We start from the raw sequence: 72,089 nt of genomic DNA on the forward strand, positions 1-72,089 counted from the left end.
CAGTGGTCCACGGTGGTCCCGCTGAGCTCACGGACCCCTCCGCGGCGGAGTCGGGCGGACCCCCGCGCGACGGACCCCCCCGCGACGGACCCCGCCGCGGCCGAGAGGAGTGCTTGTAGATTGTAAATGTCACATTCATGTAAGCGCGTCGCACGCTATGCTCTCTCTGTGACTGTGACAGGCAGCGCAGCGCTGACACTGGACTGGTCTCATGACATAAGCCACGTCATAACTGTGCGCACTGCGCAAATGACTGATCTACAAGCTACATCGCATCTCTGTAGATGTATGTTGATGTCTTGTAGATCTGTTCTTTTTTGGCAATCGGCTAAAATGGCTAGTAACGGAGTAGCGAGGCTTTTATTTTGCGGAGTAAAGCGTTATATATTACCATTTTTTTTAGAGTAATACCTTACACTACTCGTTACTGGAAAAAGTAATAATATTACAGTAATATATTATTAGTAATTCGTTACTGCCCAACACTGGACAGTAGACACAAATAAACACAATTTAACGTTTTCATGCGTGAGCTTTTAGCTGTGTTTACACGTGTGGTGTGTCTTGTACCAATATCAGCCTGATGCCTCCAACAAATAAAATATCATTAAATCACAATTCCCCGTAAAAACAAATGATGTTCTCTATATCTCTTTGTTGGATTTTTTTTTGGGGGGATTTTTTCTTTGTTTTTCAAATGATGTTCTCTATATCTCTTTGAATAAATGTATTTTTTACCCAAACATTTGTAACTCAAATTTTGCTTCTGGGGGGGTCCCTGGAACTAAACTATTTTGAGATGGGGGGTGGGGTCCGTGGCTAAATACACTAATCAAAAAAAAAAACCTTCAAAGACAACATGTCATTAGGTCGAACACCCTTTAGATCGACCACCAAACTCTAACCCAAACCCTAATCCTAACCACAGTAAAACTATGCCTAAAAAGCCCTTTGCACACAGGTGCGTTTCTCCGCACGGATAAAACAGACAATTTCATTTTTTTAAAAGAAAACAATGATTCTCTACGACCTCATGCACACCGGATCCGAATTAGCCGTGCGTCGAGTGGCTGCGGCAGTGTGTTTTTTTTCTCGAACGAACCCAGTTCGATTCGTGCGTCTTGTCGCATGCGGTAAAAACTCATCACTCCTTTTATGACTCTTTTTGGGATCCGCAGCGCCGATTCCGCACAGCATTGCACACCAAATCCAATGCGTTTAATTCATACAGCAAACGAAAAAAACGCAACTGTCCTGTGTGCAAAGGGCTCTCAGTAACCGTGATGCGGGTGATTATCTAACCTGCCGACGCTGTTCGACCCAACGGGGGTTCGACCCATGGGGCAGTCCCCCAAGATTTTTCAAAAATAGCAGATCTACAAGCTCGCAGTGAGCTTGTATATCTGCTATTTTTCAATAGCTAAAGCACAAAATAACGCAGTGAATCCTTGTACCCAGGGCCCAGAATGTGGACAGTGCATGTCCCTGCTCCATCTCAACAACAACAGATCAGAGTGCGTAGAAAGCAGGTGAATCACTTCCATGAGTCAAATCACATTTTGTTCTGCTGTTGTGAATGGAAGTGAAAGTGCAAGGTGAGCAGGGTGTGGGTGAACCATCTCATTCTCAACCTTTTAGAATTTCAACGACACTCATGTGATCTGCATTAGACCGTCAGAACACCATGTCTTAGGATACATGTTTTAGTTTGTACACCGTAAAATCCAGTCAGTGTTCATTTAAGTCTGAGAGTGTACAAAATGGGTCTGTTTGGTTCCATTGAACACTCTCAGTTTCATAGACCCATAACGGTCGGTCTAGTTCCATTTGGACACTCTCAGAGTTACAGACCTGTAAGGGTCCATTTGGTTCCATTTGGACACTCTCAGAGTTACAGACCTGTAAGGGTCCATTTGGTTCCATTTGGACACTCTCAGAGTTACAGACCTGTAAGGGTCCATTTAGTTCCATTTGTACACTCTCAGAGTTACTGACCTGTAAGGGTCCATTTGGATCCATTTGTACACTCTCAGAGTTACAGACCTGTAAGGGTCCATTCAATACCATTTGTACATTCTCAGAGTTACAGACCCGTAAGGGTCCATTCGGTACCATTTGTACATTCTCAGAGTTAGAGACCCGTAAGGGTCCATTCGGTACCATTTGTACATTCTCAGTTTCAAACTGCTTCATGTTTATAAATTATATATTTTTTAATAACATATTTAACATCATTACAGTTTTATTTGCACTGATGGATATATTGTCATTTAATCCTGTTATTTAGAGCTGTTATAGAGAAACGAAGCCATGTCGTCATTTGTGCGTAATGACGCCCTCTAGGGGGTTCATGCTGGTATTGTTTTGTATTCAAATCGCCATTGGGAAATTTGCGATTGCCGCATATAAGGACTGTGTTAAAAAAATAAACACACCATGTGTGCGTTTCTGTCAGCGGGGGGGGGGGGGGGGGGGGGGGGGGGTTCTGCATAGTTTATGATATTCATTCATATCTGATATAGCCTGTTGTCAGAGAAAATGTAATCAACGCTGTCCTAAATGTTGGAAACTACAGAGAGACACTCGTGTCTGGGACAGACTGTCGCTGAGAGCATGTCCGCGCACATGGTGTGTTTATATTTTTAACACAGTTCTTATATGCGGTGATCGCAAATTCCTCAATGGCGATTTGAATACAAAACAATACCAGCATGAACCCCGTAGAGGGCGACATTTCACGCCATTTCACGGAAGTGACATCACACTTCGCTGCTGAATTGCAGCGGCATGGCTGGTATTTAATGTGTGACACGACAGTGTTCATTTAACTCTGAGAGTGTACAAATGGGTCCATCTGTACACTCTTTGGTTCCATTTGGACACTCTCAGTGTTACAGACCTGTAAGGGTCCATTTGGTTCCATTTGTACACTCTCAGTGTTACAGACCTGTAAGGGTCCATTTGGTTCCATTTGTACACTCTCAGAGTTACAGACCTGTAAGGGTCCATTTGGTTCCATTTGTACACTCTCAGAGTTACAGACCTGTAAGGGTCCATTTGGTTCCATTTGTACACTCTCAGAGTTACAGACCTGTAAGGGTCCATTTGGTTCCATTTGTACACTCTCAGAGTTACAGACCCGTAAGGGTCCATTTGGTTCCATTTGTACACTCACAGAGTTGAGGGCCATGCATTCACACTGAGCACTAACTATATTGTTCACCATTGTATATATTTTCTTTTCTTTCTTTCTTTTTTGTAGTTGGTGTGAACTAACTGCCATCCACTTGATTTAGAAAGATTTTTAAAACTACATTGTTATTGTCATAGTGCTCAGTGTGTGTGAATGGCCCTCTACACTACAGACCCATAAGGGTCCATTTGGTTACATTTGGTTCCATACAACCCAGAAGCTGTGGTTTAGAACACATCTTTGCACCAAAGCAAAGCAAATCAGGGGCGTCAATTAGGTATGGCAGGGGTATGCAGCTACCATACCCTGGGTCCAGGGGGGAAAATAAAATGTACTTTTAAATATAAATCCCCGAATGTTTCTTTGTCTATCTGTGCTGGCTATTATGTTGTTAAATTACAGTAAAATAACTACAAATGCAATTTTTTTTAAAGGTCACTTTAACAAGGTATTATAATTATATTCTCCACATTTGTATTCTCCCCATCTTGACAAAATGGTATATTCCCAGGTTCCGCAGGTCAGCTGCACAGGTGCAATGCATTATTGTTTATTGTGGCACGTTTACTAACATGCTAAGTTTAGCTGCCACCTGAACAACCGTTCCAGGCTGCCATATCCAGCCCAAGAAACCGTAGAAACCTGTGTAAAAAACTGACAAAACTCGTTTTTTTTTCAGACATTGTGAAAATAGCCGATCTACATGCTCACAATGCCTCGCAGAGCGAGGCGTTGTGAGCATGTAGATCTGCTATTTTCACTATAGAACCGTGTTATACAAAATGTAATGCCTCTTTTCCATGAGGACTCCCATCTTTGCCATATCCTAGCGGGTCCCAGTGGACGTGCATACCCTCTATCAGAGGGTATGCACGTCCACTGGGACCCGCCCCCCTAATCTAGACTGAGTGGCAAAACATTGAGCAGCATGGAGCATTGGAGTTTGGAAGTGCTAGTTGCAAATCACTCAACGGCCCTGCATACCACCTGTTTCTAATTTGCACATAATGCAGGAGGTAGCAGGATGTTGTGTTGTTGAAAACGAGTGCTTCCAAACTCTGACACTTGGAAAAATAAAAACCTGCACAGAATGTCTTGACAGAAAGAAGCTCATAACATGCCTAAGGTGGATTTTTATGAAACAACAACTTTGCAGATAGAAAGAGGACAATTCAAGCTTTCAGTACAGCCGCAATTTTGGTGAGTTAACTTTGTTTAATACAATCAGATAGGACTTTTCTGTTTGGATGTATGGGCTGTCAATGGCAGAAATTAGTTTTTTGCCATTCAGTAGGCGTGTTCCCACATAACTTCCAGCAACAGTGATGTCACGCGCATACCCTCTATAGAACCATGTTATACAAAATGTAATGCCTCTTTTCCATGAGGGCTTTGCCATACCCTAGCTTTTGCTGAAGTGACGCCACTGAAGGAAATCACAGTGTTCAGTCAGTCAAACAGACAGGAAACGGCACAGCTACTGTTTGACATGTGTGCTATCATAGCATGGATCTGGTTTACCGCTCGCTGCACCGAAGATAACCTTTAAGAGCGAGAAATAACCCTGCAGTTACTTGGTACCCATTCCCACGAAGCGGCAGAAGAACACACCGTGAAAACCTCAGAGTTATTTTAAACCCTGAAGAGTTGAAGTAACACTTAGCTTTGACGGTAAACCGTGGAAATGAATGACGTTTGATTCAGTCAATACCGTAAATTATCATGACATTAGTAATACACCTCTGTATTTGCATGGCACATTTCATATAAAACATGCAGCTCAAAGTGCTTTCTGTTTATGAGAAAAGGGAACCGCGTTAAAAGCAAACAAGAAATGTTGTGCCATAAAAAAGAATGAACCACGAACAACTTGAAAAAGCAAACCACAAAAATGTGTAAAAGATAATAAAGTTACCAGGAAAATAAAATGCCTTGCAATGTTGATGATATGATGCTATAGAACGGTTAAAGATTCATGTTTTTATTAAAGTTGTTTAAAGATTTCAACATGAGCCTGACTCTAATCTCCTTCATTAAGGTGTTTAATAATTGAAGAAAGTGTCATCGTCAGAGGGGGCTCGAGCCCCTGCCCTTTTACCTGTCTGTAAAAAGTGCCCTCTCCAGACCATGCATGAATGCAGTTTTCACTATCGTGAAAGAAATGCCAAACGACCCCTTTCCATGCCACAAGTGATGTCCAAACTCTCCTTAACTTGACTTCCCACTGAGCATTTTGAGGTTTATTAGTTGCCTAATAGTGGTGTTTTTATCTTCTACACCACGCGTTGAAAATCAGTGTTGTAAAGGTCTAGATTTGAAATTTTTTGCTAGTTGTTTAGTCGGCTATATTTACACGGGTTGCTACACTAGACCACTATTAGTCGGATACAAAAAGTCTACATTTCGCCGTTAGCGGCCGTCGAAAGTAGTGAAAAATAGGGCGACGGTAAGATACAATCCAATTATCTCTGGTACTCAAGTCGGCGACGCTATCCATTCGGCCATCAGTGCTGATATGATAGTATAGACTTTCTGGCCGTATTAAAAGGTGATATTGCCCACCTGTGTTCATTTTAGGGTAGTGCGCATTATTGAGGAAACGGGCGCCTAATAAGCCTATAGCGATTACAATTATTTTGTTTAATCAATACGTATTGAATGATGTGGCGGCGCCGCGGCTGTGTTTGACTGTGTGTGTTGCTGTCAGAAATGTAATTCAGAGTAGCATGCTGTCTGGACGTTTCCACTTTACAGTGAGTGACTACACACAATCACGGTAATTAATTAACACTCTACCGGCTTACCGCGCCTTATAAGGATAACTTTTACATGGTCTAAAGATAGTCGTTGAAATGCTGTATTTAAAACGACTACACCCAGACCGTCCAGACGTATACCTTATAGTGATGAATGGCTATTAAAGTAATGTTACACCAATATTTGGCTATCAGTTCTGCAACGTGCAGTTGTTTTTTTAAATAAATATTTATTAAAACAGGGATTAACTTCAATTGTCTAAATTCTGTCTAAATATAAACGTAGATACGCCGACTATACTTAGTCGGCTAAATCTCGGCTAGATCTAAACTATACTTAATAATGATCAACGGATATTATAATTATGTTAGTCCAATATTAGGAGATCAGTTAAGCACCTTACTGTTGTTTTTTTAATAAATAGTTATCGAATTATGGAATAAATTGCAAAGTATATTTTCGGTGTGAATATAACCGGATTCTAGCTGGTTGAAATGATGGCTAAAAAATAACTAGTCGTGTAATATCCGACTATTGCTCAGTGGGTGCTCAGTGGGATATAAAGTATAAAGCCATAAATCACTCCTACTGTATACAGTATGTCCTATGCCTGTTGGTGGAACAGCCATTCTAGGGCTATCAGATAGCCGCCCATACTCACTCAGTCAGAAACCTGTTGAAATGTCTCCAACACTCTCTTCTCCTCCAGGTTATTGTGTTAGTTGACCAGCCACAGTACATCTAGTAGTTATTGTCAGCTGGTTATGCCCAGCTCCAACATACATGCTGAAATATCCAGACTGATATTAATCCCTAGCACTTCATTTGGTGACAACATTTAACAGATTATTTAATTCATAAACATCTCTGTTTTCATCTGTTTCTCTCACTCACAGACTGTTTTCCTTCCTGCTTCAGCCTCACCCCTCCTGTACCTGCTAGATTGTCTAGAGTTGATTGACACCTGGATGACCAAGTAGTTGCATGTCTGCCCCCTAGTGGACCTGATGCTTTAGTGCAGCTGCAGTGAAATGACAAACTTGAGTTCGAATCCTCATCTGAACTGTCTTGTCTTTGATGTTTGATGATCTCAAGGTTAAGAGATCAAACATCACTCTGACTACATTTAAAGTGTCATTAATATGAAAATAATAATACTAGTAGATTGGAATGTAACAGGGAGGCAAAAATATCCTGCGCTCCATTTATGTTAAGTTAGGCCACATTCTCATAATATAATTCGGTTTAGTCGTGCGAATGGGATGGGTGAAGTTGCTACATTCTTGCATATTTATTTGATAAGTTTGCCCTTGCACTGCACTTTGTCATCCGAAACAAGGAATCGTCCACGTCTGTCCATGGGACATCCAAGCTGCATAATAATGCCTCCTCCATCTCCCTGTGTTTATTAATTCTTCAAGTTCAACTCACAATGTAACCACAGGACCCCCGCAAAATTGCTGCACAGGCGCTAGCCTATTTATCTGCGGTCGGAAACGGGCGATCAAAAAATAAATCCAGACTCGCAAAATCTACCAGCAATAAACCAGACAGCAAATACTTTAGCAAGATATGAATATCTACGAAGAGGAGAACGTCAACGTGACACGTCTCTCGAAGAGGAGAACGTCAATGTGACACGTCTCTCTCTCTCTCTCTCTCTCTCTGCCCCTCATCTTGCCCTAACTGCATGGCTCTCTCTCTGCGCGCTCCGCACGTAAAGCGTCTCCATTTGGACATGATTTGGCACAGAGAGAGAGAGAGAGAGAGAGAGAGAGAGAGAGAGAGAGAGAGAGAGAGAGAGAGAGAGAGAGAGAGAGAGAGAGAGAGAGAGAGAGAGAGAGAGAGAGAGAGAGAGAGAGCAAAGGCGAGAGACCCACAAATCTGCCTATAGCCTATATTATATTAGGCTACAGGATATAAAATAGTGACTCCAGTCCAGTGGCACTTTCCTTTTATCTGACTGTGACTCACAAATCGATCGAGGGAGCGGTGATCAGAAATTAAATCAATGAGGGGAGGGGGCGGCCAGCATGGACCTTAGGCTAATGGGCAGAAATCTAATGAGAGCGGACGGTCTGGAGGGGGATTTAACTTTTTATATATAACTATGGATTTAACCAGCACATGGCTCTATACCACAATGTTTCATTGCCTGTATTTGAGACGGATGGATTCACACCAACAGTGAAGAGTTTGCTGTAGCGAATCGAAATCACTGTTTTTTGTGGATTTTTATTTATGGACAATCATGAATTATTCAGATTAAATATTGTAATCGATGACAGTCGTAGTTCAAAAATAATAAAACTATATTTACAAAGTGTAAATAATGGTCATTAGAAGCAAACAGATAAAGATGTGAGCAGTCAGAAACCAGGAGGAGAATGGTAGATGGAAAATGACTTTATTGTAGCAACAGTTTTAACTTCAACATTGTTTCCTTTTTTTTTGTTATCAATATGTTTTTATTTTGTACAAGAAAAGACATGAATGTAAAATGTACACAAATACAACATGAATAAAATAGGAAAAGAAAAAACACAGGATGGAATACATCAACATTGTTTCAGCTGACTTGTTTTCATTAGAGAAAAACTTTCTATGACAGTGTAAATAAAGCAACACATGATAACAACAACATCCCATAATAAATATCCTGTTGAATCTATGCATTATTGATGGATTATTATGTTAAACATGATAAACAAATGCAAAAGAAACATGGGTCAATCTTCACACTCTGAAGCCCATATGAAGCATATTTACAAAGTGTAAATATAATCATCATTACATTGTATTCATACAAGCAGTGGTGGACAGTTACTGAGTACTGAACTAAAGTGGAAGCAATCAGGGGTTCAGTGTCTTGCTCAAGGACACTTCAACACTAACTCTGGAGAAGCCCGGGAGCGAACTAGCAACCCTCTGTTTCCTGAGCGGCCGCTCTACCTCCTGAGACGCTGGACACATATTCACACCTCGGGTGGCATTTCTTCTCCACCCACAATTATGATATGAGAGCAAAGTGGCCGCTGTGTGAATATATACTCTAAACTCAAGTAAATACTTAAAGTATTCAAAAGCACACACATATACCACTGATTCTTCAGAGTCGGGACAAAACATGTCCCACGTAGAAAAGTCTTATTTATATAAAAAAATAAAGAAATTCATAATGATTGAAATACTCACACAATTAGATCTAAAGGAATTCTGAATACTGATGTTCTGTTTTAGCATAGATAATTACTTTTTTTGAGATATTTGTTTAAATAAATGACCAGTGGTTAGACGGCCCATGTTAATTATCTTGTCCTCAGCAAAGGGTCACAATATTCACCAGCCCCCAAAAATTTAAAAAACCTCTAAAATTGTGAAAACATCTATATCAAATCGAAGATAAGGGTTATGTGTATAAAACAATGCATGCCATGGACATCTGAAAATATTTTCCATAGAAATCTGCCTATCAAAGTAGTGTCCTCTGTTTCTGTCAACTCCGTCAGTTTTTTCATAAACCTCATTAAATCAGGCAATAGCAAGGTCAGTCATATCCCTGAGGACCCATTTTTATTCTCCTGGCTGTGGTGAATGCAACAATACCTCACATGGTCTAGTAAGTAAAACATGTTTTGATATTTTAGACAAACAAGGCCAATTTTCCAATGGTCACAGCTGGAGTATGTCAACACCGTCACTCCGTTATGATACATTTTATAAACCACAGTGGATTCAATGAAAGTGTTTTAGTGAGATAATGGAGACAGCTAGCAATAGCCAAAAATCACACCCGAGCGGTGGTTTACCCACCTCATAGATCATGTGTACCGATTTTTGTGACATTTGAAGAAAATATGTAGGAAAAGGAGCAAAAAGTGTGTTTTGGAGAAAATTCAAGATGGCGGAAAATCTATCCTGGCGCAAATGGGCGTGGCCTATATGGGGAGATGCGTCTTGACCCAAGGAATCCAGGGAAAAAAGAATTTTAATTTTCCGATCTACGGTTCAAGAGTTACGGGGCAAAACGTAAAGTGGGCCGTTATAGCGCCACCATGAGGCCGAGTGATGTAATTATTTTTCCATTCATTCTTAAAATCATTATGAATCTCCTCTCCGAGGTTTGAAACTGTAGCTCCTATGGTTTACGAGAGAAAAATACTTGAAAGTGATTTCTTGCATTGTCCCATTATAAGTCAATGGGGACAATTAAGCGTCGTTTTTTGCCGATTACGTCGGCATGGTAAGGCGGATCGGAACGAAAGGTAATAGAACACCATTCCCGGCCGAGCCGCACATTTTGATGTATATATTGCGCGAGTGGCGTAAATGGTGCGGCACTAGTTACGCGCCGAAGTCAGGCTACATACACACACACACACACACACAGACACACAGACCCACACAGCCACGTATAGGGAGCTGCACACAGCTCCAAAAAGGGCCTGACCCAAAAGAAATTGCAATAGTAATGGTTCAAGGTTTTTTATGATCCTTAGGGTCATCCAAATAACATATTAAAAGTAGTGAATTATATATTTAGTGGATCAAGGTGAATTCAGGGGGTTCAAGTTTGGGTCCATTCACTTACTATACAGGAAAAAAAGACCCCCCAAAACAACTTCTTTAAGTAGCATGTTAGGGGTCTAACTAGGGGTCTTTCATGATTCTGAATACATTGCAAGCATTTGTTTTGCACGAAAAACATTCCTCTGGCTAAAACGAACGACACAAAACTATGGATTAGTGATGAGTCATCACTTTTCTGGGGTCAGTTCCGTTTTGTGGTGTCCGTTTTTAACCCGATGAATGTTTTTTGTGCAAAACAAATGCTTGCAATGTATTCAGGATCATGAAAAACCCCTAGTTAGACCCCTCACATGCTACTTAAAGAAGATGTTTTGGGGGGTCTTTTTTTCCTGTATAGTAAGTGAATGGACCCAAACTTGAACCCCCTGAATTCACCTTGATCCACCAAATATATAATTCACAACTTTTAATATGTTATTTGGATGACCCTAAGGATCATAAAAAACCTTGAACCATTACTATTGCAATTTCTTTTGCGTCAAACCTTAGATTGACTAGCCTATACTGCATACCGATTTGACAAAATCTGTAAGAGTAGTGTACAGAAATGTGTTTTGCAAACATCAGCCTCATGGCGACTGAGGTGGTAACAAACTGCGAGGACGCACAGACGGACGGACGGATACACGGATGGATGGATGGAGATGAAAACATATTCTCCCCCATGCCTTCGGCTGGTGGAGACAATAACTAAATTGGATCCATTAGAACACATTCATGTTTATATTTCCTATAAAGTCAGATCTACAAGACCACCACCACCATACTGTATGTACAGCACATGATCTACAAGACCACCACCACCACATGTACAGCACAATGAGCACATGTGATATACAAGACCACCAGAACCACCATAATACAGCACATGTGATATACAAGATCACCACCACATGTCGACACGTCCAATTATAATATATGAACAATAACTATTAACCCTCTAGAGCCCACTGTTGTAATATTACAACGTTTGTATTTTATCCAAAAAAAAGGTTTAAATCATTTTATTTTAGCTCCCCCTACCACCTAAACATCACCATTGGTTTCTATTGTTTAGTATTACAATGCCATTGGCCACAATATTTGCATATAAATCATTAGAGTATTTCACACTGCAAGAGTGACTTTCTTGAAATCGTCTTGTTGTGGTTTTCGCCGACAAGATTGATCACCGACAAGGGGTCACACACAGCCAGATATTTCACCAGGATGCATCCCGATACATAGCCAATATTAGGCATTTGTTATTATTCTAATTGTGCACGAGAATTTCACAGATATATGAAGTTACAGAATACATTAGTCACATTCTGATTGGACAATTAAACATAACAAGGGATATCAGATGGTTTTGTGTCTTGGGCCCAGGATCCAGAAGGACATAAGCCAATGTGTTATCCAGTGTCCTGGGCATTATGACATTCTTGAGATATAATTTGTCTGGTCAACATCCTTTGTACAGACCTGGAGTGAAGCATATATCATCACGTGGATTAGTTATTAGACCAAAACAAAATAACCTTGACACTTTTAAAACTGAAAGTGGTGTCTAATATTAAAATGTAAATTTATATTGATATCAATCAATCCTTATCTAACACATACATGATCAATGCATGCCGTTGAATGTACATTGTCAATTTAACGCTGAGAACAAATGTCACTTGAAACTTTACATTAAAGTTATATTTCTCCAGGGGTAAAAATGTATATTGATGAAGTTAATGCCCTGGTGAGTTACTAACTAATTGGCTCAGGGGCCCCCCTAGCTCAGGGGCCCCTGGTCCTGAGGCCATTGTGCACGTTGGGTAATCCATCCCATGGGTATAGTACACGTGGTTCTCAACCTTTTCTGGCCCAAAATAATCATATTTTAACTGGGGACCCCCTACATTTTGACACGGTTCTATTGTGAAAACAGCAGATCTACATGCTCTCAACGCCTCGCAACGTGAGGCATTGTGAGCATGAAAGATCTGCTGTTTTCACAATTTGTGCCTCTAATATTTGACAATTTGGCCAATGTTAGGTAATTAAAGTCCTTAAATTGTCACTTTAGAAATGTGCACATACCCTCTATACACTTAAACTTTATGTTGGTTTGTTTACTGTTTAGTGAGAAAACAATGTTGCACATTAAGTCAATCATCTGGTGACCCCCAAAATAATCTGGGGACCCCTCTGGGAGTTACAACCCTCAGGTTGAGAACCACTGTGGTAGTAGGCCTATATCATGGCTGGACTGGAGGATGTGCAGTCTGTTCTATTATTGTGAGTAGGCTATGATGCTGATGTCTAAAGTTTGGTGATGATGGTGATAACTGAACAATTCCCACCATACATGTACTGTACCGAAAGCAAATAGGCCTACTACTGAACTCGATGCGTGGTGTGGTCCACTGACCTGAAATCAGCCTGTTTTGCTCCATTGGACTATTCCATGCATGCATAGACCTCTAGTTAAAGGGCCAGTTCACCTCTGGGACAACCATATCTTATTTTATTGTTGTTTGGGACACGATCAACACAATCCTGAGTTTTTATGTATGTTTTTTATGATGCAGCATGATGACTCATATGATGCAAAATGCATCATCATTCATGCTGAAATACTAAAATATCTCAAGACACAGATTGAACACCAAAAATAACTCAGGATAGTGTTGATCTTGTCCCAAACAACAATACAATAAGATCTGGTTGTCCCAGAGGTGAACTGGACCTTTAAATTATCTATGATTCTGTGTAACACAGAATCTGTGTTGGACCACAATTGTACTATGAATTGACCAGTAGAAGGCGCTAGTTATCCACAGTCTCTTCGAAACCATCAAATGATCCACTCCAGTCCGTGGTAGAGATGGGATTTATGGCTTGAAGTGAGACGGATCTCTGGGATTCGTTCCTTTCAAAGAGCCGTTCAAAAGACTGGCTCATTTTAGTTACTAAGTTACTTTGTAGAATTCGGACATACCTGCGATTTGAAAATAGCCGATCTACAAGCTCACAATGCGTCGCGACACATTGTGAGCTTGTAGATTTTCAAAATATTTTTCTACATGGTATTCATTTGAAAACCTGTGAAACGGGACATTCTGCATAATGAGTAGGTCTACTTTATACTATGAGTAGGCCTACTTTAAGTAAAGTAATAGCATTCCAAACGTCTACTTGTGGCAGAGTAGCCTATTTCCACATTGCAGTATTGATACTTTTAATTAGGTAAAGAATTTGAGTTATTTTTCCATTACTGTTCATTAGAAAGGAACGGCTCCCCACTGCGAACCGGATCCCATCGTTCATTTCAAAGAGCCGTTCAAAAGACTCGATTCGTTCGCGAACGTCCCATCTCTACCGTGGTATTGAGCATGCGCTGTGTGAACACTAGCTTCAGTAGTGCTACTAGTGCAGCTCAGAGCAGTATAATCAGAGAGTGGTGTCACCGCGGGGTCAGAAACAGCGCTGGTCACGTGGTTCATTGTCACTTTACACCTCATAGACTTCAATGCATTTTGTAAACTTCCGGTTGGCCGTTTGTCACTATACGCCAATAGATGTGTGCGTAGAAGACCTGGCCCCATGAAGTGAACGGGAGTGACGCAACTCTCCATTCTAGGGCTCTGGTGCAGCTGCTGTTTACCCTCTCTGCATCTGACACATTTTGCAGCCAGTAAGATCAACATGGATTATTGAACACTTTAGGTATACATTAAATCAACTCTGTATTTATGAATACACGCTAGTGTTCTGTATTGAAATAATATGCCATAATGAAAGCCTTGTCTAATGTTGATGTTTTGCACCCACTAGAATGCATGTGTCTCTAGAATCAACCCTCGGTGCTTTACAGCCTAGAGTTGGCAATGTAAATGTAAGATTTTAATCAAGGGCAGTATAGTTTAGCTGTTACAGTTCTGTAACAATTATTAGTTATGCTGTATTCTTTGTGGTGAGCAAATGTGTTGTTTTTGCCCATGTAGGCTACAGTAAAGGGAATTACATTCTCACAAATACAGTGTCAAAACTGTGAGGGAAAAATTAAAGAGCTATTATGTGATGAGTTTGGTGGCTGGCTGTAATGTTGGTACAACATAATAACCAGCACAGATAGACAAAGAGACATTCATGGATTTATATTTAAAAGTAACTTTTATTTTCCCCTCTGGACCCAGGGTATGGCAACTGCATACCCCTGCCATACCCAATTGACGCCCCTGGCACATTTGCCTTCCCTGTGTATTTTTTGTTTCTTCCTGAAAGCTTAAAATCATCAAAAGAAATCATGGCACCCCACATCAGCAACCATCTCTCTTAATAATCTAGTTGACCACTTCTGATGGAGGAGGTGTGCGCCCGGGCGGTTGAGGATGACGGAGAGCCGGTGCTGGAGGAAGAAGAGGAGAATGAGGAGGAGGAAGAGGAAGGCGACGCGGCCATGATGTGGTCCATAAAGGAGGCGCTGGAGAGACAGACCCTGCAGATCGGAGCCTCCGCCTGCGGCGCCACGGCGGTGGTGGACGTCATCCGGGCCCTGGGCCTGGAGGTTTGTCCAGAGGAGGCCGACCGCTGCATGGAAACACGCCTCAGGAGGAACGAGTCGCCGCTGCCGGACTACCTGCTCTCTCGGAGCGAGGCCGGTGAGCAGAGTTGATTTTGTTGACTAAAACGAAAAAAGTTTTTTTTTTCACTGACGAAAACAAAATAAAAACTAAGCTATGATGCTAAGCTATAATGCCTACAATTCCAAGTGCTTGTCAGGGTGGGGGTCCCCAGTTCAAATATGTTTATTTTGGGGGTCACGGCCTAAAAGGTTTTGAGAACCCCTGGTATAGAGCATTAACAAATTCATCCACCAGGGGCATTGACAACTAATTCTTATGACTTCCTATCTAGCCAAGCTTTATAAACTATATTTTAAAGAGAAAACAATAAACAATTTAAATAAGCGAATATTTGACTTCGGTGAACAGCGTCGAATAGTGACTTTGATATTCGAATATTTGGTGAATGCCCTACTCCACTCCACCCGTCCAGGCGCGACTCACAGCCAGCTCATCGCGGGATCCGAGCGAGCCAGTCAGGGCAAGGTGATGGGACGATTCTTCCACCTCCACCCCCCCAGGCGGCTCAGACTGGTACCCTGGCTGGCGCGGTGGATCCGCAAGGGGGCAGTGCCCGTGGCCACCATGAACATGCAGAGAGCCGTGCCCAAGGGGGAGGACGTGCCCGACGCCTGGCACCACCAGCTCATATTTGGCGTCGCTCCCAACGCGGTGTTCATGACCAATCCCATAGATGTTGGTAGGTGATGTACCGTAACGTGTGTGTGTGTGTGTGTGTGTGTGTGTGTTGTGTGTGTGTGCGTGCGCGCATTTAAAGGTAACCGGTACGGTCGGCACCAATACCTACTCGGCCCCAGACAAATTCCGGAACGGCCGGCACCAGGTCTAACATCACGCTCTGGCTTCACTGTGATGTCACCCTAACATAATCCCTTTTATGCCCATATATGGAGTTCCCTGATGTCCACATCCCTGATTTCCACATCCTTTGGGGGCGAGGTCGCTTGTCGCCCTGGTGCCATGGCATTGGGCGAAGGTTCATTAGTCCAAATCTGTTAAGAATACTATGCCTAACCCGAACCTCTGTAACCCTAACTAAATTCGGACTAATGAACCTTTGAACTTATGGGTAGTCCCCGTCACCCTGAGGCATCTTACTACTAGTAATATAAGATTTTTACCTGGTGCCAAGTCTGCCAACCATTCCGAGGTCACCGGAATTTGACTGCGGCCGACTAGGTAATGGTGCCGACCGTTCTTGTGTTCTATAGCTAACACTTATCAAAACAAATTATAAAAAGATATACCTTCACACGGTGCTGGAATAAAAGTATTGCTGGTCTGGTGTGATGTGGAAATCAGGATTATTTTAGGAACATAGACATCAGAACATAGACATCAGGAGGAACACTTTTGCTACCAGAGGCTTCAGAGGTCCAACAATCATGTTTCCTTTTCTTAAGATTCTAGAACAGGGGTCTTCAACAGGGGGTCCGGGACCCCCAGTGGGTCCTCAGAGTTACTACAGGGGGTCCTCCAAATCTTTGTTTGATAGAATTTATTTCTCTTTTTTTTATATCAAATACTAGCGTCCATTCTTAGAATATTCTTAGAATTCTTTAGCCAAAAATAGCAGATCAAAATAGCCGGTCTACAACGCCTCGCGCTGCGAGGCGTTGTGAGCTTGTAGATCGGCTATTTTTGGCAAAGAGCTTTGGTGTAGTGGGGAAAAAGAGCAGACTAAGTACAGAGTGAAAGGTCAAGTTTATTAGGTATTGACGGTTCAAGTGGTTAATTATCTGAAAACAGAAGAAATTGACATGAATCCAAAATAAACTGCACGATGACTGTGCTGTCAAACAATGAACCTATGGAATCTATGAAAATGTGGGAGTCCCTGCTTCATCTCTCTCTCAGGCCAAGGGGTCCTTGGCCTGAAAACGTTGAAGACCCCTGTTCTAGAAGCTTCATAAAGGTGTTTGTTTGTCTTTGTTTCCAGTGAGTGAGAGGGAGGTGCATCAGAGACTGTGCAGTGAGTCTGTGTTGCTGATTCGTCGGGAGGATGTGCTGCAGAGGTGGACGCCCTACTGCCATCTGTCCAGCCTGTCAGAGAGCCAGTCTGACCTGCGCTGGAACGCCTTGGATGTGGAGGGTGAATAACCTTACTGCACTGGTACTCAATGAAGGGTCCCCAGCTACATTAACTCATATGCTGCTATTTTAAACATAGGCTGAACTGTTTTCCTGCCAAATTTTCCTTACCTTTTAACGTGGGCACGTGCACGCATAGTGCATGATCTGTGCGCGACTCATGTAGTAGACCGGTAGACAAGATCCGTTGCCAGGCTGTATCCTGCTGTTTCTGCCAGTATTTACATAAGAAAACATTGGAAACGGCCAGCTGTGCGCTATGGTAACACGTGGACACGTTCGCGCACATAGCAGACGATATGTGCGCGGATCATATGACAGGCGGGCACAAGAATCAAAAAATAAAATAAAAAAACGTGTGAAAAAAGACCATTCTATGGCCATGCAGCTCCTTCCTCTGTTTACAAGGAAAACCTATGGGAACGGAGCTACGATTGGACGTCAGACCGGATATGGAAACCTAGATCCGGTCCAAACGGGAAATACGACCGGATACAGTTAGGAGGCGGGCCTAAAGAGCCAGAATCGGCTATAATCAGCGACCATACTTTTAATCGTTTCATAATGATCAAAGCCAATTACATTTCCGGGATCGACGGGCATCGCAGCGTGGTACAGCGGGAAATCAATGGTTTCGGCGGGGATTGCGGGAAATTAGTTAATTAGCCCCTTTTCCACTGCAAGGTGGAACCAGAACTTTCAGGAACCTGAACCTTTTTCTTTGGTTCTGGTTTTGTTTCCTTTGCGAACGGCCCGGTTTCAGACAAGGTTCCTGGAACCTTTTTTAGGTCCTGCTCCTGAGGTAGAACTAAATTTTTGTTCTGGGAACCCATGGGCGGGGCCAGCGATGCAGCTGCTCTTTTTTGGGACCTTCCCAGTTACCGGTAGTTCTGGTTATATGGAAACGTAAGCAGAACTTGGTCCCGGAACTTCACAGGTTCTTGTAAGTTCTTGGTTCTGGAAAGTTCTGGTTATAGTTCTGGGTCGGAAATGGGGCTAAAATTTGAGATACTTAGGAACCAATTAGACCCTTACCGTTCTGTAACTCTTGAGAGTGTAGAAATAGGGTCAAAAGCACCCTTATGTATCTGTTTGGTTTCATTTGTACATTATTGTGAAATTGTGTAAAATTGACAGTGTAGATTGGGGTCCCAGAGGTAAATAAAATATAATAAATGGGGGTCCATTGATTAAGGCATATCTCTGCTGTCGGGCCGAAACCTCCCAACAGCAAAATGTTAATTTTCAGGAAAATGAGCTCAAGTGGAGTTAGGAGGTTTTGACCAAAGGGCTTTTTACTACTTTTCATTGGTTCAATATTAGTTTAAACAGCACAGAGACGTAAAGGGTGTTCAATAGCACACATTTATGACAAAAAGAGAGGGTCAATCGGGTTGAGTTACCTGGATTGGCAGAAAGTGTGGAGTTAAAGGATTAGTTCACCCCAAAATGACTTTTTTTCTATTGATTACTCACACCTTGGAGACTTTAGTTCAATCATATTTTTTGTTTGTTGCATTCCAAGTCAACATTTTGATAACAATAAATGTACCCCCATTGATTCCGGATGGGGACCCAAATGTGTTCGGGTCCCCATCTGGAATCAATGGGGGTTGACTAAAATTAGATTTTTGTCTTAGGACTGCGACAAATACAAAAAAAGTATTATTGAAGTCTCCATGGAGTGACTAATCAATAGAAAAAAAGTCATTTTGAGGGTGAACTACTCCTTTAAGAGGTTTTGTCCCAAGCACTTTTTACTACTTTCCATTGGTTCAATATTATTTTAACCAACACTCAGCTGTAAAGGGTGTTCAATAGCCCTGATTTATGCCAACAAATCAAAAACCTCAAAAATGGAGTTAAGAGGTTTTGGCCAGACAGTGACGATATCTAACTTGTGGTCCTTGAAATATAACATGTGTAGAATCACTGTGACGAACAGATGCCAGCTTCCTGCCTCAAAAGGAGATGTACCGGTAGTTCCAGACTCTGTATAGCATTCGGGGATTGAGGAACAGTTGTCTGGCTAGTGGCTACGCAAGACTTACTGTCTTGACTGAATGTGTTCCGGTGTTGTCTCTGTCTTTCTGCCTCTGTCTCTGTTTGTGATCAGGGGTGTAGTTGTCCCGATTTAAATTGAAGCAAACATAGAACTGAAAGTTCCTATGATTGGTCGCTAGTTGTGCTGTTCTGGCACCAGAAGCATTCTCTTACCTTAATAAACATTGTCTAAATACTTTATGGTTCCTGTCGCTAGTTTAAAGTCTCGTTTCAATCACCATGATTTGCGTTATGTGAAAATATGGTTATATTTGATCATGTTATAGTGTGTGTGCTTTATTTTCGGCAAGCTCAAGACAATGTCCCATGTATCCCTGCGTTTACACGTGACCGTTGGCAGCCAATATCATTCCTTTGGTACCATTTAAAACAATAATGGCGGCACCCATACAACGGCCAAAAAAAGCTTCATTTGCACAGCATAGAAATCAATGACTTTCCACTGTCCACATATTTTTTACAGTCTCTGTTTGTGATTATCTCTCCATCACTCTGCTCTTTTCTGTCTCTTTCTACTCTGTCACACAGACAAGCTATTGAAAACCCATTTAGAACGGGTACACATTATTGTGTATCATTATTTTATGCTTTAACTATTAAAAAATAGCGTGGCACAGAGTGCCGTGCTAGGAGCTTGTAGATCTGCTATTTTAGAAAAATTGTGAAAATTAGAATTTTGACCCGATTCTAAGTCCTTCTAAGGTTTTTGGAAAAACCTATGTTTCTATGTCAGCAATCTGGCCAGCCATCGTCAAAGAAAAGGTCCTTTTCGCTTAACTGGAGCTCAGTTAGTCTGTTCTTGAGAGACTACTTTGTCAGTGGTTCTCAAACTTTTTCACGTGAAGGACGCTCAAACTGATATTTATTTGGCCACGGACCCGCATCTCAAAATATCTAGTTCCAGGGACCACCCAGAAGCAAAATTTGAGTTACAAACGTTCGCTTTAAAAATACATACAGTATATTCAAAGATTTGCACACATTTTCACAACTTTTTCCAAAAATAGCAGATCTACAAGCTCGCAGCGCGGCACCAGCTTGTAGATCTGCTATTTTTCAATTGCTAAAGCATTCAATAATTCTAGGCCTAAATGGGTTTTAATTCCTCACTCCATGGTGTTTTTTCTTTCCTAGGCCAAGTGAAGCAGATGGTGCGGGAGGCAGAGAGTGAAGACCAGTCCAAGTTGACTCACATAGAGATCCCTGCTGCCTACAGTTCAGGAGTCACCCTGTTCGCCTTGAGAGACTCTGACCTGGCGGGGGAGCTTCTCAGCGCTCCCGAGCTTCCTTTGTGGTGAAGGTTGGACTCAAACTCAGAATGCTGTCATTTACTGTGCTGTTAATTGATGTTTACGACGACGTACAATTTTACATTTTACTCAAGTATGAAGCGATTTTAGCATCGAATAACGGTTATTTTTGTCATCATATCACAAAGATTACAATAACGTGGTATACATACTGTACAGTTGCGCTCGAAATTATTCAAACCCCCCTTACAAATTTGTTCATTAGTGTAACCACTGTTCCTTTGACTTAGAACTTGTGAACTATGCTCAAAACTGTACTTTTTGGAACATTATATCCCTTTCCTTTTTTTTTTACAAAGCAATAATCTCTTCTCTGAACCTTTCTGACCATTCCTTAGACTTAGCCATGTTTCTAACTGCTCTAATTGCAGTCAACAAACTTCTAGTCAGGCCAGATTGCACATCTGATGCAACTATGTAAGCCCTTGATTAGTCGATTGCAGTTGATTACAGATGTTTTCAGGTGTAATTAAGAGTTGAATAATTGAAAGTGAAAGTGTAAAGTGGCATTTAGCATTGAATTTAAAAAAAAGAAAAAAAAACACACACAAGGAATGTTACTTTTGAGCTATTTACATTGCTCTTGTATGTTTTATTTATTTCATTCAGTCGTCAGTTTGTGAATTTAGCCAATAATCAGATTTGCAGAGAGGGGGTGTTGAATAATTTTGAGCACAACCGTAGATGCATCGTGAATAGAAAACAAACAAAACTAAAACAAGATGCATTTTATACAACACATACACAACTTAAAACTAACACAACAAAACATCAAGAAAAGAAACCCACCCAGCCTTCCCAGGACCAGCGATGTCAGAAAAAGCAGAGCCAACCACCATGCATGCATACCTGTGCCAAGATCCAACTTCCCACCACTGTAAGGACAGCCTGAATCACGTTCTAAAGCTTATCTGCTGCTTTGCCAGACCACACGTTAACACCACACGTTAACATTGTCCTTGCTCGTTCCATGTAATCTTGCCTTTGGCATCAAATAAAGTTTTATTTATTTATTTGATTGTCTTGTTTTTGTTTTTAAATATGGCTCCAGCATTAGAGCTCATGCCACACATCATCTGTGCTTAGCCCTATTCACGCCCCGCCCACTCAGCATCCCCCTGGTACTGAAGTCACATTTTGAAGGGTAAAAGCCCATAGAGTTAACACAGAAATCGCAAATTTAATGCAATTTCCGAATAGTAAAGTATAAAATACAAGATAGTAAAAGGCACAAAGCATTATAATTTACTTTACCGTTCGAAATAATGATTTGTTGGCTTTAAGTCCAGCTATTTCTGTATTAATTTCCCCTTCTAAACTGACGTCAGCACCAGGAAGCTGCTGAGAAATTTGCTGAGTGGGCGGGCCATGAATAGGGCTAATTCAGTGTTTCTCAACCACTGTGCCTGGGGACCTTTGGTGTGCCCCTGAGAAGGGTCAAGTGTGCCCCTTGAAACTGCTTGAAAGCCAGTATTGTATTTATCATTTTAAAAATGAAACAGACGATCTACGTGTGCTTGTAGATCTGCTATTTTCACTACTGTTGTGTGACAGCCTTGTATGATGAAGCATGGCTTTACTTTGCGAAGAAACGTACACATTTGAAACTTGGAGATACAAGGTTTCTTCCCGACAGTGACGATATTTACACCCCCGTATTATGTTGGTGTGCCCATGGATTCTTGGGACATGACAAGTGTGCCCATGCAGAAAAAAGGTTGAGAAACACTGGTATAATTCACAGCACTGGTTCTCAAAGTGGGGTCCGTGGTAAATTGTTTTTTATGCTTGCGGTATCCTAATATGCCTAAATAGGCATGTTAATTATTAAGCAGTAATTGATTAATTGCTGTACAGATTCAAAATATATTAATTGACAATGTGTAGAGACTTACTCTTTTTACTTGCATAATGGGATGTAATAAAGAATGTTTATTTCTTGTATTGCATTTGTACTTGTATATTAACTTAGACCACAAGAGGGAGTACTTCACTTTTGTAACTTTTTCACTTTTGTAACTTTTACACTGCATCCATATGTATTGCATTAGCTAGGTATGGACTTTCAAGTCAAGTGTTGCCTAAGAAAAGTTTGAAAACCATAATGACTAATAACTTGTGGTAGAAGAATTTCCAAAATAATATATAGCCTACTTCTTTCCTCAAATTTCAATGGTAGTTGACTACAACTCCCATGATGCATCTTGAATGGTACATGGTAAAGGAAGCAAGACATTTAATACATTTGCAAGGAGTTAAGGATCCCGATTCCCGCTACATTAATGACAATTAACAAAACTCTGCTCAGGTTTGAGTTTCATCTATTTAAAGACGCAAACTTTGTCTTTGTTTATGATCAACACATCAGGTCCACGTGGTTTTGATAGTCGATTCAAGATCCCATTGTCCGAAGGGTCGGTCGTGCTCAAGAAGTGCTGAGATTAGCCGGTTGTCATGGCAACGACTTTAACTACTTTAAAATGTGTTCAGATCAGATGGATTCGTTTTTGCGTTCACACCTCACTTCAAAGCTTAGACCAGACTGAATTATTTTAACTGACGGATGATATTGTAATTTGGTACTAACTAAACAATAAAATGTATTCTGCAGATGCTGTACAGCACAAATAATTTCAATATCAGACTAATTTATTCAACATCATGTTTCATTCATTATTACAGGGGTTTTCAGGGCAGGGACCCCCAAACTGATGGGGAGATGGAGCAGGGCCCCCTACCTCATAGGGTGGGGGTGGGGCTACAACATATATTGTATATTTATGTGTGTATAAACATACCATGTTATGCATTCAATACTATGCTATTAAAATAACAGATTCATTTAAAATTCATTCTTTTATTTTAAACATATAGGCCTGTACAAGTGGCCGTACCACTTGTGCATTTATAAACATACCTTATTAACTGAGAAGAACCAATGTCAATACTATCAATCTATCACTAACAATCTGTCAATTGCACAATATTCATGTATACAAGCTATTCAAAAGAGACATAATCATTGTCGTGGACCCCCTGAAGACCCCTGCATTATTATGTTGCTTGCCTCTGAATATATTTAGTGGTTGCCTGACAACCACTAGCAAATCACAGCTCGACTGTCCCTCCTCCAAGCTATGGGATGTCCAGACAGTGTCGAAGATGCGATCAGAGTAGTAGTAGTCAGTCTCCCAGCCAGCTGTGAGTGTGTGTGTGACCATAGACTGGACCTGCAGCAGGACGGACCACTAAAACATCCACTTTCACTCTCATATAAGGTGAGTTTGTCCCGAAGATATATGGGTCACTGGACCGCAGATCATGACTTTTCTATGAATGCAACTTCTTGATCTTCTGCTACATGGAGCTAAACACATTAGCACAGAACTTTTCCAGCATCCTCGAGTCTGTGTAGTGGTGTGTTTAGCTCTGCTCTGACTGGCGGCAGGCTAAAAGACCCAAACAGGATTTCTGTACCCCCACGAGGGCTCAACTTCAGTCAAAATAAACTAAACTACCTCGCTACTCACCAAACCAAAGGTAGTTTTGTGTTGTTGAAAGTCTATTCTCCGCGGTGGGAAACCTCTCAGCACCCCACCCACCTGTAAAATACACTACTTTTGTCATGAAATGATTGAAACACATGCGTGAATCAAAACATCCAACTCGACCGCCGCTTATTTCCGGGGGTCAGTTTGCAGAGGCGTCAAGTTGGGTATGGCAAGCTATGGCAGCTACCATACCTTGGCTACAGGGGGAATAATAAAATGTACTGTAATCGTGCCTGTTGCTAAGGTATGGCAACACCAGTCATACCATACCTTAGCTTTTTCTAAACTGACGCCGCTGTCAGTCTGGCGGTGTCTCGAGGTGGGTGCGTTTTTATTTCACAACAGAAATAGTGTAATTTACAGAGTGGGTGGGGTGCTGAGAGGTTTCCCACCGCGGAGAATAGACTTTCAACAACGCAAAACTATCTTTGGTTTGGTGAGTAGTGAAGTAGTTTCGTTTATTTTGACTGAAGTTGAGCCCTCGTAGGGGCTGAGAAATTCTGGTCTAGTCTTTTAGCCAGCCGCCTGTCAGAGCGTCATGCTCTGGACCAGAGCTAGTAGTGTGTAGAAGACGTTTGTTGAGTTGTGAGCATGCGACCCATTGATGTGATGATGGTGGTGGTGGTGGTGGTGGATGCGTTGTTTATCCAATACAATCCTTTACGAGCCATATCTTTTTGGCATATTATTCAACATAAATTTGACATTTTGAAAAGTGTTGTTTAGAATAGTTTTCAGTGACACGTGAGTCACATGCAGTGGCGTCAGTTCAGAAAAAGCTAAGGTATGGCAACATGACTGGTGTTGCGAGACACCAGTCATGTTGCCATACCTTAGCAACAGGCATGATACATTTATTTTAAGAAGTTTTTCCCCAGGTTTCTTTGACTGGATATGGCAGCCTGGAACGTTTGTTCAAGTGCAGCTAAACTTGTAGTAGTAAACGTGCCACAATTAACAATAATGCATTGCACCTGTGCAGCTGACCTGCGGAACCTGGGAATATAGCATCTTGTCAAGATGGGGAGAATAACAGAGTGGAGAATATAATTATAATAGCCTACCTTGTTAAAGTGACCATTTTGTTAAATTTTGCATTTGTAGTTATTTTACTGTAATTTAACAACATAATAGCCAGCACAGATAGACAAAGAGACATTCATGGATTTCTATTTAAAAGTAACTTTTATTTCCCCCCCTGGACCCAGGGTATGGCAGCTGCATACCCCTGCCATACCCAATTGACACCCCTGGTCACATGAGGAGGGGTGATTCCAATCAAAGCCAGCAGCCAGTCAACTATAATTACAGAACACGCGCTTTTTCATGCAACACACACATTCCTTATCTCTGGAGTCCATGTATGGGCTATTCTGACTAAAGTAACACATCCAAATGCTGGTGTTGCAAACAACACAGTAAGTTGTAACAGACTGGAGCTTTCGAGGTCGGTCAGTCCAAGTGATCATTGTTGAAACTCTGACCCCTTTTTGTTTGCTATCTTCTGGTTTAGTCATATTTGGGTGGGTTGGGGGCTTTGTGTTGTTGACTCACATTAAGGTGGGATTCGTGCAGGCTATGTGTTCTGACTGTGACTGTCCTCAACAAAAGACACCATAATATAATGTGTTCTTGACTTGCATGTGTTGCCATAACATTATCCAATGAATCCCTAAAACAACTTTATATATTGATTGTCTTGGGTGCTATGTAATGCCCACTACAGTGGCTAAAATTGCAACCCCAATTTCCCTTTGATGTGTGAAGAATCGAGATTTGTATAGGCTAGCATTGCTTTTCTGATGAATGAATTGTATTTACAAGTAAGCGTGGTGACAAATGGTTTCAAATTATTGGGTCATTCTGTGTATTATAGGCCTATATAAATGTGTATACATTTGCTGGTTATAAGACGATGCCACATGAATTAGGAATGCATATTATGAGTATGATATTATTAGGTACATAGTCATAGCCTACTATTGTTATATGCTGTAGATTGTAGTGAATGCATACATATTGTTATTGCATTCTTATCACTAAATAAAGCTTGGATATATCTCAGCTCAGCATCAATAATGTCTCTTCAAATGACGTGATTCAAATTCCATTAAGCCAAGTCACTAATGTACATCTTAATGACACAAATCGAGACTATGTGGATTTGTCAGTGATATCATTATCTCCTATAGGCTTCAAAAAACAAACAAGAAACCAGATTTGCTTATCACAGAGATTATTTTAGGCTAGTGCAGGAAGCTGAAACAATAATCAGGTATGTGCTACATACAGGATGTTATGTTCTAATTAGCTACTCCGTTTTCTTAAGGATAAGAAGTTGTCTGGGTGGTCATACCTTGCATATTATAATGTGTGCAATAAAAGGCCTAGAATTATTGAATGCTTTAACCAGTGGTGCCACGCTGCGAGCTTGTAGATCTGCTATTTTTGAAAAAGTCATGAAAATGTGTGCAAATATATGTATTTTCAAAGCGAACGTTTGTAACTAAAATTCTCGCTTCTGGGTGGTCCCTGGAACTAAATATTTTGAGATCCGTGGCCTTTTCCCAATTATAGAGGGTTTAAGTGGTACCAGATATGCAGCTCGGCAAATAAAAGGTGAATTAATCCCAGTGCATGATAGTGGGAGAAATATGTGAAAAAGGTGTTCACTTCCGGCAGAAAGCGTGAAAATTTGCACCTAGGGGTATTTTTGTGCGCTGAATTCAAAAATTGACGGTCCCAAATTCACTTTTCTCTCATTCACTTACCATAGGGTTAGGGTTAGGAAAAAAAGACCCCCCAAAAATCTTCTTTAAGTAGCATGTGAGGGGTCTATCTAGGGGGTTTTCATGATTTTGAATCCATTCCAAGCATTTGTTTTGCACAAAAAACATTCCTTGGGGAAGAAATGGACCCCACAAACTATGGTTAAGTGATGAGTCATCACTTTTCAAAGTTTTGTTGTGTCCATTTCTCGGAAAGGAATGTTTTTCGTGCAAAACAAATGCTTGCAATGGATTCAGAATCCCAAAAAACACCTAGTTTGACCCCTCACATGCTACTTGAAGAAGATTTTTTGGGGGGTCTTTTTTCCCTAGTATGGTAAGTGAATGAGAGCCACCAGATCCCATGGGAAAAGTGCTTGGGACCGTCAATTTTTGAATTCAGCACACAAAAATACCACTAGGTGCAAATTTTCACGCTTTCTGCCGGAAGTTAACACATTTGCCTTTTTTTGTTACATATTTCTCCCACTATGATGGAGAATGATATGACGATAAATTAAATCTCCACGATACGATTATCGTGAGTGTTTTTTATCACGATAAACGATACTATCGCGCATTGTCACATCCCTACCTATAATGCGCTGTTTTCATTTTATAATGGAAGATTTTACTTTTCGTGGGCATGACCTTTGGGTAAGTAGAACATGACCTGTACTTGCCCAAACGGCCACTTTAGTGTCAACCCATGCATATTGTTCAAAGTTAAAACAAAAAAAAATATGTAGTTATAAAAAAATATATATAAATCTAGGACATTTCTGTTTATTTTTTGTATTGAAAAAGTATTGAACCGTGTCACCAAACACGGTTCGTGTCACCAAATTATCGAACCGAACCGTGAATTTTGTAAACCGTTGCACCCGTTAATACTAATTCTAAAACGGCTAGTTCCATTCCTTGATTCTGATTGGCTGGTTGCTGTGGTATATGAGACTATGACCCACACCTTGAATCAGTTTATATCAAACCCATGTGCGTTATTCCTTTCCACAGTGTTCCACAGTGCACCAATTATCTGCACCTGTGTTGTTTCTGCAGCCTGGCCGGGAACTACATTCTTGCAGAGCAGACCTTATTGTGTATTATTAGTGAAATAGAACAGTTTTAATTGGTACATGTCTATGATTTTCATGTTGCAATATTGTGACCGTTTTAGAAAAGCAATAAGCCACAAGAGGCGAGTGGTATACACCGGCTGAGAGGGTCGGAAACACTCGGCTGACGCCTCTCAGCCGGTGTACAATACCCCGGTAACCACTCGCCTCTTGTGGCTTATTGCTTTAACATATCCTGCTGCTTGAGCCCGACTTCAAATCATGTGCTGGTAATTGTTGCGTCCGTCCATGGCTGCTGGTCTATATCAACTGCATAATGTCTTTGTTGTTCTGTCGTGCAAATGACTCCTGGTGGTTGATTCGGCCTGGTGACCAATGCCAGTTAATTGTTGACCACAAAGCTTTTATTTTTCTAGTTGACTTGTTAGTGTGGCATTACAAGATAATTTAAAGCCACAGAACACAGAAAAGGTCAGCCGTTTCTCACAACCAGGCGGATTCCTTTCGTTATAGGTCAATTTTTGCATTCAATTAAATAAGCATTAATCCAATTTAAAAGATGAATGAAGAGCTATTAATTGGTTCTCTGCTGTGGCCAGTCTGGCCACCAAAGGCCTCTCTGCCTTTATGACTTATACTTCATAAAGGATTGGTTCTTCTTACGCACAATTAACAGAATGTAATTTATCATTCAATCAATGGCGGTGCAGTGGGACAATCAGTGGTGTCACAAGGGTGGGAAAAGTGGGACTGAGTTACTAATGCCCAAGGTGGAGGGGCCTTAATTATTTAGCTATTAAAAATTGCAGATATACAAGCTTGCATCGTGGCACTCGGTGCCTGAGCTTGTATCTGCAGTAGATCTGCAAAACGATCATGAAAATGTGTGCAAATCTTTGAATAATATGTGTATTTTTTAAGCGAACATTTGCAACTAAAAGTTTGCTTCTGGGGGGTCCCTGGAACTATATATTTTTAGATGGGGGTCCGTGGCCAAATATCATTTTGGGGGCCCTTCACATGAAGAAGTTTGAGCACCACTGACATAGAAACACAAGGTTTTTTTCTTGACTTGCAAAGACTTGCACACATTTTTAGGATTTTTCAAAAATAGCGGATCTACAAGCTCGGTGCCACACTGTGAGCTTGTATATCTGCTATTTTTCAATGGTTAAAGCACAGAATAATGTGTAATAATGCGTTCCCAGTCTAAATGGGTTAAACCCCCCTCATGGGGGGCCCGCAGTGAATCCTTGAACCCAGGGCCCAGAATTAGGTGTGACACCCCTGACTAAGGCACCACACTGAGGTCTTATGTGCAAACATAACTGGCAATAAAAAATTACCCATTTAGGCCTAACATTATTTAATGCTTGAACTATTGAAACATAGCAGATATACAAGCTCACAGTGCGGCACCGAGTGCCGCGCAAATGTTTGAATATATATGTGTTTTCAAAGCGAACGTTTGTAACTCAAATTTTGCTTCTGGGTGGTCCCTGGAACTAAATATTTTGAGTTAGGGGGGGGTCCGTGGCCAAATACATCATTTTGGGGGTCCTTCACATGAAAAGGTTTGAGAACCACTGACATAGTAGTCTCTCAAGAACAGACTAACTGAGCTCCAGTGAAGTGAAAAGAACCTTTTCTTTGACGATGGCTGGCCAGATTGCTGACATAGAAACATAGGTGTTTCTAAAAAACCTTAGAAGGATTCAAAAGACACTTATAGAATCAGGCAAAAATTCTAATTTTCACGATTAAAAAAAAAAAAAGCAGATCTACAAGCTCGCAGCGCGGCACTCGGTGCCGCGCTGTGAGCTTGTAGACCTGCTATTTTTCAATAGTTAAAGCAGTCAATAATCCTAGGCCTAAATGTGCGAACGTGATTCTCTCCTTCCGTCTCTTAGGTGCCATGGCGGAACGAGTGCTGGTGATTGGCAGCGGTGGGCGGGAGCACACGCTGGCGTGGAAGCTGGCCCAATCAGAGCACATCCAGCAGGTCCTGGTGGCGCCTGGAAACGCGGGCACGGCCAACAGCGGAAAGATCAGCAACTCTGGTAACTAAACACACGTGTACACAAATGTTTTTAACCACTGGAGAGGGGTGGGATTTTGAAGTGATACAGAAATGGCATGTTATAGAGCAGGGGTCTTCAACGTTTTCAGGCCAACAAAAAAACAAGAAACAAAAGGCCTTTTTCCACAGGATATTCCACTTTCAAAATTATTTTGGTCATTTCATCGTCTAATCTTGCTTTTGGGAACACCCAGGACAGTTTTTGAATTTCTTCATTCAGTATTTAGATATTTGATATTCGTTTCCCCCCATTTTCCCACTTCCAGGACCTTCCTATACAAACCCATTATAACTTCAAACTCCATTTTAACCATGATAGATTCAATGAAAAGAACTGTCCTTTTTTCTGGTGACTCCTGACACCCTCCGAATACGTGAGTGAGCAGGCCGTGTTTTTTTAATAACATTTTTCATTGATTTATATAAATTGTTTGGGGAAATGAAAATTATTAAATACAATAAAAGATTATAGAAAATAAATGAAAAAAGTTATCAAAAAAACACGGCCTGCTCACGTATTCAGAGGGTGTCAGGAGTCACCAGAAAAAAGGAAAGTTGTTTTCATTGAATCTATCATGGTTAAAATGGAGTTTGAAGTTATAATGGATTTGTATAAGAAGGTCCTGGAAGGGGGGAAATGAATATCAAATATCTAAATACTGAATGAAGAAATTCAAAAACTGTCCTGGGTGTTCCCAAAAGCCTGATTAGATGATGAAATGACCAAAAGTTTTTTTGAAAGTGGGATATCCCTTTAACTAAAGTGATCCATATGCTCTGTTTTGTGTCTGTCTATCCAGAGGTGTCGATTAGTAACCACTCCATCCTGGCCCAGTTCTGTAAGGACCACAAGGTGGGACTGGTTGTGGTTGGACCGGAGGTACCACTGGCAGAAGGTGAGTTTCTTTATCACTAGAATGTATAAAAGCTTTGTTTTCACGAGCGTAGAAGTGCAGAGTACCCACAGCGGAGTTGTGAGATGGGTTGGATTAGGCTCAATATCAGTGGGATGATGGGAGCTTGTGTTGAAATAACCAGTTAGATATCCTCGTTCCCTTCCATTTAACATTAGGTTTTTCGAGCTACAGTAGGTCTACTTTTCTTATGATAAATCAGATATTCACTTTAGTTAAGCATCAGACTAATTGGATGTGCATAAAGGCCTATCATCTACCTTTCTTCTTAATGTTATTTTTCGGTTCCGGGTAGAACCGGTCCCTATAACTGTTCCGGAAGTGTATATTTTATATATACTGTATATATCTCACACACACACACACACACACACACACACACACACACACACACACACACACACACACACACACATATATATATGTTAGTATTGTTTTTCTTTCATTATTATTATTATTGTAATAAAGTTAATACAGCAAAATAATTATACAACTTGTATAACTACCACAATAACAATATAATGGAATGCATGGTTAAGGGTGGACGTTCAAACAGTGGAGAATACATGGTTAGTTAACGGCACGATGAATAGCCGATCTACAAGCTCACAACGTGTCGCACGCGACGCACTGTGAACTTGTAGATCGGCTAGTCTTCGTTGTCATCCTCCCAGCTGCTACCAGTGTGCGGGGAAAGGAGTGACTTGCTGACTGTTGCTAGTTCTATTGCTAGTTCTAGTTATTCATAAAACCTCATGCAAACGTTGCATCCTTCATATGGAACAGGAACACCATGAACAGTAGTACAAGCCGAGTGAAATGGGTATTGCGCTCCGTGGTTAGTTAGTAGCAGCTAGCTAGGCTACTGAAGAAATTGAAGTGGCAGGCGGCAGCTGCAGTCACTGTTACTACAGCTTTTAGGAGACTGCACATTTGCACGAAAGGATTGCACTGCATTCTGTGCACTTTGCATGCTTTTTTTCCTCTCTTGTAAAGTGCAACCACACTCGTGAGGAGTTTGGTCTGTACTCTGTTCGATACGCTGCTGCACTAACGTTAGCTCCGTCTGTCTCGAAGGACGCTGGCATTCTGATCCGATATCAGTGGGTGCAGAGCCTGCTCTCAGTGGGTGCAGAGCCTGCTCTGAGTGGGCGTATCCACCTCACTCACACATGTAGCGAGACATCACCACAGTCGCTTGCAATGCACACAGCTGCGCCAAAAGAACACTCATGAGAAATTCCAGGAATCATTATAGGAACCGGTCATGAAAATATGATGGAACCGGCAAGCGACGGAACTCACTCTATAAATAATGAAGATAACATAGTGTTCCCGCCTTTCAGGCGAGCCCACAATGAGAAGATGAGAATGGAGTGTCTCAGTGTCAGAGATGGATGGATGAGGGACAGACAGCTAGGATGTAACAGAGAAGAGTGGCTTTGATGTAAAACTTGGCAAATATTTTCCTAAATGTTAACTCACTGAACGCCATAAACGTCTTATACGTCTTTGGACCTCGGTGCCATAAACGTCTTTTACGTCTTTTTAATTAATCAAAAGTTTTATCATTTTTTCATAATTGTAATTTCAAAAAAATCGCTCTAGAAGTTGGCCATATGCCTCCGTGACCTGAGCGATACGGCCGATTTGACTGTAGCACCAGTGTAACACAGTCCGGCGGAAAATCGGTATAGCCGAAGATTGGTTCCGGCCGTTTAAATGTTATCTAAAACGTTCGTTTATACACTTTCCCGTGCATCCCTGACGAACTATAAGTACTCAAAAAACGCAGAAAATTCTCAGGATTCCAGCGGTGCCATCCATTCTTCTCTACCTATCCTTGATCGCGATCGCCAGGGTTCCGAAGTGTGTTAGCATGCTAGCTAAAAGGCCTGGCCAAAATGTAAACAACAGGCCCAAACCAAAAAAAACATGGACGTCTTCTTCCTTCTTCTGTTAGTTGATCAGATAGTAGGAGACCACCCTCTGGTGGTTTTCAAATGGTATTGCACTCCAGATTGCATACAGGGCCCATCACAGCACACACATATGATGATGATCAAGACATCTTACACATGTTCTATTGAAGCCCAAATCTAATGATAGGATATATATATATAAATATACATGTTTTCCTTTGTAAGAGGGGTAGTGTGGCTTTCGATAGAAGCATAGATTTATATATGTAATTTAAGTACAAAATATGATTTTGGCCCCCATAAAAAGGCAAAATTAAGCAAAATGGCTGGCACCAGTTTTGTAGATTTTGAATAAAGGGTGGCATTCACTGAGTTAAAAACAACTAGAAAAGCAGTTCCTGTAGAAACTGCGTGGGCTCAATGAAAACACCCGCAAATAAATGCTAAGACGGAATTCATGCAATTCTACAATTCTGGGAAATTGCAAGTGTGGTTGCTATGACACGAGTCACAAGTTATCCGCTGGAGAAATGAATTCCGTAAAAGTTAAACATTTTAAAAAGTAATAAATAAAATAAAAAAATCAAACCCCGGTTCGAAGTGAAGCGGTGAACTTTTATTCTATGTGTTCTAGAGCTATGAACTCTGTGATCTATACATTCTTCCAATTCTGAATGAATGAATGATTTTATCTGGAGGGCCGAATTGTCATGTGAAGCTTGACCAATCCTCAATTCTGGTCTCATTGGACATTTTTAATCATCCAATCATCAGACCGGGACGGACGTTACACACATATTTTGGATGTATGGGACAGATAAAACCTGTTCATTCTGGACTGAAATGACCATATATGGACATGAACGGGACACACAAAGCCACTCCAGATAAAACCTGTTCATTCTGGACTGAAATGACCGTATATGGACATGAACGGGACACACAAAGCCACTCCTTGGAAGCGGCTTTCACCGCTTAAAAAAAGAAAAGTACAAGCAATAATAACTGTGTAAAGCTGAACAAGTTGAAGTTTGAAAAAAATGTGTTCAAACGTCTCTGTGGGCTCGCTCACAGAGACGAAAACTAGGAAATGATGCGGATTTCGGGATTCATACTGTAAGGAGCTCCAGTGTGGATCTCAGACTTCATGTGAACAGCCTGTGACATTATCGGCTATGATGTCTATGACGTATGCCTCCAGATCTGGGCTAGGATTTTCAGCTTAATCACAGCCTAGAGTTCTCAAATTCGGCCCGAGCCCGACCCTACCCGACCCGGCCCGACGTTATCGGGTCAGGCCGGGTCGGCCCGATAACTCTTGCTCCGTCACTCAAGCAAGAGTTTGCCAACACGATATTAGTTGCGTTGTTGTGGACGCAGACATCCACTTTGTCCGCTATGCCCCATCTCTCAGCTGCAACCCGCAGGACGTTGGCCATATTTTCTGCTGTATGTCTCTCTGGCATCGCTCGTGTCTGTAGGATGGCACTCTTCAAATCCCAACCTTCAAAATAGTGAGCAGTTATTGTCACATAGGACTCTCTCCTCAACCCAGTCCACGCGTCAGTGGCCAGAGCAACTTTGTCGGATTTCGACAGATTGTTAGATAGTTTGGCGGCGGCCCCAGTGTACATTTCCTCCAATCGAGTTGTCATTGTTTGGCGACAAGGCAAGACATACTCTGGCTCGAGAAATGTCATCAGGTCTTAAGCCTTGCCCCTCCACAACAGAAATTGGCATGATATCTCCCTTTATCATCTTGGCAATCAACGCTGTGATTTTTTCAGCCCACAGGTCATCACAATGACGGTTGCTCACGGCGAAGTTGTCCATGCTGGTTTGATTCGATGGTCGCTGCTGACACTGTGGATGTTTACCTTTTATGTGATTTGACACCGTCGTTGTTAGAGTGATATGCATACTTTTTGTTGCAAACTGTGCATTTCACAGTGTGGTCGTCAATCTTTACAAAGTGATCCTAAACGCTACTCCTTGGTGCAGATGCCATGTTATCGCCGTCCAGCTTCCACCACAAGCAGGAAGTAAACAAAACAGCAGCGCATAGAACCGCGCACACAAGACACACTAGAGCAGCACAGAGATGGACTCAGTCTCAACAGACACACTCGTACAGTTCCGCCTGTAACATGATTTGGAAAACATTTGACCAAAGTAGACCAACATTTTGAAAAGGTTCATAACGTTTTTGAACAAGCCATTAAAAAAATAATAATAATAATAAAAGACTCACGACTCTCATTTTTTGAGTCGCGGTGAGCATGAGTCGATTTTCAAGTCGATTTTCGCCCAGTTACTCACATCCTACAGATTCCTTCACAGTGACTCCTTCCCCTTTACTGCTGAGGAACATACATCTCTGCTTAATTCCTGCTTGACAGCGGACCTTGAGTTAGGTTTAGACAACCAGTCGAGCCTTTGGTCTTTTACACCCTTGGTCTACTACCTCCCCAAGACCAACCAGGAGGGGTCAGCATTGACAGCGACTACAGTACATGGGTGATGAAGACCTGTGTGGCGGAGCCGAGGACCTTCACCCCGTGCCTCTGTTCGAAATCACACTTCCAAAGGTGGAGGACAGATGCAGCTTGGCTCCAGCTGTGGATATTCTGTCCTACAGCGAGAGAGAGTGAAAACGAAACTTCCCAGGGTTCCAGGGCGGCGAGGAGGAGCTGGGCCTGCTGGAGGCGCTCAAGCTGCTGATGCTGTGGCGCGCCACGGAGCTGCAAAGGCACCATGCAGAGCGGCGGCGATGATGTGCTCGTCTTCGGCTGGATGATGTTCGCCCGCGACTCCTCCGAGTCGCCACGCGCCTTCCTGTCCAACCACCTCAGCCACGTGGGCTTCAGCGGGGGGCTGGAGCAGGTGATGTGCCTCCTGGGCTACGCGCTGCAGTGCACCATTCAGGTTTACAGACTGTACATGGCCGACACCGAGGAGTTCCTCACGTACTACTACCCCGACAACCACAAGGACGACTGGCCTTCCATGTGCCTGGTGACGGAGGACCACCGCCACTACAACGTCCCCGTTGGAGAGAAGGAGGAGGCCACTGAGCTAGCAGAGGAGTTCACCATGAGCCCTGCATATTGAATCACTTGTGAAGAATCTCCTGCCATGCAACATTACCACACACAAGGGATAGGACGATAATTACATTTTCATGTCACAATAATTGTGACCAGTTTCTTCTCTTTTTTCCAAGTAAAAACACCACTCCCAGATGTTTTTCTGCCAATTTCCAATTGCACCCCATTGGCTACCTCTTGGGGAGAACTTAATAGATAAATAAAATACTCCAGCTAGCTGTAGTTTTCTGCACCGATTGCAGGTTTGGTTGCCAACGTGACTATATTCTGCAGCGTGCTAACTGTCATGTGAAGCTCAACCAATACTCCAGCTACCACCTCTCCCAGATGTTTTTCCGCAACTCAATTGCACCTCATTAAGGGCACTGCCTTCGTGCACTGAATCCCAGGTAGGAATTAACGATGGAATACATTTTGCATTATTTACGATTTTGTAATGCTTTGAAACGGAGCGTTGATTCAATACATCTAATGGCAATGTCATCGACTTCTGGATCAAACTTGTTCGCCATGAGGTGATGCTGTTGAAATATCCACTGGAGGTCACCAGCCCCATATACACACAGTGATCTTTTAACCGTTGAAGTGCATGGAGGGTATGGGGGCACCTCTTCTGCAGCGTTTTCGCTCCAATGCATCAAGCGAGCGATCGCATTCATGTCAGACATGTGGTACTTTCTGTGGGCAGGCACTGACCCAGGCACAGTGCTCATTCTATTCAGAGTGGCCCACAGATGTTCATCCGGACTGTACGTATCATGAGACCATTCTATGAGATGCTGAACCTCTCTGTCCTGCAGCACATATTTTACAAATTCTCTGGTGACCACAAAGTAAGCGCTGCCTGAGAATATGGGGATGTTGATTGGTGGGGGCGTTTTTCGTACTCCTGTATTGGCTATCGTGTTGTCATGAGTATTCTCAGTATCGGTGACTTTGTAACTGTACTGCCAGCGGCGCAACTTGTAGTCTGGCATGGGTTCAGATTCCAAACTGTTCCTTCCATTGAGAAGCTTCAGTGCCTGAACCATTTCTGCATTGGTTTTCATGGGTAGGTCCGCACCGCAAGTATTTAAGAGGTACTTCCACTGGACAGGGGACTTAATCAGATCTTTCATGCAGTTCAGATCGGCTTGAACTCTCGACCAGGATGCATAAGTGACTATTTCTAGTTTGCTTGCTATAAACACGTTAGGCAAACAGGAAACGATTGCGCTCACGGCTTTCTGAAATCCCTCCGGCGACTTCTTGTCAAAATGCACGCAATATGCATTTTGAGGGTTATAGACCGCACGTAAAAGTCTCTCAAACATCTCCACGTCGGCATGAATCACCATTGAGTAGGCGATGGGAAAGGAACTCTCCTCCGCACTGAGCGGCTTGGTGATGAACCCTCTGGTGTCGATGTAAGCTTTACAGTCCTTTGTCAAGCTAAGGTAGAAATCGTTTGACAGTCTCTCTTTCGATCCCAGAAGTTGGGCAATCTCATCATTCGTGCGCACCATGTCTCCCTGGATGATTGCCGAGCACACTGGCAGGTCCTCAGAGTATTCTTTTGGAGTTCTTTTGACAGTCATTGAGGGCAACTCAGAGGCAGAATTTATCGGATGCAACAGTGGGTCCCCTGTTATTGGACGCAACTCGTTGGTCTTGCAGCAGGTTGAAGATCTGTAGTTTACAGACAGGTAGTAAACAAACCAGCCCAGCCCCAGTAAAGTAGTAAGGAAGGCCCAGCGTTTATTTTTAATAAACCACTGCCATGGACAGAAGGTTTTTGGGTACATCCTTTCCCTGGTCACTGTAACCGATAGCTAGCAGGTGTAAGGCCAGCCTAAGGGGTCAGTTATTAGAGCAACGGTCTGCTTCCAGAGATCTTCAACGACGTTGAGGAAATCGCTGCAATCACTGCTCAAAGCTCAGAGATCTTTAACAACGTGGAGGAAATCACTGGTCACAGCTCAGAGATCTTTAACAACGTGGAGGAAATCACTGGTCACAGCTCAGAGATCTTTAACAACGTGGAGGAAATCACTGGTCACAGCTCATAGGTCTTTAACAACTTTGAGGAAATCTCTGGTCACAGCTCATAGGTCTTTAACAACTTTGAGGAAATCTCTGGTCACAGCACATAGGTCTTTAACAACTTTGAGGAAATCTCTGGTCACAGCTCAGATCTTTTGCAGCGTTGAGGAAATCACTGGTCACAGCTCAGAGATCTTTTGCAGCGTTGAGGAAATCACTGGTCACAGTTCAGAGATCTTTTGCAGCGTTGAGGAAATCACTGGTCACAGCTGATAGGTCTTTAACAACTTTGAGGAAATCACTGGTCACAGCTCAGATCTTTTGCAGCGTTGAGGAAATCACTGGTCACAGCACATAGGTCTTTAACAACTTTGAGGAAATCTCTGGTCACAGCTCAGATCTTTTGCAGCGTTGAGGAAATCACTGGTCACAGCTCAGAGATCTTTTGCAGCGTTGAGGAAATCACTGGTCACAGTTCAGAGATCTTTTGCAGCGTTGAGGAAATCACTGGTCACAGCTGATAGGTCTTTAACAACTTTGAGGAAATCACTGGTCACAGCTCAGATCTTTTGCAGCGTTGAGGAAATCACTGGTCACAGCTCAGAGATCTTTTGCAACGTGGAGGAAATCACTGGTCACAGCTGATAGGTCTTTAACAACTTTGAGGAAATCACTGGTCACAGCTCATAGGTCTTTAACAACTTTGATCACTGGTCTGGTCACAGTTCAGAGATCTTTTGCAGCGTCGAGGAAATCACTGGTCACAGCTCATAGATCTTTAACGATGTTGGGGAAATCAATACTCACAGCTTAACTAAGAAACACAAAGCCAGGTAAACCGCCACGTTGCCTTATATCCCATTGCTGATGTCCCGCTTGCCGCTGATGTCACTATGTCAACATTTGTCCTTTTACGGAGCTTCCACAGCACCTACGCCCATAAATGGTGTATATGACGTCCGATCTTAACTGTGAGATCGTGACTTCCGACCCCGGGATGCCAGTTAAAATTGTTTCAGCCTATTCAGCCTGTCCCATATATGGAGCTACTGCGGTTTTAATCCAGTTTAGGTTAAACTGTGCTGCCCCTACTAACTGTTTTGTAATAATATAATAAATAATACAATAATAAATAGTACAATTCGGTTATTCTATTTTTGAAGCAGTGAAAGCCGCTTCCAAGGAGTGGCTTTGTCTGTCCCATACATGTTCCGTGCGTCCAGAATTGAGGATTGGTCAAGCTTCACATGACAATTTAGCCCTCCAGACAAAATCATTCATTCATTCAAAATTCATAACACAGATTTCATAGCTCTAGAACACATAGAATAAGAATTCACCGCTTCACTTCGAACCAAGGTTCGATTTTTAATATATATATATTTAGCGGCCAAGCCACAAAGTAGCTTGTAGTCACTCATTAGTGGCCAAGCCCTTCCGCCACTTTTTCTGTCCTGGCTTGACGGTACAGTCGCTTTTTACGAAACTTGGCAATATGGTAGAGGGCTATGCCAAACAGCGAAAACATGAAACTCGCAACAATTGGCCAAAGGGTTGCACTATACCAAGCGTTTGAAAAATCTAACTTTAAATGGTCATGCCTCGTTTGGCCTGAAGAGATGCAACTTGCTTACACACGTGCCTTGACTCAAGAGGAGCACATCTGTATCTTTGTCAAGTAAGCTCTGCCCTTAGATTTGTCCATTTTGAGCAGTTTGTAAAATGCTTAAACCCGTTTTTATCCTGGGATTTCTGAGCAATTTGCATTAAACATTCTACATACAATCTAAGGACCTTAATCTAACATGCCTATGAAGTGCAATAATAACTAGAGATACTGTTCCTCCGAAACAGTGTGGGCTCGCTTGTGACTATATTCTACAGCGTGCTAACTGTCATGTGAAGCTCAACCAATACTCCAGCTAACACCACTCCCAGATTTTCCACACCTCAATTGCACCTCATTGCCTAAGAGCCCTGCCTATGTACTGTCTGCGACGGAACTCACGCGATGGAACTCATTCTATAAATAATAAAGATAACGGTGTTCTCGCCTTTCAGTCAAGCCCACAATTATGGTCTAATAATATTATTTCTATAATTGCTGTCCTGTCTTCTGTATAACTAGCTGGAGCAGGATACACAGTTTATAAATATGATGCAATTATGCCAGCATAAACCCTTATGCTGCATTCACACTGAGAGAAGCCAAGCTAATGGTTTGCTTGGTAATTCAATGTATTCTCTATGCAAACCAGCTTTAAAAAATTCCAAGCTTTTTTTTCCAGCTTGGAAATTTTAAAAGCTGGTTTGCATAGAGAATACATTGAATTACCAAGCAAACCATTAGCTTAGCTTGTCTGTATGTGAATGAGGCATTAGCCTTGGATCAAGAATATCATAGATGTATTTTATTTACATTTTTATATCATCTATAAAATACAGCTTTGATATCTTGATCCTAGGCTAATTAACCCCAAATTAAGAGATTCTGGGAAGGCGGACAGACAGCTGTCAATCTGGGCGGGGGCCCTCACCAGTTAAACAGGCTACAGCTGGTGTTAGGAGTAGGCCTAGATGTTATTGAATCAAATGAGTTATTTTTATGGGGAATGATACGTGACATTGTCCTGGCTGGGCCAGCGGTTACAGTGGTGACGCCCTCAGCACGCGATGCGTCGTCACGTTGCCCGGCGACCGTTTCCTCACGACCACGGCCACTGTCGTGGCGGAGGCCCTCAAGCTTCTGACCTGTGTGCTGGTCATCCTCCTGCAGAACAGATGCAACCCCAAGCGAGCGGCGCTGTTCCTGTACGACAGTGTGCTGGTCAAATACAGAGACACACTGAAGATGCTCGTCCCTGCCTTCCTCTACACCGTACAGAATAACTTGGTGTTTGTGGCCCTGTCCCACCTGCCCGCCGCCACCTTCCAGGTTTCTTACCAGATGAAGATCCTGACCACGCCGTTGTTCAGCGTGTGGATGTTGAAGAAGCCTCTGTCCAGAGTCCAGTGGCTTTCCCTGTTCCTCTTGTTTGCCGGGGTGGCCATTGTACAGGTGCAGCAGCATACTGCACGGAAGGAACCGGCCATTGATTCGCACGTCCAGAACCCCTATTGGGGGTTGGTCGCCGTGCTGCTCTGCTGCTTGTCGTCTGGGTTCGCAGGCGTTTACTTTGAGAAGCTCCTCAAAGGACACTCTGCCTCCATATGGGTCCGAAACGTTCAGCTGGGACTCTTTGGCACGACCTTCGGCATGCTGGGAGTTTGGTGGAAAGACGGAGTGACGGTCTCTGTTAATGGGTTCTAATTCGGTTACACTCCGGCAGTGTGGGCGGTCATTTTCAACAGGGCGTTTGGGGGCCTCCTGGTGGCTGCGGTGGTGAAGTATGCTGACAACATAGTCAAAACATTGGCCATGTCCCTGTCCTGTGTGATTGCCACGGTGCTGTCAGTCTACCTGTTTGGTTTCCTTCTAGACCTTCAATTTGTGTGCGGTGCTGTCATTGTTATAGTAGCCATTTGCATGTACCATACACGTACGTGCAGGGGGTCCAGCAGGACAGGACCCCCTGATAGTCCTGTTTGATAGTTTGCGCTCAAGTACTTAAAATGCCTCAGGAGTCCATGGCTGCGTCCGAAATCCACCCTATTCCCTAATGTAGTGTACTAAAAGGGAGCTCCGCCATTTTGAATATAGTGCACTGAAGTATCCCACAATGCATCTGAATTTGTAGGGTGCATTCCACAGACATAGAAAGGTAGACGCCTCTTCCGGCTGGGGGGTGCTGGTCCAAGACTCCTGGCAAAAAAAATAAAAAGAATTATGGAATTCTTCCCTGTGCGTCACAGAAGCGGAAATTCGGTCGGCCAATCAGAGGAAGATGGGTTTTCTCATACGCAACGCTGAGCCGCGCAACATCAGGAACTGGATGAAAACAAAACTGGAGCTGTCACCAAACATTCAGAGATTTGTGAAATAAGTTCCCAGAGAGAAACATGGTCGTTTCATGTACAGCTCCGGGTTGTACAAACAGATGCACATTGGAAAATAGAACGCTGGGAATCACTTTCCACAGGTAAGTAACATAATTCATCAATCTGTCTAATTGCGACCGTCAGGTCGCAGTTACTATCAAAACCTCCACAAACTGAGTCCGTCAGTCCGTCAGTCAGTCCGTCAGTCAGTCCGTCCGTCAGTCAGTCTGTCTGTCACACGTCACATGTCACACTTTTGCCCTGCTCATATCTCCGCAACCGTTGCCCCGATCCATGCCAGATTTTGCACACACACACTCCTTGCCTGCCAAACTACAACCTCCAAGGACCCCCGGAGCTCCAGGGACCCCCAGGGACCCCCAGATTTTTTTCAACCACATTTTTGGACACTGCTCCTACACATTTTGCCCTAAAATCACGCTGCGACCTGACGGTCGCTTATCTCCCGATTAGGGAGTCTTACTGGTGAATGTAGACGGGAATGTGACCAAATCCTGGATCCAACTCCATGTCTGGTATTGACACTTGCTTTGGCCATGTAAACGTGCCATTGGTGCCAATAAAGCTCCTTTGAATTGAATGGGAAAAGTCCCGGAAAAGACGCGCTGTGATTGGCCAGCAGTTTTTTTGAGTGACAGTCTGTCTTCCACACTCCGCCATTTCTGCCAGGACTCCTTGACCAGGCGCGCCAATGAACTGCAGCGGCCGGGGAGGTATCTAGCTTTTTATATCTGTGGTGCATTCGATGGTCACTATTCGAGCCCTGCCGCCCCACAATGCACTGTGCTGCGGCCGCTGCCTCGCGCTTTGAGCACACGCATGCACTATGCACGCACACATGCACACGGCAGGCACTTAACGCAGCTAGCCCTAGCCGTAACCACCTGTTGCTGAGCAAACGCAACAGAGCTGCCCATAGCAGAACCACCCACCGGCTAAAGAAAACAACTCGTACAAATGTCCACAGCCTTGTCACCAGAGAACATTTTACGAAAAAAGTTATAAAGTTGTTTATGAAGAGAATAGACGCTGGAGGCTTTTATCTCTTTTCTTCCCAACCTTCCACAGCTGATAATGATAATCATGATAACTAGTAAGACGCCTCAGGGCGACATGCGACCTCGCCCTAAAGGGTGAGGTCGCGCCAATTCTTGGCCATCTGGCCAGCAGAGCATACGAGCGGAGGGGAGCGCGAGCGGTGCGGGGAGCGGAGCGAGCCGTTATTTAGTTGAGCGTGAGCGAGCGCCTTTTATAATGGGTCTGAGCGCCGACCCTCCTCCGCTCCGAGCCGATCCTGTTGGGGCCGCGCGCCGCATGTTTCCAACAAAACAGTGGCGAGTGGAAAGCTCTCCAAGTCTCCATCAAAGCCGAGGCTCACGTTAGCGCAGCCATTTGTGTTGGGAACACACTGGCAAAGGAGAAAGTGTTTCGGACATGGTAGCAAACTACTTTTTTGACTCTGATTGACGGCCCTGAGCGGAGCGTGGAGCGAGCGCGGAGCGAGAGATGCGAAAATCAAGTTGAGCGGGGAGCGGAGCTGCCCGGTGGCCGACCAGAGCGACGAGCGAGTGGGACAAGAGCCCTCTGGAGCGCGGATCGGCTTTTGTCATCGCTCCACTCCGCTCGTGTGCTCTGCTGGCCAGTAAGGCTGTCAAATTAATATTTGAATATATCGAAAACAAAGCCAATCTGACCCATTTCCTATCATATAAGCTAGCGAAGAAAGTTCTCAATTATGGTCAGGAAATTGGTATTAGTGGAGGGTTTGAGGATCCTGAAAAGATGTCATCAGTAACTGTGATTGATGTTCCTCAACTGCAGCAGAGGCGGAGCATCTGGTTAACACATTCCCCGCCATTTAACAATACCTTCGTACTCTACCATGCCTCCAGTCTCCATAGACTTCCATGTAATTCATAGTGCACGGATCATGCACACCCATGCCTAGATAATGCACCACGTGTGTCCACATTGCTCACAGCTTTCAAACAAAAAAATCCGAATGGAAATCCGTTAAGGCATTCATGAGATAGAAGCCATTATGTTTTCCTAAAATGTAAACAAAGATGGCTGCCATGTTTGATAGATGGGATTGCTATGGGGGTTAAACATGCAATTTCGCGATTTCTATCATGCCTACTACATTTTTTGGGGTCAAAAAAATGTAGTATTTATTTTTTATTTTTTATTTTTTTATTTATTTATTTTTTTAAATGGCGGAAATTCTCGGGACTATCGGGCCTGGCAGGGAAAGACATTGAAATAATCTCGGGACTATCGGGCCTGGCATGCAATGAGTTAAGCTGGGTAAGTGGCCGCATATCGGCCCACGAACCACGGGGGCCCGGCCGTCAGCCTCCGACTGACTGTCAGTCTCAGTCCAAATGACCGTCAATCTGCCTGACCGTCTGTCGGAGTCCCCCTCGTCCCCCTCCCTCGTAATTGGGTCCCCTTTCTGTATCGCGCTGCCTCTGTTACACCTATTTTCTGTTTATATTAACCTGGGTAAAATGTGGCACATTGGGAATTAAATTACACTTTATTGTGAAGGACAACAGGAAGAGCAGACAGATGTCATGGCTTGATTGGCTTCTATTCACAGACAGACAATATGTTGTTTATGTTTAGTGAGAAGTGTAGTGATGGCTGCAGTGGAACCGCACACTTTCAAAACCGCGCAAAGAGACGGGTGACGGGGCCCGAGCATTGTGGCTCGCATACCGGCCCGGTTCTGAATTGTTCCGCTACTGAACTGCAGGCTTCATAATAAGTATAAAGAAGCTGTTACTCGCATACTGTACTTCTACATTCAGCAGATGCAACAACCAAAGGCTATCAGAGGCTCATCATTCTCTGCAGAGACACAGATGTGCTGGTGCTAATTCTTATGTTTGCATACCAACTGAGACAAGAAATTTGGATACATGAAAAAGTTCAAGATATCAAAATGACAAGTGAGATACTAAATGGTCTGTTAGCATTTAACCCATTCAGAACGGGTACACATTATTGTGTATCATTATTTTATGCTTTAACTATTGAAAAATAGCAGATATACAAGCTCACAGCGCGGCACCGAGTGCCGCGCTGCAAGCTTGTAGATCTGCTATTTTTGAAAAATCGTGAAAATTCGAGTTTTGACCCGATTCTATTCTTTTGAATCCTTTTTTGAAAAACCCTATGTTTCTATGTCAGCAATCTGGCCAGCCATCGTCAAAGAAAAGGTCCTTTTCACTTAACTGGAGCTCGGTTAGTCTGTTCTTGAGAGACTACTATGTCAGTTTTCATGTGAAGGACCCCCAAAATGACATGTATTTGGCCACGGACCCCCATCTCAAAATATTTAGTTCCAGGGACCACCCAGAAGCAAAATTTGAGTTGCAAACGTTCGCTTTGAAAATACATATATTCAAAGATGTGCACACATTTTCACGACTTTTTCCAAAAATAGCAGATCTACAAGCTCACAGTGCGGCACTCGGTGCCGCGCTGTGAGCTTGTATATCTGCTATTTTTCACTGGTTAAAGCATTCAATAATTCTAGGCCTAAATGGGTTGTAAGGTCCTGTGCATACTCATGTCCCCTGTACTAATTGTCAATTATGCCTCGTGCCAACTTCCCCAAGACAAATGTTTTTGCGTACATTACGCTCGACAAATGAGACGCCTCTCCTTTCTGCTGTCTTTCTCTCGACCTCTACCTGTTCCAGGCATCGTCGATGACCTAACGGCTGCTGGGGTTCCATGTTTTGGCCCCTCTGCCAAGGCGGCCCAGTTGGAGGCCAGCAAGAGTTTCTCCAAGGCATTCATGGATCGCCACAACATACCCACAGCTAGCTGGGGCTCCTTCACCGACCCGCAGGAGGCCTGCAACTACATCCGCACGTCAGTCAAATAGCAATTAGATTTATAATCTAATTATAATTGTACAACAGTTATATGAACTCTGCAATATTGTTTTCAGCTATTACATATACAGTATATATACAGTATATCTTTTTTTGTGTTCATATTGTAACACATGGCGTGGATTAGTTTACAGTTTACAGTTTAGGCATTTAGCAGACGCTTTTAATCCAAAGCGATTTACAATAAGCAGATAAAATATCACAATAATAAACAAGATTAAATGTCAGTACATCAACAGCAGTATAACAAATGCAAATGAATATCTATCTAGAAAAACAATATATTCCGTAAAGAAAAATAAAATAAAAAAAGGTTTCCTAAAAAAAAAGGTACCTAAAATAACAAATGCGAACTAGCTTCATGTATGGACATTGATTTTCCAGTAGTGCTAAGGGTTTAGGTGGAGTCTGAAAAGGTGAGTCTTCAGTCCACGGCGAAAGCTAGCGAGTGAGTCCGTTGTTCTAAGTGCGACAGGGAGTTTATTCCACAGCTTGGGAGCCTGGAGGGCAAAAATTAGAAAGATAGATTGCAGTTATTGCTGTATTGCAGAACATGTCGTCCTAGTTGTCTCTACCAGACCGAAGGTAGAGAGGAGAAATTTGGAGTTCCACACTGACATTAGCTGTCTTCATCTTGTAGTCCTAGACGGACTACACTTTGGCCGGAACTATCAAACAGTTTTAACCCAAAGCAATTCCCCTGCACTCAAGGACATACTTTTAGGGCCTACCTAATAAACCCCTTGATGTGGTGTAGTTTTGCTTTTGGAAAATTTGTTTGGTATAATGCATCTTTTAGTCCAACTGGTAGCGAATGGCAAGACTACACTAGGCTACTCCAGCATTTTAATAGGGATTGGGGAAACAAACGGGGGGAACCAAAACAAAGCGACGCCACTTCTTCTGCTTGTGGTTTCCGCCTAGACAGGATCAAACGGACCGCTAGTGTTGATTTTGTCGACTAAAACTATGACAAAAAATGTTTGTCGACTGCGTTTTTTTCACTGACGAAAATGAAATAAAAACTAAATAAAAACTATGCTGTGATGACTAAAACTAAGACTAAATATATTGACAATTTCGTCAACAAAATCAAAACTGGACTAAAACGTTAGGGAGGGACTAGTGGTGAAGAGAGTCATTTTATGTTTGGTTGCTCTCAGGTGTTGCGTGCTGAAAATAGCAGATCTACAAGCTCACAACGCGTAGAGCTTGTAGATCGGCTATTTTCAGCATGCAACCAAGTGTAAAATCAGCCATTACAATCCCTCGTATTTTGGCAAGGCCTGCCAAAAAAAAACATTTTAGTTGACTAAATCTGTAGATTTAGTCACCTAAAATCGTATGATATTTAGTCGACTAAAATTAGACTAAAACTAAAACTCTTCAGGTGATTAAATTATGACTAAAACTAAAAGACATTTTATTCAAAAGACTATGACTAAAACTAAATCAAAATTTGCTGTCAAAAACAACACAGCCGTTGTAAACGATCACCGGGCTTTCCCCCGAGAAAGCCTGGTGACGCGAGGTTACACTGACATCAATGTGACATTCTCTTGCGGAGATAATCTGTGCTCCACTGAGCACGCTTTTCTAGTCCTGTGGATGACATAACTCTCTCCTCCAAGACACGTTTACTTTGCTAATAGTATTGAATTATACAGGGTTCCCACGGTCATGACATTCCTGGAAATATTTTGAAATTAGAAAAATATTTTTCCAGTATTGGAAAAGTTTTGGAATTAATCAAAGGTCCTGGAAGAAATAGCTATGCGTTGTCTTTGGTTATTGCTTTTGTTAATACCTCTGAAATGACAAATTAAACATTGGCCAAATTGTCAAATAGTGAAAATAGCGGATCTACATGCTCACAGGCGTTGTGAGCATGTAGATCCCCTATTTTCACAATAAAACCGTGTTATACAAAATTCCTCAACTCTTAGTGCTCGTCATGGTGCCCGGGTCCCGAGTTAAAATATGATTATTTCGGGGGTCACAGCCTGAAAAGGTTGAGAACCACTGGCATAGACTACCTGTCTTTGGGCATTGCGCATAGGAGTAAACGACTCGTTATTGAGCTGAATTATTGTTATATAGTCCTGGAAATTGGGTTAAATGTTCTGGAAAGGTTTTGGAAAAGTTTTGGAAATTAATTGGTAAAAATTAGGGCTGGGATGCGATTAAAAGTTTTAATCTAATTAATTACAGGCTCTGTGATTAATTAATCGCAATTAAACGCATTTTAATCGCACATCGATATTTTACCTGAGAAGCATTTTTTTCAAGTAAAACACATTTTGTTGTATGAGTGAATCAACAAGTTTTTTAAATCTAAATTTCGCATCCACTGGGCCAAGCAAAGCGCTCTGATCGGCTACTTCTCCCTTTGCGTTTGTTGTCTCTTCTTCGTTGGTGCATCGCTATGATCGGTATGCCCGAAACTGATCGGTTCTGTGGTGCAAATCTAAGTTTTTTTAATCGCGTTAATTTTCTGTAATTAATTAATCGCAATTAATCAGTTAAAGTTGTGTAAGTTGCTCACCTAGTGGTCATTAGCCCTATAGCGAACCGCGGTCGCGTCCGCGTCTTTCGGCCGTTTTTCGTACCTTCAGACCCCCGCGTCTGCCTCCACCTCGCTGAGATCTATCTTTGGAGGGGTCCCTTGTTCCTGTGCGTTCAGTAATTCCAGAGATACACTCCTTCACCCTGCCTGGTAGGCGAAATTACCTAGAGACTGGATGGTACAAACCGGCGACAACAAAATGGCGACCCCACTTCAAGATGCGATGTGATTGGCCGGCAGTTGTATAACCCTCGCTGTGATTGGCCGGTAGTGTGATGACGCAATTTTGGCGCGAGATCCGGTCCCCGGCAAGGATCTCAGTTTACATATATAGAGAAGGCTTTACAGGCTGAAATTCACGGCGCGGATCTTCTAAAACTTTTGTGTTTTAATAGTTAGGAGAATTTTAAGATTTGTTTTATAAAAAAAGTTACATAGTACAACTTTAAAGTCCCAGCCTTAGTAAAAATGTGTGGGAACCCTGTGAATAAAATGCTTTGAAAAAAGCATAAGTGTTTGACTGTAACCCGACTCTGCTGTCTTTGTGTCGGTCCCCCAGGGCCAACTTCCCAGCGTTGGTGGTCAAGGCCAGTGGTCTGGCAGCAGGGAAGGGAGTCATCGTGGCCAAGGACCAAGACGAGGCCTGTCAGGCAGTTCTGGACATCATGAAGGTACCGTAACTGTGTGTTTGGCTATCTGGCAGAACCAGGTCTCCTCACAAGGATCGAAATTTGAAGAGAATCCTGGATAGATGGGGACTGTTGTAGGGCATTCACCAAATATTCGAATATTCAAATATCAAAGTCACTATTGGACGTTGTTCACAGAAGTCGAATATTCGCTTATGTTTACTGTTTTATTGTTTTCTCTTTAAAACATATATAGTTTATAAAGCTTGGCTACATAGGAAGTCATAAGAATGAGTTGTCAATGCCCCTGGTGGATTAATTTGTTAATGCTCTATACCAGGTTTATATTTTTAGGCAGTGACTCCCAAAATAAACATATTTGAACTGGGGACCCCCACCCTGACAAGCACTTGGAATTGTAGGTATTACATTTAATGTGACTCGGTTCCACAGATAAATATTGTGAAAAAGTGTTGTGAGCATGTAGATCGGCTATTTTCACAATGTTCGCCTCTTGCTTACTTAATATTTTACAGTTTGGCCAGTCCTGTCGAATATTTGACTATTCGAATACTTTGAGGTCGAATAATTCGAATACTAAAACTGTTGTGACAAATAACCAACCAAGATACGATTATTATTTTTCTGACTGGCCTTGAAATCATTGTTTGTTTTAACCATTGTCTGATGAGGTGTTTTTGGGAGATTACTCTATTATTCGTGTCTCATATCATTTGCATTTTGTCGCAGGACAAAGCGTTTGGTTCCGCAGGGGAGACTGTAGTGGTTGAGGAACTTCTCGATGGAGAGGAAGTGTCAGTGAGTAAAACCCTTTCCCGCATTCTTTCTTTGTTTGAAAAAAAAAACTTTTGGTAATTTTATCATCTAATCTGGCTTTTATGAACACCCTGAACAGTTTTTAATTTGCCTTATTCAATATTTAGATATTTGATGTAAATGTTACCAGGCCCTCCAGGCCCAGGGCCTCTCCCCACACACACCCATTGTAACTTCAAACTTCATTTTAACCATGATAGATTCATTAAAAACACCCATAATTCTTCTGGTGACTCATATTACCCTCCTAATACGTGAGCAGGTCGTGTTTTTTCGATAACTTTTTTCATTTATTTTTAATATTTTTTTGTATTTCATTGTTTCCATTTTCCCAAATAATTATAAAAAATAAATGAAAAAAGTTATTGAAAAAAAAAAAAAAAAACACGGCCTGCTCACGTATTAGGGGGGTAGTATGAGTCACCAGAAAAATAATGGGTGTTTTTAATGAATCTATCATGGTTAAAATGGAGTTTGAAGTTACAATGGGTGTGTGTGGGGAGAAAAGCCCATAAGGTGTTTCCCTGTTGAAAGTGGAATATCCCTTTAAGTATATCAGGAGATGAAAACAGGTGCGCTTCCTCTGATTACTGCCACTGATTTGGGCAGTGGGTGCTTAGCTCTGGGTACAACTGAATTCAAAGATCCACATGAGTGGAAAAAGCAGCACACCAAAGTGAAAGTACAAGACAAGCTCAGATATTGAGTTCCATTTATTCTGAACGCTAACGCGTTTCGGCGTAAAGCCTTCTTCAGAGCAGGTTTTTTTAAAAAAAAGCTTTTTTTTTTAAACCTGCTCTGAAGAATGGGTTAACACCATCATTATGCACTGGATTTAAAATGGAGCTAAATTTACTTCTGTCTAAGATAAAGCTGGCTGTAGCCAAAATGACACATCAAAAAGCAGTTAATTCCATGCTCTTTCTGCCTGTAGTGTCTGTGTTTCAGTGACGGCAACACAGTGTCTGCGATGCCCCCGGCCCAGGATCATAAGCGGCTGCTGGATGGTGACATGGGGCCAAACACCGGTGGCATGGGGGCCTACTGCCCCACACCTCAGGTACACGAAGGGTTTTATTGTGTTTTTGTCGTTGACAAGTACATTTCTGTCTTTTTGGCTTTGAAGTTGCACATGGCAGATATGACACATAGCCTAAATACAGTATACCAGGGGTCCTCAAATACAAATCTTCAAGGTCCACAAATATTTATTTTGAAACAGGTCTGGGTCCGGGGGAAAAGAAATTGAAGGCGAAATAAGGCGGATACATTAATACACTATGTACTGTATATATATATATGTTTATTATAATCATTAGTATTGTTTATTTTAATTATTATTATTAAGGAACTCTGTAAATCTCAGTTGGAACTGTTACCCCTGCAACCCCTATGCCGGATAAGCGGTTGAAGATGGATGGATGGATAATTATTTATGCATGTTGTAGACTACATTATTTACCATTTATTGTGTAGCAATAAAACACTGGCTTATAGTTTAATTATTGGAAACTAAAGAGCCTAAATGCAATAATATTAGGCTGTTCATTCAGGATGGAAAATAAAGTTTGGGATGAAGTGGATCTTAAAGTCAGTTTAGCATGAGGGGGAGAGGATTACTGTGCTACATATAATTAATTCAGTTAACACTCTCTGCACAAAGCCAGCCTGCGCTGATTGCCTATGTCAAATCCCGGTCAAATCAGGGTCAACGAGTCATAGTTAACCTATGTCACACAGCCTAGGATAGTTTGCAAAGACGCATGATCACGCATCCATAGCGACCATTTCTCTGCAAGCAGTTGGAGCCTTAAATCGTGGGTTTTAACACAATTACTGCCTTTTAATCTGAAGGTTGCTAGGTGCCTTGGTGCCGCGCCGTTTCCTCCGTCGGCCGCCGCTATTATTTTGAAGGGCCGGAAGGGGGTTGTTTTTGTTTTTTTGGATTATTACTTGACGGCAACGATTACGTCATCTAGTCACATGACAGTGTGAGCCCAGAAGAGAAACATGGCTGCGCCCAGCCGTGTGTATTGTTTACATTAGACCTGGCTCAAAATGGCTCAAAATGTCTCTTTTGGAGTAAATTAAGTCTCTTTATGGGCCTCTCAATGGATTTACTATGGAGGACGTTCACTTCGCGTGCACGCCCGACGTGCGTTGTAAACAAATCGCGGACATTACCGATGCGGGCGGGTGCGGATCGACGTACAGTAAGTAATAATAACTTTACTGTATATACAGTAAGATTGACAGTCCTCACCGTCAACGGCGCCATGGTGTTAACCCTTTCAATGACGGTGAGGACTGTCAAGGGCAGCAGAACAGTTAATGTGTTGCTGTTGTCCTCTCCAATTGAACAGCAAAAGGTAGTAGTAGATCTCTATTTGAGATGTATTGATGTTATTAATCCAGTGGCAGCAATGGTTTCCAAGAGGTTTTAACAACTTTTCTCAGGCAGCGAGCGCCTTGAGCGACGTGAGTGTGTGGAGGGGGGAGCAGGCTGCGTCGGAGGGAAGGAAAACCATTGATCTACAAGCCCACAGCGCGTTGCATCGGCGACGCTTTGTGGGCTTGCGGTCCGCCTATTGAGGACCCCTGCAGTATACTGTACAAAGAAATGACTGACATATTTGACAACTTTATACTTAAAAAAGAACATTGGAAATAGCCGATCTACAAGCTCACAACGCATCGTGACGCGCTGTGAGCTTGTAGATCTGCCATTTCCGATAAAAGTTTAGAAATGTATGTACGTTTTTTCAACATGGAAACGATTATGACAATTATGACAAAAAAAAAAGGTGATTATGTTAAAGGAGTAGTTCACCCCCAAAATGACTTTTTTCCTATTGATTACTCATGCCACGGAGACTTGAGTTCCAGGGCCTTAGCTGGGTCCCCATCCAGGGCCATGCATTTGGGTCCCCATCCAGAATCAATGGGGGTAAATTTACTATATTCAATTGTTTTGTCTTAGGAATGCGACAAATATGAAAAAAAAATATTATTGAACTCAAGTCTGCATGGGGTGACTAATCAATAGAAAAAAAGTCATTTTGGAGGTGAACTACTCCTTTAAATAATTAAGATTAGACGATTATGTAATAACTGTAACAGGCCTAGATGTGTCAAACACGTGTCTTGGTTCTTGTCTTGGTTTAGACCATGATCTCTCTGTCCTCTCTGTCCAGGTTAGCGAGGAGCTGCTACAGCAGATAACAGAGACGGTTCTCCAGAAGACCGTGGACGGCATGAAGGCAGAGGGAGTTCCTTATGTGGGTAAGATCTCACTCCCCCACAGCCTCCTCTGGATTTACGACTGAGCTCAGACGTCTGACCTTTTCTCTGCTTGTCCTGTGTTTTGTTGACACTGAGAGGGGGTAGGGCTGCAACTATCAATTATCTTATTGGCCAGTAGTGCTTTGAAGGCTGGACGTACCATCACAGCGTCCGGCCAATCATTTTCCCGCATGCACGCGCAGGAACGGCACCGAACAGTGCCTGCGCGTGTGAACGCGTCCCATAGATTCGAGTGACGTGCCATATAGCCTATCTAAGCAAATGTCTGTTTGCGCAACAAGTTTACCAGGTTTACCAGTGAGTGGTGTGCAGCGCATCCCCCCTAGATTCACAAGCACAATTGCCCACTATTCATATGGATACTTTGACACCTACTGTAGGTTTCCAGCAGTGACTGCATGTGCGTCTAGGGCAGTCACGATTAACAATTTCTCTGCCATTTTAAACATAGCTGTAGTAAGCAGCTGCCAAATTGTCCTTACCTTTTAACGTGGGCACGCGCACGCATCGTGCACAATCTGTGCGCGACTCATCTAGTAGACGTGTAGACTCGGTGACAAGCTTTCGAATCCAAAAAACCCCATTGAAAAAGACATATCCGTTGCCACGCTGTATCTCTGCTTATCAGCCAGTGTTTACATGAAAAAGCATTGAAAAAAGCCAACTGTGCGCTATGGTAACACGTGGACACGTTCGCGCACAAAACGCACGATATGTGCGGGGATCATAATCCAGGCGTGTAGAGACTGGATCAAAGTTTCCAAACGCAAAAATCCGATTGAAAAACGAGCGTTCCATCGCCGAGTAGCTTACACTTCTGTTACACAGTAAACCAATGGAGGCGGGACTATGGCACAGGCTCAGACTGGATACGGAAAGCTGGATCCGGTCCAGACCGGAAATGACCAGATACAGTTAGGGGGGCGGGCCTAAAGAGCCAGAATCAGCGAAAATCTGCGCTAATACTTTTAATCCTTTCATAATGATTAAAGCTAATTAAACTTTACGGGCTCTACGGGCATGGCAGCGCGGTACAGCGGGAAATCTACGGTCTCTACGGGGATCGCGAGGTATGAGTTAATACATAATCGTCTATTCGCGATTATCTTTCATATTTATCGTCAATTATCCAATTTAATTAAAAATGAGTGGGTTTTGACAATAAAATCATTCTTAAACCTTGTCCTCACGTCAACACTTGCATTCTTGAATGCGCCTCCTCCTCCTTGTTGAACGTCCCCGTGAACGCAGAACCCTCAATGCTCGTCCTCGACTCCTCAGTCAGTCAAGAGTCAACAGCAGCACGGCACGCAATGCAGTCACGCAGGCTGGCTGGCTGGCTAACTAAACATGCTTAAAAAGTTTGTTTCAACCGATCCAAGCTCGGAAGTACAGACACATGTACCATACATATCCCGGGACTATATTCCTTTTGTTATATTCCTATTTTCACAACGCATCGTGCCGCGTTGTTGTGGGCTTGTAGATCGGCTATTTTCACAACGCATCGCGACGCGTTGTGAGCTTGTAGGGCTAAAGTTTGCACGTAAATGTTCTTAACTCACTTACTGCCAATTAAAAATGCCCTCGAGTGGCATTAGTGCCAGCCCTCTTCATAGACTTCCATGTAATTTGTAGTGCACAGATCATGCACACCCATGCACAGATCATGCACCATGTTTGTGCAGGCTGTTCACAGCTTTCAAACAAAAAAAAAAGATTGGAAATCCGTTCAGGCATTCTTGAGATAATAGCCATTATGTTTTACATGTTATGTAAACAAAGATGGCTGCCCTGTATAAAGATGGGGTTGTATGGGGGTGGAACATGCAAAATCGCGATTGAAATCATGTTTACTAGATTTAATGGGGTCCAAAAAGATAGAAAAAAACATTTTTTTTTTTTTTTTTTAAAGTAAAAGTCGCCCAAAGTCGCTTGGCAGGGAAGCCCATAGTGAGAAAGTTGCTCTAAAAGTCGCCTGGCACTGTATGAGTTAATAGTTACTTTACACCACTGAACTGATGTTCAAAAAGCATTGCTCTTCTTCATCAAGGTGTACAGTATGAGTAAAGCTCATAGCCTACTATCATAGTAGCATAAAATGAAGGAGAAAAAAAAGACGATACATTCGTCAATCGCGATTATTTTGTATGACGATTAATCGTCTCCAGAAAGTCCTAATCGTGACAGCCCTATGTGCGTCCTCATACATGGCTCAATTACTGTGGTGTTTGAGATTCGTTCAAACTTTGTTTCTCTACTGCAGCGCTGTATTTTCTAATTGAATTAAATGAAGCTAGAAAATACAATCTTAAGTAACAATGCAAATTCCACCATTAGATCTGCTGACATCTGTTCTTTCTAAATAGCCTCTAGAGGCGCGTGCACGTGACGTCAATAAATGACCGTTCGACCCAGAAAAGAAAATACCAAAGCACCACTGTTCTTAGCGATTACTTCTTTTTCAATTAGGCGAATGATCCAGAAGCCTGTTTTTAGTCGGGATATATACAACTACTAAAGCCCTATTTTATACGCGAAACAATGTCGTGCAAAAAAAAAAAATATAGCATAGGCCTATTCAGCAGCGAAGTGTGATGTCACTTCCGTGAAATGGCGTGAAATGTCGCCCTCTACGGGGTTCATGCTGGTATTGTTTTGTATTCAAATCGCCATTGAGGAATTTGCGATCACCGCATATAAGAACTGTGTTAAAAATATAAACACACCATGTGCGCGGACATGCTCTCAGCGACAGTCTGTCCCAGACACGAGTGTCTCTCTGTAGTTTCCAACATTTAGGACAGCGTTGATTACATTTTCTCTGACAACAGGCTATATCAGATATGAATGAATATCATAAACTATGCAGAACCCCCCCGCTGACAGAAACGCGCACATGGTGTGTTCATTTTTTTAACACAGTCCTTATATGCGGCAATCGCAAATTTCCCAATGGCGATTTGAATACAAAACAATACCAGCATGAACCCCCTAGAGGGCGTCATTACGCACAAATGACGACATGGCTTCGTTTCTCTATAGTGCCTCCACATTGACGAAGTGTTCCCTCCCGAGCATGTAACCGTGGCCGTGCTGCATAGCCTATTGCATTTAGCTCTCCCCTTGTCTTTTCTAAACTGTAACCAAACTTTTTAGTGTTTCACGCACAAATTTTAGCCCTTGCGGACGGGTTAAGTCTCAATGAGTGTCTATTGAATGACCAAGGGAAAGTCAAAAGATTTTTGTATTACTGGAAGCAGAATCTTGTCATAGTCAAACAGATTTTTGTTTGTTTCTTTTGTTTATTGTAACGCTTTGAAATCACAGGTGATTTGGTGGGAGTGTGGCTGCGGCTACTTATTTTGTTATTTTGTTTTCTATTTTTTGTATTTAATTATTTTCTATGCATACCGGATATTGAATTCCTTTCAGAGCACATGCAGCCAGAGAGGTACATATGATTTCAATGCATTTTCCTTTTCTGTTATGTTTATGGTTATTTTGGTGTTTGTGTACATATCCTTATTGTTTGTTTTTGTGTTCACCAGTTTGACAGTGTTTTAATAAACATCTGTAAACCGAACATACTGCCTCATCATTCTGGAAGGAGTGACACCCTGCTTGATCTCTCTCTCGACTAAGGGGTCCTTGGCCTGAGAACTTTGAAGACCCCTGCTCTATAGGGATGCCGGGGGTTCAGTTGGTTAAGAAAGAGTGATAATATCATCTCATGTTCTGATGCTTCCAGACTGCTTGCAGACAGGCTGCTCTTCTCTGTCCGGCTGAGGGACTGCTCCTCTCCCACGGAGGTGTTGGACCTGCTGGCCTCCCTGCAGCACAACGGCGCCCCCTTCAGCCCACCGGGGGAACTACAGCACGGTGCAGCCCCCTTCATCCCACCAGGTGACCTCAGCATGTGTCTGACGCGGCTCTGGGAGACCACCAAGCAGATGTGGGAGGAGCAGCGGAGCCGCGAGCGGCCGCTGACGTTGGAGCACCCGGGCTTGGAGACACTGCTGCAGAGGGTGAGTTGAGTACTGGTCTAGCGGAGCCGCTAGCAACTATTCCACAATCTGCAAACGCTAGTCTAGAACACTGGTTCTCACCTTTTCAGTCCGCGACCCCCCAAAATAATCATATTTTAACTGGGGACCCCCCCCACCCCCACCCTGACGAGCACTAAGAGTTGAGGCATTACATTTTGTATAACACGGTTCTATTGTGAAAATAGCAGATCTACATGCTCACAACGCCTCGCGTTGCGAGGCGTTGTGAGCAAGTAGATCGGCTATTTTCACAATTTCTGTCTCTAATATTTGACAATGTGGCCAATGTTTAATTTGTCATTTTAGAGCTATTAAAAAGTCCTTAAATTGTCACTTTAGAAATGTGCAGATACCCTCTATACACTTAAACTTTATGTTGGTTTGTTTACTGTTGAGTGAGAAAACAATGTTGCACATTAAGTTAATCATTTGGGGACCCCCCCAAAATAATTTGGGGACCCCCTGGCCTGGGGGTCCCGACCCACAGGTTGAGAACCACTGGTCTAGAACTACAGCTCCTGAACGGCGAGTAACGGAAGCTGACATTTCTGTTCACAAAACTGTATTTTAAAATATTTTTATGATATTTTAAAATACAGTTTTGTGAACAGAAATGTCAGCTTCCGTAAGCAGCAAGCTGTGTATGCTTTAATGATTTTTATGTATATAACTTTTTTTTTTTTTATCCATTTTATAGCTTCTCATGCCGGATACTCCTTTGCCCCAGACTTTGTTGATTTCGTCGACTAAAAATGTTTGTCGACTACGTTTTTTTCACTGACGAAAACTAAATAAAAACTAAGCTGTGATGACTAAAACTATGACTAAATATATTCACAATTTCCTCAACAAAATAAAAACTAGACTAAAACGTTAGGGGGGGACTAGTGGAGAAGAGAGTAATTTTATGTTTGGTTACTCTCAGGTGTTGCATGCTGAAAATGGCAGATCTACAAGCTCACACCGCGATGCGTTGTGAGCTTGTAGATCTGCTATTTTCAGCACACAACCAAGTGTAAAATCAGTCATTACGATGCCATCAAGGCCTGCCAAAATACGGTACATTTCAGTTAACTAAATCAACTGTAGATTTAGTCACCTAAAATCTTATGATATTTAGTTAGTCTCGCGTAGCCAGACAACTATTCCACAATCTCCGAATGCTATATAGAGTCTGGAACGGCTGCTCCCGAACGGCGAGTATCGGAAGTAGCCACTGCTGCACTGAACTGTAGTCCCACTGGAAACATAACAGAAGCACACTCGCAGACAGATTAGATCGGCCTATTCTTGTTCGGGGTGTATAGTTTAAGAAAACATTTCAAAACATCATTGAAGTAACACCAACAACACCAGAGAAAGACGAAATAACTCCCCAAAAATGTTGAAAGGAGACATAAAGCTTCCAGTAGGACTTGTTATTGCTACTGCACCAAGGGAGAGGTTGCGTCACATCTGCTCTAACTCGCACTCATCGTTTCTATTTCCGTGCCCCAGACTGTAAGCCGGGAGCATTTGCAAATCGCATTAGACAACAGTCTGGCCACGCAAGACTAATATTTTCAGGTGACTAAATTATGACAAAAACTAAATGGCATTTTATTCAAAAGACTAAGACTAATACCCCCTGACCCCCTGTTGAAGACCCCTGCACTACACCGTTGTTACTTGTTGGCCTGTCTTTGTAATTCGTAATCGTCATTTTGAACTTTGACCTTGTCTTCTGTCCTTCCAAACCCAAGCCTGAATGCCTTCTCCAGGTGTTGTGTCGCAGACACCCAGATGGGGGCGCTATTAACCCAGTTAGACAGAGGGCGATCCTAGTTAGTGGTGCTCAAACCTTTTTCATGTCAAAGAAGGACCCCCACAATTACATGTAATAATGCACCCCCATCTCAAGATATTTTGTTCCAGGGACCCCCAGAAGCAAAGATTTTGAGTTCCAAATGTTGGCTTTAAAATAATGATGATACTCTATATATTCAAAGAAGAAACATTTTTTCAAAATATAGCAGATCTACAAGCTTGTGCCGTGCTATGAGCTTGTAGATCTGCCATTTTTGAATAGCCAAATTATAAAATAATGTTTTGTGTTGTGAGCTTGTAGATATGCTATTTCTGGCTACAGTTCTCAGAATATGGACGCTAGGGTTCAAGTGGTTCATATAGAAAAGGCAAAGATTTGGAGGACCCCCTGTAGTAACTCTGAGGACCCCCTAGGTATCCCGGACCCCCTGTTGAAGACCCCTGATCTAAATGGTCTCATACCGTAGGCAGCATAGGAGAATATCTCCAGCTGGTTACTGTAAACATGACATTATAAAAACCTGTAGTGAATTCCCCCCATTTTCTCTCAAGTTGATCTTTCTCCCCGACAGTCAAGGCAGTGTCCACTGGGCATCCACTGGGCCAAGCAAAGTGCTCTGATCGGCTACTCCTCCCTTTGCGTTTGTTGTCTCTTCTTGGTTGGTGCATCGCTATGATCAGTATGCCCGAAACTGAAGGTTATGTGGTGCAAAAACTAAGTGCGATTAAAATGTGTTATTTTTTTAATCGTGTTAATTTTCTGTAATTAATTAATCGCAATTAATCAGTTAAAGTCCCAGCCCTAGTCACAACACAAATAGCAATATTTTAAGCACAACTTACTGTAACAATGGAGTGCCAAACAAAAGTGGTCTAAATGGTCTTGGACTGTTATCCAGTCTTCTCATACTGTAGGCAGGGTAGGAGAATATCTCCAGCAGGTTACTGTAAACATGACATTATATATATGAACGGAAAAAAAAAAAGAAAAAAAAAAAACGTTTCTCTCAATTTGATCTTCCTCTCTGACACAGTCAAGGCAGACAGTTTCCCCTCTGTCTTCCTGAGGATCCTTCCCTTGAAGGGTATTCCCCCCCCCCCCCCCCATGCCACGGTCACAACAATGACACACAGATGTTGCCCAGGGTGGGGTGATAACGTGGGGTATCTGTCTCTCTGCTCTAAATATAAAATGATTCCACTGCACTATAAAACTTTGAACTGGAATCTAATTGAATTGAATAGTTGGATCAATGTCCCCAAGAAATGTAGCCAACGCTGCCTCAAAGTAACTTAGAAACACCCTATATAGCTGATCCTTCAGGACTATAATAGAGGGTAAGCACGTGACATCATCATACCAGGAAGTTATGCAGGAACGCCTACTGAGTGGCAAAATACTACTTTCTGGCCTTGACAGCCCATACATTCAAACAGAAAAGTCCTGTCTGATTGCATTAAACAACATTAAACTATGTTAAACTCACTTTGCCACGTACTCGAGTTGCCATTCACTTTATGCATGCGCACGCCCTCTATAGATCAAATCTCTGCACCAAAAACTGATCTACAAGCTTATATAGCTCTATTTGTTGCAGAATGTGTGTGTGTGTGTGTGTGTGTGTGTGTGTGTGTGTGTGTGTGTGTGTGTGTGTGTGTGTGTGTGTGCGTGTGCGTGTGCGTGTGCGTGTGCGTGCGTGCGTGCGTGCGTGCGTGCGCGTGTGTGTTGTAGAAGGCCTAAGTGTCCCGCTATACCACCAACACCTGGGGCTGTGGCCGCCGTGCCTAGAGGCCCCAGGAAGCGGGACAGAGGCCCAAGGACATCGCAGGCTCCCGAGGCTGTGGCCGTCGTGCCTAGAAGTCTCATTAAAGGAGCTGGGCCGTCATCTGGGACATCATCATCATCTTCATCATCAGCTGGGGTGGCCACCGTGTCTAGAAGTCTCTGCACCGGAGCTAGGCCGGTGGCCACCAGCAAGAATAATCCAGCTCTGGACAATGACACAACACGGTCCCCCCCTCACCTGCAACCCCCAAAGCCACCTATGGCTAAGGTAAAATACAGAAACCCAGTTTTTAAAAAACACAGAAAATGTAAATTTTTTAAAACACTAAACCAAGCTAAAACTGTGTGGGACCCCTTATGTAAACCCAAAGGTTTGTTCTGTGGCCATCTAAACATCCAAAGTATGGTAAATAAGCACAGTGAACTAGAAAATCTGCTTGTAAACTCTAACATTGACTGTTTAGGACTGACGGAAACATGGTTAAAGCGGTCATCCCCAGATGCCTTAGTGAGCATGCCTGGTTACAAGGTGTTCAGAAGGGACAGAGTAACTGGGAAGGGTGGGGGGGCCTTGCTTTATATCAAGAACACCTTACAATGTAAGCAAATTGTATGGCCCACTGAGATCCAGGCCGAATGTGTAGGTGTAGAAATTACACTATCCACAGAGATGAAGTTCACTCTAATTTGCTTATACCGTCAGCCATCAGCTAAAGTAGAAGTATACGACCAGCTAAAGACCATCCTCACGGCGTGTGATTTTAATCAAGAAGTAATACTAATTGGTGATACAAATGTTAACTGGGACGATAAAAAAATAAGAAAAAATCTTAAACTAGTAACAGACCACTATAATTTGACCCAATTAATAGAGCAACCTACAAGAATAACCAGTCACTCAGCAACCAAGATAGATTTACTGTTTTCAAATAAAGTGGAAAGAATCGCTAAAACATTTAACTTCGTGACAGGTCTCTCTGATCACAACATCATATTCTTTTCCAGAAAACTCTCAAAACAGGCGTTCAGCAAAGCTCAGTCCCAGCCTATAGTCAAAACAATCCCAAAACATCTGCAACATAGCCTTGAGGTCGCCCTACAAGGGCTTGAGTGGGATGATTTACACTCATGTGATGATGTTGAGACCGGATGTAATATCCTTCTTTCCAAAATTGGCAGAGTAATGGAATCTTTCACCAGAGGTGGTAACCAGAGGAAAGGGAGGAAAATTACTCTACCTTGGGTCGATAAAAAATGCAGAGATCAAATGAAAACCAGAGATTTACTGCTTAAAAAGGCATTAAAATCTGGCCTGACAACGGACAGACAGCTATTCACACATGCTAGAAACAAAGTCACAAATTTCTTAAGGAAGGCTAAAGCTGGATTTTATATCTCCATCATAGAGAGTGCCAGAGGAAATGGGAAAAAAGTTTGGGAATACATAAATAAACTGACAGGGAAATACTATAAGCAGGATAATAACAACTTAGAACTTAAAATAGATAATGTCCTGGTGAAAGATCCCCACACGCTTGCTAGCAACCTAATGCTGTTTTTTCTAAACTCTGTGTATGAAATCACACAATTGTTCAGACCCTCTAAGTTTGTTCCACGCCCTGTTCAAAATGATCTCCCCATTTTTAATTTGGAGGAAGTCACAGAAAACGAGGTGACAAACATTGTCAGATCACTAAAAGCATCCAAAGCTAAAGATGCACATGGGCTTGACACAAACTTTCTTAAAACAAATATTGACTCTCTGGTGGCACCAATCACACATCTGGTAAATCTGTCCATAAGAAAATGCACTGTCCCAACTCAGTGGAAAGCTGCTGTTATAACACCTATATTCAAATCTGGCTCAAAAACGGACATATCAAACTATAGACCCATAAGCATCTTACCTGTTATATCAAAAGTGGCTGAAAAGTGGATTGTAAAGTCTATTGTTAAACATCTAGACAAAGGCTACACCCCTCTGCATCCTATGCAGTTTGGGTTTCGAGCCTTCCACTCCACTGAGTCAGCAAATTGCTTATTCATTGAAAAGTTAAAGTGTGCTTTGAACAAAGCCCCATGCGCAATGGCAGTATTTTTGGATTTCAAGAAAGCATTTGACTCTGTCAGCCATCAGGTCCTCTTGTCCAAACTAACACATTTCAACTTGTCCCCAGAGGCCATCAAATGGTTTACATCATACCTATCAAATAGAGAACAGTGTGTTAGTATAAATGGCATCAAGTCTCCTTATCACACTTGCTCGGTTGGTGTCCCCCAGGGATCAATAGTAGGACCAATTCTGTTTTCTCTGTTTATAAACGATCTACCTGATGTATGTAAAGATGCACATATTCAGATGTACGCAGATGATGCTGTTATACTGACTCATGGAAAGAGCTATGCAGAGGTGTCAACGGTTTTAACTTCTGTTCTGACCAGCGTTCAGGACTGGCTTACAGACTCATGCCTGCTCCTGAATGCAAAAAAGACGGTCTGCATGGCTTTTTCCAAAAGACCAGTTGTGATGGAATCATCAAATGTGTTTCTGGGTGGAGAGGAACTTGAACTTGTGTCAGAGTTCAAGTACCTCGGGGTCATGTTAGACTCAACCCTAACCTTTAAAAAACATGTAAAAAAGGTTACAAACACAATCAAGTTCAACCTTCAGAACTTTAAACAAATCACACCTTTTTTGGCAGTTAGTGCTGCTAAATCGTATCTCCAATGCATGATCCTATCACACATTGAGTACTGTTTCACAAACTGGTCTTGCGCAGGTATAACGACTCTCAAACCCATTGAACAGCTATATAAGAGTGCGCTTAAGGTATTCGATAGGAAACCCCACTCATATCACCATTGTAATATTCTTCAGAGGTACCGTTTTTTGAGTTTCGCTAATTTTAAGGTTTTTAAACAGGTCAGTATCATATATAAGACACTAAATGGTCTATGCCCACCTCCCCTAAAGGAATTCATAAAAAGGAAGCCTGATAGAGGACTCAATACTAGAGCAATCACTAGAGGGGATTGCGAAGTACCGTACCGGGTAACCGCTTTTGGAAAAAACACCCTTTCAGTGCAGGCATGTTCAATCTGGAATGACCTACCTCTAACAATAAGAGACTGTTTGTCATTTCCATCCTTCAAGTTCAATCTAAAAAAATGGTTAGTTGACAATCAAACCTGTGACCATGTATAGTTCTAAGAGTACAGCTCATGCCATGTACGTATATTTTTAACTATCCTTTTTTAATGTAGGGTACTGTTAGTAATGTGTTGTTTTGTTGTTTTTTTCTTGGTTCAGGAAAAATAGTATTTGTATGTATGTTCTTAGGCGCCCTCTCCTAATGTAGGGTTACTGTTTGTTGGTATGTATTGTTTTGTCTTCATGTGGGGACTACGGATGAAATTTAGCATTCTTGCTAATTCCGGCTTATTTACATTGCATTCATGTAGTGTTCATTAATATGCATTGTCCCGTCTAAATAAACAAATAAAGTAAAGTAAGTAAAGTCTGAGAGAGGCCCATTCACAGCTCTGATAACAACTGGATGTCCTCTAAATACTAACAGTTTTATGAGAAGCATACAGTATGTTGCCTAACCTTAACCTCACTAATACTATGCCTAAACCCAAACCTTAACCTCACTAATACCATGCCTAAACCTAACATTACCTACAAACACTATGCCTAAACCTAACCTTAACCTCACAGAAACCTTGCCTAACCGTAACCCCACATTGACATGTGGCAAAACACCAGGAAAAGACAGTCCGGTGTGAGTGCAGTTGCACAAAGGAGACAGAAGGGGGCTCCCATGCAACACTCCCATGACATTGTTTTACACAGATTACAGATTACACACATGTTCATTTTACAGCTGGCAGTCGGCAAGCAGAATGAATTCATTCTATAGATAGATACCTTTATTATCCCAAGCAGAATGAATTCATTCTATAGATAGATACCTTTATTATCCCAAGCAGAATGAATTCATTCTATAGATAGATACCTTTATTATCCCAAGCAGAATGAATTCATTCTATAGATAGATACCTTTATTATCCCAAGCAGAATGAATTCATTCTATAGATAGATACCTTTATTATCCCAAGCAGAATGAATTCATTCTATAGATAGATACCTTTATTATCCCAAGGGGAAATCAGTCACCCAGAGGCAGCACATGGATAACAAAGTTACAGAGAAGTATGAAAAATAGAAAAAGTACTGTTGTGTACAGTCAAAAAGAGCAAGGCACAATAGAGGAAGAATATACATAAAGTGTCAACGCTCTTAAGTGTCAGGTCACAATACAAATAATAGCAATATTTAAAGCACAACTTAACAATGCAGTGCCAAACAAAAGTGGTCTAAATGGTCTATGACTGTTATCCAGTCTTCTCATACTGTAGGCAGCATAGGAGAATATCTCCAGCAGGTTACTGTAAACATGACATTATAAAAACCTGTAGTGAATTCCACCCCATTTTCTCTCAAGTTGATCTTTCTCCCCGACACAGTCAAGACAGTTTTCCCTCGTTCTTCCCAAGGCTTCTTCCCATGAAAGGGTGTTTCTTTCCCCCCATGCCACCGTCACAACAACACAATCTGTGTCAATTTAGATTTGAACCACTTTAACCACCATTGTATGCTTTAATTATTAAAACATAGCAGATGTACAAAAGCTGCGAGCTTGTAAATCGTGAACATTTTTGATGCGTTTCTATCCACCTCTTTCCGCGGGAGTTTGCTGGAGGCGACTGGAGATTATTTGGACCACACTTCCGGTTTAACAGCAGACATACAAGCTCACGTCGCGTCGCAGATGCAGCCTGTTGTGAGCTTGTAATCACACTCGGCTGCAGCGCCGGAAGCTCGGTAAAGCGTCTGCGCAATGCACTATGGGGTCTTCAACAGGGGGTCCACGACCCCTAGGGGGTCCGCGGAGGTACTGCAGGGGGTCCGCGAAATTATTGTTTAAAAAAAAAAAAAAAAAAAGATTTCAAAAAATGTTTATTTTTTTTTTTTTTTCACATTTATGTTAAAAAATAAATCATGATTCTATCCATTTTGAATAGCTTGAATGCATGATTACTATGCAATTGACAGATTGTTGATATTATTGACATTGGTTCTCAGTTAATAAGTGTATGTTTAGAAATGGTAGTGGTACGGCCCACCCTGCTCGCTGTAACTTGTACATGTTTAAAATAAAAAAATATGTCGTAGCCCCGACCCCCCCACCCTACGAGGTGGTAGGGGGTCCCTGCTCCATCTCCCCATCAGTTTGGGGGTCCCCGGCCTGAAAACGTTGAAGACCCCTGTATGGGATGTTGGAAACTCGTGGATAAATGTCTTCTAAATCCTTCTTCTAAAATCAGTGGTTTTCAAACCTTTTCACGTCAAGGACCCCCAAAATGACAGGTATTTGGCCCCGGACCCCTATCTCAAAATATGTTGTTCCAGGGACCGCCCAGAAGCAAACATTTGAGTCACAAATGTTTGCTAAAAAAAACAAAAAAACTGACATACAAGCACTGTGAGCTTGTAGAGCTGATATTTTTCAATAGGTATAGCATTAAATAATTCTAGGCCTAAATGGGTTTAAGCTGGTACAGTTATTTCAGTCTGCTCCCTCTCTTATAGGAGGCTACATGTCATGTGCATGTTATGACCATCTCAATGATTGTGAAGTAGCTTTTATTGTGTGTGGGCTCACTGGGCTGTATTGTAAAAAGGCCTAAATTGTGGAACAGGGAATGATTGTGCAGTGAAAAGCCTGGAGGAAGGCATGTGTCTGAGAGAGGCCCATTCACAGCTCTGATAACAACTGGATATCTAAATACTAACAGTTTGATGAGGAGCATACAGTATGTTGCCTAACCTTAACCCCACAGAAACTATGCCTAAACCTAAACCTTAACCTCACTAACACTATGCCTAAACCTAACCTTAACCTCACTAACACTATGCCTAAACCTAACCTTAACCTCACTAACACTATGCCTATGCCTAAACCTAACCTTAACCTCACTAACACTATGCCTAAACCTAACCTTAACCTCACTAACACTATGCCTAAACCTAACCTTAACCTCACTAACACTATGCCTAAACCTAACCTTAATCCTAACTTCACAGAAACTATGCCTAAACCCAAACCTTAATCCTTACCTCACAGAAACTATGCCTAAACCCAAACCATAACCTCACTAACACTATGCCTAAACCTAACCTTAACCTCACAGAAACTATGCCTAAACCTAAATTTTAACCTCACAGAAACTATGCCTAAACCTAAACCTTAACCTCACAGAAACTATGCCTAAACCTAACCTTAATCCTAACCTCAACTATGCCTAAACCTTAACCTCACTAACACTATGCCTAAACCTAACCTTAACCTCACTAACACTATGCCTAAACCTAACCTTAACCTTAACCTCACAGAAAATATGCCTAAACCTAAACCTTAACCTCACAGAAACTATGCCTAAACCTAAACCTTAACCTCACAGAAACTATGCCTAAACCTAACCTTAATCCTAACCTCAACTATGCCTAAACCTTAACCTCACTAACACTATGCCTAAACCTAACCTTAACCTCACTAACACTATGCCTAAACCTAACCTTAACCTCACAGAAACTATGACAAAACGACATGGGGCAAAACACCAGGAAAAGCGTTTTGAGGTCTCTAACGCTCTGGTCCAGAGCTAGCAAGACACCAGCCTGCTCATCAGTGCCTTGTTCAAGGACTAGGGTTGGGATCCTGAACCAGATCCAACAGTTTCAGAGCTGGTTCTGTGGACTTCACGTCTGATAACAAGTGGTTCTCAACCTTGTTTTAATTCCAAAGAGCAACCATAACTCTGAGAGTGTACAAATGGAACCTTTGTGGGTCCATTTGGTTCCATTTGTACACTTTCAAGAGTTACAGACCTGTAAGGGTCCATTTGGTTACATTGTCACTCTGACACACACACAGTAAAGCTGCTCAAATGCACTGCTTCCCTTTGAACTGATGGGTTTGATTTTAGTTTGTAGGCTACAAACTCCATGCAAGGAGACCACTCACCTCAGGAGTTTGTAGGCTACAAACTATAATTAGTCGGAGACGTTAGGGAGATGACATGGTAATGTCGTGCTAATTAGTCTAAAAGCGCCAAATTTTGTACAGATGTAGCCCAGGGTATGCTCTAATGATTTAGCTAGGGCGCCCGAGTCTGCGACATTCGGGGTCGCCACAGCGGCCAAATCAAGTTGGGCTCCCATCGACTTTCAATACAGGAGGAAAATACCCAGAAAAACACTTTTTTTCTGGGTATTTAAGTAGGATGTGAGGGGTCTAACTAGGGGTTTGTCATGATGCTGAATCCATTGCAAGCATTTGTTTTGCACAAAAAACATTCCTTGGGCTAGAAATGGCCTCAGAAAATGATGCATATATGGGTGAGCATTCATGTTAGTCGGAGGCCTTAGGGTTTTTTTTCTTGTGCTAATCAGTCTAAAAGCACCAAATTTTGCATAGATGTAGCCCAGGGCATGCTCTAATGATTTAGCTAGGGCGCCCTAGTCGGCGACCTTCGGGGTCGCCACAGCTCCAGAAAACACCTACAAAACTCTGAAAAGTGATGACTCATCACTTTTCATCACTAAACCATCGTTTTATGGGACCCCGAAGGTCGCCGACTCGGGCGCCCTAGCTAAATCATTAGAGCATGCCCTGGGCTACATCGGTGCAAAATTTGGCACTTTTAGACTGATTAGCACGAGAAAAAAAAACCTAAGGCCTCCGACTAACATGAATGCTCACCCATATATGCATCGTTCTCTGAGGCCATTTCTAGCCCAAGGAATGTTTTTTGTGCAAAACAAATGCTTGCAGTGGATTCAGCATCATGACAAACCCCTAGCTAGACCCCTCACATCCTACTTAAATACCCAGAAAAAAAGTGTTTTTCTGGGTATTTTCCTCCTGTATTGAAAGTCGATGGGAGCCCAACTTGATTTGGCCGCTGTGGCGACCCCGAAGGTCGCCGACTCGGGCACCCTAGCTAAATCATTAGAGCATACCCTGAGCTACATCTGTGCAAAATTTCGCGCTTTTAGACTGATTAGCGCGAGATATCCTTAAGGTCTCCGACTAAATCTACATGCAAGAAGAACACTCACCCAGGCTAGTTGGAGGCTGCTGCAGCAATCTGTGGTGCAGGTGCAGGTGCATGTGATGACCTGTAGGAGTCACTGTGGAGCTGGTGGTGAGTCCTTTTGGACCACAGGGCCAACAAGACCTCCATGGTTCCTGTGTCAGGAGTTCACCCTGATTCTACATGGTTTCAACATGTGTCCAACTGTACAGTATTTGTAAATGTTTGTATTTATTACCTTGCCTGCACCTGATCACATTGGGCTGTATGTAGCCTAAACAACATGTAAATGTTTGTATTTATTACCTTGCCTGCACCTGAACACATTGGGCTGTATGTAGCCTACACAACATGTAAATGTTTGTATTTATTACTTTGCCTGCACCTGAACACATTGGGCTGTGTGTAGCCTACACAACATGTAAATGTTTGTATTTATTACTTTGCCTGCACCTGAACACATTGGACTGTGTGTAGCCTACACAACATGTAAATGTTTGTATTTATTACTTTGCCTGCACCTGAACACATTGGGCTGTGTGTAGCCTACACAACATGTACATGTTTGTATTTATTACCTTGCCTGCACCTGAGCACATTGGGCTGTGTGTAGCCTACACAACATGTAAATGTTTGTATTTATTACCTTGCCTGCACCTGAACACATTGGGCTGTATGTAGCCTACACAACATGTAAATGTTTGTATTTATTACCTTGCCTGCACCTGAACACATTGGGCTGTATGTAGCCTACACAACATGTAAATGTTTGTATTTATTACCTTGCCTGCACCTGAACACATTGGGCTGTATGTAGCCTACACAACATGTAAATGTTTGTATTTATTACTTTGCCTGCACCTGAACACATTGGGCTGTATGTAGCCTACACAACATGTAAATGTTTGTATTTATTACTTTGCCTGCACCTGAACACATTGGGCTGTATGTAGCCTGCACAACATGTAAATGTTTGTATGTATTACCTTGCCTGCACCTGAACACATTGGGCTGTATGTAGCCTACACAACATGTAAATGTTTGTATTTATTACCTTGCCTGCACCTGAACACATTGGGCTGTATGTAGCCTACACAACATGTAAATGTTTGTATTTATTACTTTGCCTGCACCTGAACACATTGGGCTGTATGTAGCCTACACAACATGTAAATGTTTGTATTTATTACTTTGCCTGCACCTGAACACATTGGGCTGTATGTAGCCTACACAACATGTAAATGTTTGTATTTATTACCTTGCCTGCACCTGAACACATTGGGCTGTATGTAGCCTACACAACATGTAAATGTTTGTATTTATTACTTTGCCTGCACCTGAACACATTGGGCTGTATGTAGCCTACACAACATGTAAATGTTTGTATTTATTACCTTGCCTGCACCTGATCACATTGGGCTGTATGTAGGCTACACAACATGTACATGTTTGTATTTATTACCTTGCCTGCACCTGAACACATTGGGCTGTATGTAGCCTACACAACATGTAAATGTTTGTATTTATTACCTTGCCTGCACCTGATCACATTGGGCTGTATGTAGCCTACACAACATGTACATGTTTGTATTTATTACCTTGCCTGCACCTGAACACATTAACAACATGTAAATGTTTGTATTTATTACCTTGCCTGCACCTGAACACATTGGGCTGTATACGTAGCCTACACAACATGTAAATGTCCCGCCCATCCCCCTCAACTATGTCTCTGTACCAATGAACAATGACCACTAAATGCTCTCGTGCTCGCTCTCTCTCTCTCTCTCTCTCTCTCTCTCTCTCTCTCTCTCTCTCTCTCTCTCTCTCTCTCTCTCTCTCTCTCTCTCTCTCTCTCTGTGTGTGCTCATCACATGCACAGTGGAGGAAAAAGTACTCACAAGTGAAATACCGGAATTGAAATTGTACTTGAGTAAAAGTACAAAAGTATTGGAATCAAAACTTACTTGAAGCTGTTATGACACACAAAAACAAGCTAAATCAGGCTTTATGTTTGGCTAATATTGATGATGACGTCACACAGCGCCTCTACTGTACTCTACTGTACTCTACTGTACTCTACTGTACTCTACTCCCCCGGAGAGATGACTGAATGCACATTGTGATAACAACATTTTATACCAGCAGCAGGGCATATTTACTGCTAAAAATGTACAAGTTTTCAACAAATAAGCTGTCAAAATGAGTTTCCAGGCTCTTGCTTTTTGCTCTGTTGTGGTCTCTGTGGAGTCACTTGAGGACACTTTGAGTGGAACAGGAAATGGAAGAGGATGTGTGTCATTAGGGAAGGAAGTGTGTGTGTGTGTGTGTGTGTGTGTGTGTGTGTGTGTGTGTGTGTGTGTGTGTGTGTGTGTGTGTGTGTGTGTGTGTGTGTGTGTGTGTGTGTGTGTGTGTGTGTGTGTGTGTGTGTGTGTGTGTGTGTGTGTGTGTGTGTGAGAGAGAGCGTGTGTGTTAACATGTGTCCATGGTCAATTGGTTGAGAAACAGTCTTATAAAGAATATTTTAGTTATAACTATGCATTCTACTATGCATGGCATGAATAGTGTTTGTGTTACCAAAAGGTTGCTACAAACCCTCATCTTATCCCATATCCCCACCCAACACAAGAGTGGTCTCCTTGTTGGGTCTTAGTCATGGTCCCTGGTTGTGTCTTATTCAGGGTGGTGGTCCCTTCTTGGACCATTTAGTTTAATCACTTTACAGACAATATAGATTTGTGTGATATTTGGACGAAGAAGATCTGTAGGAGTAGCCTACTATCAAAGAAAGTGTTTTGCAAACATCCTGTTGGTGCTGTAACTGGCCCACATTTCTGGGGAGTGTTTTTCATACCAAAGTGCTCTGCGGTCTGTTTTGTGATGCATAGTTTAGTTTGTCCTCCATATGGAAGTGTTTAACATGTTGTTCCATTAGATGTTTTGGCAGCGCAGCAGGGCTGTCTCAATGAGTTC

At 42.4% G+C, this 72,089-nt stretch overlaps 3 protein-coding genes and 1 pseudogene across 4 annotated transcripts; 3 read left to right on the plus strand and 1 right to left on the minus strand.

Annotated features, from left to right (window-relative positions):
* The first annotated feature begins 14,169 nt into the window (after positions 1 to 14,169).
* On the plus strand, positions 14,170 to 21,677 carry LOC308280583 (uncharacterized protein). The gene is made up of 5 exons (XM_080720912.1): positions 14,170 to 14,242; positions 14,864 to 15,177; positions 15,575 to 15,841; positions 17,102 to 17,254; positions 20,452 to 21,677. Exons 2-5 carry the CDS (start codon positions 14,877 to 14,879, stop codon positions 20,613 to 20,615), a joined length of 885 nt encoding a protein of 294 aa, XP_080577038.1. The 5' UTR covers positions 14,170 to 14,242; positions 14,864 to 14,876; the 3' UTR covers positions 20,616 to 21,677.
* Positions 21,678 to 23,784: 2,107 nt separating this feature from the next.
* On the plus strand, positions 23,785 to 57,101 carry LOC308280321 (trifunctional purine biosynthetic protein adenosine-3-like; the record flags this gene model as incomplete). The annotated part of the gene is made up of 9 exons (XM_080720583.1): positions 23,785 to 23,905; positions 29,936 to 30,085; positions 30,906 to 31,001; positions 45,780 to 45,954; positions 49,103 to 49,214; positions 49,923 to 49,991; positions 50,944 to 51,069; positions 53,204 to 53,291; positions 57,064 to 57,101. Exons 2-9 carry the CDS (start codon positions 29,941 to 29,943, stop codon positions 57,099 to 57,101), a joined length of 849 nt encoding a protein of 282 aa, XP_080576709.1. The 5' UTR covers positions 23,785 to 23,905; positions 29,936 to 29,940.
* Positions 36,468 to 37,625, minus strand: LOC308309368 (beta-1,3-galactosyl-O-glycosyl-glycoprotein beta-1,6-N-acetylglucosaminyltransferase 3-like; the record flags this gene model as incomplete). The annotated part of the gene is made up of 1 exon (XM_080754917.1): positions 36,468 to 37,625. The coding sequence occupies one exon, from the start codon at positions 37,623 to 37,625 to the stop codon at positions 36,468 to 36,470; it is 1,158 nt and encodes a 385-aa protein (XP_080611043.1).
* On the plus strand, positions 39,690 to 41,659 carry LOC308309369 (UDP-galactose translocator-like; annotated as a pseudogene). The gene is made up of 2 exons: positions 39,690 to 39,748; positions 40,714 to 41,659. The product of its transcript is annotated as a UDP-galactose translocator-like (transcript).
* Positions 57,102 to 72,089: the final 14,988 nt, after the last annotated feature.

This window comes from Nannobrachium achirus (assembly GCF_963921795.1).
Source record: "Nannobrachium achirus genome assembly, chromosome: 24".
Classification (NCBI taxonomy): domain Eukaryota; kingdom Metazoa; phylum Chordata; class Actinopteri; order Myctophiformes; family Myctophidae; genus Nannobrachium; species Nannobrachium achirus.

Bases quoted from the DNA above. Each gene is read 5' to 3' on its own strand.
- LOC308280583 (XM_080720912.1), top strand. From the start codon at position 14,877: ATGGAGGAGGTGTGCGCCCGGGCGGTTGAGGATGACGGAGAGCCGGTG. The intron at 15,178-15,574 runs GTGAGCAGAGTT...CCACCCGTCCAG, and splicing joins GCTCTCTCGGAGCGAGGCCG to GCGCGACTCACAGCCAGCTC. The intron at 15,842-17,101 runs GTAGGTGATGTA...CTTTGTTTCCAG, and splicing joins GACCAATCCCATAGATGTTG to TGAGTGAGAGGGAGGTGCAT.